The sequence below is a fragment of the Elaeis guineensis genome, chromosome 1, assembly GCF_000442705.2.
Source record: "Elaeis guineensis isolate ETL-2024a chromosome 1, EG11, whole genome shotgun sequence".
Classification (NCBI taxonomy): Eukaryota; Viridiplantae; Streptophyta; class Magnoliopsida; order Arecales; family Arecaceae; genus Elaeis; species Elaeis guineensis.
This window is the reverse complement of record NC_025993.2, coordinates 110,329,345-110,393,778: the sequence shown is the minus strand read 5'-3', so window position 1 is coordinate 110,393,778 and position 64,434 is coordinate 110,329,345. Positions and strand designations below refer to the sequence as shown.

Genomic DNA, 64,434 nt, shown 5'->3' with positions numbered 1-64,434 from the left:
CCTTTTTATAGGCATGAAGCACCCCTATTAACTACTAACCGTCGGCTTCGATGGTGCAGCTGTTCTCTAGACTATAAATGGTGCACTTTTCTAGTCTTAGAAGTCAACCCGGATGACACTTCACAGACCAGTACACCACCACGTGGTGCACCCCCATAAGCTTGATGCATCCTCCTAGAGTTCATTCCATTGGAAGGAACAGCAACCATCATTTTCCACGAACATCGTCCAATCAAATCACATTTGCCTGGAATACATCAAGAATTATGAAACATCAAAATACCGCCCATGATTAATGCTCGGAGCGTCCAATGAGAAAAATATCAAGGACTCCTAGTCAAGAATATGAAGCCTCCCAAACAGGGAGATCCGATGATGATACTAGTTAGCATAGCAGAGAATAAGAGAGGAAAATGCAATCTAAGATGAGTGATCATTATTGCATCGTAATTACAGGAACATCATCACCCTAAGCTGACAACAACAAAAATTGTTACACTAAACCACAACCAATCCAAGCCTCCGAAGCTTCATTGGGAACCATCTCGCAGATCTCCATACAGTCAAGATCGGGCTCGTGGATCTCCATCCCCCAAGACCTACATTGGGGGGCAGAAGACTAAGTGTTGCCTTTAAGCGAGAAGCTAAAAAAATCTAGCCTTGGAAATGCTACTTTGATCTAATTCCTGCACATCCAAAAATGACCATGTAACCCGCATCAAACATACATCGAACCGTATCATCCAAAGATGCGGGGTCGACTAGTCCCTGTTCGACCACCCATAGGGCCTCGTGACCACTGACCAACTTTTCTTGATCTGTATTCGATAATCGCATCCCTCGAATGTTCAAGTTTGAAGATCTTCTCTCAAACAACATAAAAGTTCTTCTAGAGCTGTGTCACATGATTGGCGAAACAACACCTAGCCTCTTTGGCAGCAGCCTCCGACAACTCTAATTTTGAAATCCTTCCCTAAGCCTAGCGGAGCTGACTGTGAAGGTGAAGCTGTTTTGGCAGCAGCACCTTAGGTAGCTTTCTCGATGAGTCTCGATAGCTTTATGGATTCAGTGGCCAGCCGAGCCTTCTTCATGGAATGCATCTTGTTATTTTCATAAATGGTCAACCTCAATCGATCGATTTCCATCGAAGCCTCATCAAGTACTTTCTTGGTCTTCAACAGCTCCTTTCGGACAGCAGCATTCTTGTTTAATTTTTTGACCCTCATCTCTAAGTCACTTATGCAGGACTTAATCATTACACCAGAAGCCATTGGTAAGGGCTCGGTGACAGAAATAAAAGGGACGTAATCGTCGAGGATACGTTGACATGACTGAACAAATAAAAGAAGGATCGTGTAAATTTAAAAAGGTACAAAACTTCATTTCACTAACAACAACTTTTCTACAGGAAGAAAAAGAAAAAAAAAGTACAAGGCATCTCATCCTCCGATCTCATCTTGAAAATTGAAGGAGCTTGGTACAACTCTTGACGGGCCTGAGGGTGCTTCAGTTGGAGGAATTATCCTTAGAGTTGACATATTGGTGGTGGGTGTCCCTCCAGCTTCCTCTTCACCCTCATCCTCATTCAAGAAGGAGAGGTCAGTCTCAGGGATCCGAGCGGCAACTCGATGGCGGCAGTCCTCGAATCCGATCTCGTGCCCCATATTGAAGGACTCCTAACTGAATGCGACCATGATGTCATGAAATTTCTCTGATGCCTTGAAGCTATCCACCACCTGAGTCTTCTCCCGCTAAAAGTCTGCTAAAATCCTAAAAGCCTTCACGGTCGATCGATAAACCTTAACAATCCTTCCCTTAGCCTCCTGCTTGGCCTTGGTGATCTGATCCTCGACATTTTTGTTGACCTCTGTGATATTGGATCCCCCCTTTAAGGCAAAATCAGTAGTAGCTTTATTCAGAGACTCCTTCAAACTATTAACCTCCCTCCAGATTGCCTTAGTTTGCGTGTGCATCTCCACGATGTTAGATTCATCCTTTAAGCATAGATTTCTCATCATCGCTGCTTTGCGCATGTAGCTCAAAAGAACGATCAAGAAATGAAGCATCTATGCAAAAGCCATGTTAGAAAAAAAGATGAAGAATAGAAAAGGAGCAAAGGAATAAGAAAAAGATTAAGAAAAGTACTTGATGGCATGATAATCACAATGTGTCATTGTAGGTCATCAAAGTCTATGCCACTAATTCCCCTTAGCTCCACTAGGGGCATTGTCTTCTCAATCAACTCCTTGACAACCTTCTAGTCATCAAAAGTTGCATCCTCGGGGATAGAAAAAGGGTGAGCATCTAAATCGACTTAGTCATCTGGGGGAGGCAATCTGCTTAGGCCTGCGGCCACAGATGGCTGAACCCTAACTCTACAGGGGGATGCAGGAGAAGTCAACATAGGAACCACAAGTGTTGGAGACACTTGTGCCTGAATGGTGAAGATGGAGGCCGCAGCCGACGAAGATGGATCCAGAGGGGCAGTAGTTGCCAGCATGATAGTGGCCTCAACCATTGAGGCCCACTCGTCCGCAACCTCTTGTCAATGGACCACTGGTTTCTCAAGAGTGCCCTTTAACACCGGAGCCTTCCTTTTTCTCAAAAGGTTCCACTTCATTTTGGCAAGATTCTCAGGCCTCATCTCTAAGATCGACAAAACTTGATCAAAAATGAAAAAAAAAAAGAAATAGAAAAGATGGATGACTATGCTACTCACCCTTAGGGTCGGTCCAACTGAGTCTCGCATTATAAAAGGCTTCATCGGATAATAATTCATCGATGAAGGGAGCTTTAAAATTTCTAAGGATCTTAAAACAATCCTCTTCCTTGATCTCTAATTTTGGGATCTAAAATGTTGAAGCCTTTGGTCAACCCAAGCTCAGCAAATTTCAATTATTTACAGAAGAACTAGAAACAAACAAAATCGCTCCTTCCACCTATGAATGAAGGAGCACCCTTTATCAGAGGAGAAATCTCCCTCTGGGAAGAGACGTACAATTAGTCTTGGGTATAGGAATGTCTCTTGATGGTAAAGAAAGAATGGAAGAGAGAGATAGATGGCTGAACATTGGCCATAACACAAATAACCAAAAAATCTACAACAAATCTAAAGGAGTTCGGGACAACCACACAAAGAGCAAGACCATAGAAACGAAAGATGTCAAGGATAAGTGGAGGAATAGGAAAACCTTAAGCCTACTCAGAGCACTTCCTCATACACATTGAGCCGACCGAAAGATGGATTATTTACTCGATCACCAGCACTGGGGAGTTATAGTTTGAAATTTGGAGGAACTCTATACCAAATCCGTATCTGGCTCAAGTCATTCGGATCTAGTACAGAACCATGGGCACTGGGCCTGACCTCACTTTGTTCAGCCATCTCCAAATGAAAAGGCTAAAAGATAGTCTAGAAAAGGAAAGAAAGAAAGGAAAGACAGATGGGCAAGGAAGAGATACCAAGGAAAACCCACCTAAAAATAAAAGAAAAGGGATAGAGAAATAAAGTAGCAAGAAAACACCTCCAAAAATAGCTTCAAAGGACTACAACACAGACAAAAAGAAGAGTTTCTTATTCCGAGAAGACCATAGCGAAGATAAAATCGAAGGAGAATGAGTCTGATGCAGTAGCAACCCTGACAAAGAGAACAAAGAAAAGAGAAGGAGAAAGGAGGGGCCAGAATAAGCCTTTCCCCTATTTATAGCCGAGGAAAGATAATCATCAGATATCAAATCATCTCCTACCAACAACCTGCGGCATGTGGCACACGTGGCGCCTTCCTATCCAATTGGTCGCTGCCATCAGTTGGACAAATCAACGCTATGCTTCAAAAAGGAGATTTTGAAAAGACACTCATTTAATTTTATAATGATGGTTTTGTCGTGCTGCCTCATTTCTGTCTCAAAAGTCATGCACATCTCAACAACTAAAGGGTCGTTTTATATTCTTGGCTTAAGAAAGTAGGTGTACTCTCTTCGTTCGATCAAAATTCGAACTCGAGAGTAGAAGGTATGTGTTGGAAAAAACTTCACATAGACTGATGATATAAAGAAGCCCAGGGCCTAGGATATCCAAACCTGATAAGCCCGCTTGCTAAGGCCCATACCAACCCCCAGTGGGTCGTAATCACTGTCGCTCTATCACCGACTAGTCCTCGACATTCATTCAATTAGCATCCTGAGCAGATGAAGATATGCCGAGCATCGCTTGATAACTCTCACACATGACCATCGATGTCTCTTCAGTGGCTGACTCCTATAGACTAGGCTAATGAGTCAACAGCACGTCCGAATGGCTGGGTTAGTCTGATTAGAAGACGGTCGTCAGCCGATCACATCCGACCGACCAACCTCCTGAAGGAAAAAAAATCTATTTCTTTAGGAGAATGAGACGGATAGCCAGAGTGCATCCAAAAATTTTGTATAATAATTTAATAAAGATTAGATCTTTACTTAATACATAGCAAAATAGAGATCAAATCTCCAAAGATTCTGAACCAAAGTCACGCTAGGTCTGAATTTATAAACCCTCTATTTCGTGTGCACATCAAACTTCACAGGAAAGCAGGATGTAGCCTCTGATTGAAGCACCTTCGCAAGGCAACAAGAGAGGGAAGAGAGCCTCTGGTGTGATGCCTCACACCAGCAAGAGGAGACGCCCAAAGGTTCTTCATGCTAAGGAAAAGATGGGACGCCAAAAGGGGAACACACTAAGGGAAGGGTGACGCCTACTCCAGCCTCCTCTCTCTCTCTTTCTTATCTTAGCACACAATCTAATTGTTATCTCATAATAGTTAGAGATCCTTCCTATTTATAGATGATTTTTTATAACCCATAAGATTATAATTTTTAATTCAAATAGATTTTGAATTAATCTATAACTTATCAAAGAAGGAGTCCTAAGGGAGAAAGGATTGGCACCTAACTAGGCACCCTAATGCACCCACGCCTACACTTAAGTGTGGGGTGGCAACAACCAGCACCCCAACACCTCTTAATCGGCCATGAGCAGAGAGAGTCTAAGTAAAAGTGGACTTTAAGAATCTAATCTAAATATGAATCAATTCGAATCTAATTCAAATTTGATTTGAATCAATTTTGAAAAGACTATCAATTTCAAATTGTTTAGGATTTAGAATCAAGTCTAACTTGAAATTATGAATTCAATTAAGTCTAATTAAATTAGATCCAATCTAAAATTAATTAACACTTAAATTCAATCTTTCATAGACTCCTCGGATCAAAGATCAAATTTTGTTCATCTTCAAAATTAAACCTGAACTTCATGTCTAGTACTAGCTAAACAGTCAACTATTTAATCTCATATGATCCATAACTTAATACTCAATCAAATTAATTTATTTATTCAATCAAGTCATATACTTTCAAATTAAATATATAGACTTAAATCAATTCTTTCCTATGTCGCTTGACTTTGTGCGTGACTCTATAGGTTCGAACACTAAGTCGGTAGCACAAGAACCGTTTTCTATACTAATCAAAGTTATCATCTAGCAATGATTTTCGATGTCTAGATAGATAGAATAATTACAAGATAATTGTTGGGTATAAAATACCCACAGCCGAAATCCTCAGCAGAACGGCTCCGCCCGGACTCCTACGGGAGCCGGGCTCCGCCCTCGACAGCAGAACGGCTCCGCCCGGACTCCTACGGGAGCCGGGCTCCGCCCTCGACAGCGGAATGGCTCCGCCCGGACTCCTACGGGAGCTGGGCTCCTCCCTCGACAGCTGAACGGCTCCGCCCGGACTCCTACGGGAGCCAGACTCCTCCCTCGACAGCGGAACGGCTCCGCCCGGACTCCTACGGGAGCCGGGCTCCTCCCTCGACAGCGGAACGGCTCCGCCCGGACTCCTACGGGAGCTGGGCTCCACCCTCGACAGCAGAACGGCTCCGCCCGGACTCCTACGGGAGCCGGGCTCCACCCTCGACAGCGGAACGGCTCCGCCCGGACTCCTACGGGAGTCGGGCTCCGCCCTCGACAGCAGAACGGCTCCGCCCGGACTCCTACGGGAGCCGGGCTCCGCCCTCGACAGCAGAATGGCTCCGCCCGGACTCCTACGGGAGCCGGGCTCCGCCCTCGACAGCAGAACGGCTCCGCCCAGACTCCTACGGGAGCCGGGCTCCTCCCTCGACAGCGGAACGGCTCCGCGCGGACTCCTACGGGAGCCGGGCTCAGCCCTCGACAGCAGAACGGCTCCGCCCGGACTCCTACGGGAGCCGGGCTCCACCCTCGACAGCGGAACGGCTCCGCCCGGACTCCTACGGGAGCCGGGCTCCGCCCTCGACAGCAGAACGGCTCCGCCCGGACTCCTACGGGAGCCGGGCTCCACCCTCGACAGCAGAACGGCTCCGCCCGGACTCCTACGGGAGCCGGGCTCCACCCTCGACAGCAGAACGGCTCCGCCCGGACTCCTACGGGAGCCGGGCTCCTCCCTCGACAGCAGAACGGCTCCGCCCGGACTCCTGCGAGAGCCGGGCTCCGCCCTCAGTCTCCGACCTCAGTATCAGCTGCCGGAGCTGGACTCCACCCACGACCTCAACCGAAAGGAGAACTCCTCCCGGACTCCTTCAAAGGCCAATCTCCGACCACTGTCGAGCCTCAATCAACAGATCCACGTCCCCTGGCAATCACAATAACTATGATCCTGTTCCACTTCCTGTAGCGGATTTCGCGGCTCCATCACCCCCTGCGGCGGACCCATTACTCTCTGACAGGCTGTATCAACAGCCACGATTCTGCTCCGCTCCCTGCGGTAGGTGCTGCACGATCCCACTACTCGCTGACAGCTAGCGGCAACGGACGCCGCTCCACCACCTACAACGAGCCCTACGTGGCAGGCTATGACAATAGCCACGGGTCTACCCCACTACCTTTCGCAATCAATTCCTCTGACCCTGGGCGGCCCACTACCGGACGGTTACAAACGTCGCCATCAATCCGTTGCCTCCTCCGCCTATAAAAAGGGGAGATCCAGATACGTTATTTTTAAGCTCATTCTTCCTTATCTCAAAACTCTGCTAAATTCTCCGTTCGAGCACTCCATTCTTGTTGAGGCAGAAAACTGACTTGAGCGTCGGAGGGTCTTGCCGGAGCAACCCCACCTCCGGTTTAGACTTCCTTGCAGGTCCCGGCGGCGACCGCGGCTTCCCCGACTCCAGCTTCTCCGGCGCAAGCGGATTTTTGCACCAACAGGATTGGCGCTAGAAGGAGGGCCTGTGCCTTCGCAGCACCCTTGTTCTTGAAGGAGCGCTCAACGGACCCGCTTCCGGCCATCTTTTCCAGCATCCAATCCTCTTTTCCCCATCCGATGCCCTCTCGCGAGGTTTCTGCACAACTACCTCCGGCTATGGTTGCCGGTAAAGGGTGGCCGGATGACCAGTCTTCGCCGGATTCCGTCAACGTCATCTCGGGGGAATCCCGGCAGGAGGCAATCAGCACATCAGCTACACCCCTCAAGCGGCAAAAAGTTGAAGAACCCATAGCCTTCACTGAAGAAGACGCCCAGGGAGTCCAATTCCCTCATAACGACGCGGTCGTAGTTTCCTTGAACATAGCAAATTATGACGTCCGTCGCATTCTCGTCGACAACGGAAGTTCGGCCGACATCTTATTCTACAGTGCCTTTTCGAGAATGGCCATTCTTGGCGGTCATCTAAGGCCGATTTGCTCCCCCTTGATAGGGTTTACTGGTGACGCCGTTCCGACGGAAGGAATGATAACTCTAACTGTGACCGCGGGCCAACATCCAAAGCAGTCCCGAGCCCTGGTGAACTTCCTGGTGGTAAAAGCGCCATCTGCCTACAATGCAATTCTTGGCCGACCCGGCCTCAATGCCCTCAGAGCCGTTGTTTCAACCTACCATTTGAAATTGAAGTTCCCCACTGGCAAGGGGATTGGAGAAGTTCGGGGAGACCAAGCGCTGGCCAGGCACTGCTACAATATTGCCCTGCAAAGAAGCGATCAAGCGGATCTCTGTCCGGTCGACGGGTTGGATGCGCGCGATGACCTCACTGAAGAGAGGGGCGGTCCGATCGAGGACCTAATACCAATTCCTTTGAATGATGGGAATGCGGAGCATGTGGTGTTAATTGGCTCCAATCTGGAGGAGGAGGTGCGGACGCATCTCGTGGATTTCCTCCGAAGGAATGCGGACGTTTTCGCATGGGTCCCGACGGATATGCCGGGGATTGACACGAAAGTCATGGAACATCATCTGGCGGTCGACCCTAAGCATCGGCCAACAAAAGAAAAAATCCGGAGTCATGCCCCGGAGAGGCAGAAGGCAATAGCCGAGGAAGTGGATAAACTTCTCAAGGCCGGATTCATCAAGGAGGTCAATTATCCAGAGTGGATCTCCAATGTTGTCTTGGTCAAGAAAGCAAACGGCAAGTGGAGGATGTGTATCGATTTCAAAAAGCTGAATAAGGCTTGCCCAAAGGACAGCTACCCCTTCCCAGGATCGACCAACTGGTGGACGCTACCTCAGGCCATGAGCTTCTCACTTTTATGGACGCATTCTCCGGCTATAACCAGATTAGAATGGCATCGGAAGATGAAGAGAAAACTGCTTTTATCACTAATCGCGGCCTTTACTGCTACAGGGTTATGCCGTTCGGCCTCAAGAACGCGGGCGCAACCTATCAACGACTGGTGAACAAAATCTTCAAGGAGCAGATCGGCCGAAATATGGAGGTTTATGTGGACGATATGCTCGTGAAAAGCAGGTCTTTCGAAAATCATGTCGCCGACCTCGAGGAAACCTTTGGCGCTCTTCGAAAGTATAGAATGAAGCTGAACCCGACCAAATGCGCCTTTGGGGTAACCTCAGGAAAGTTCCTGGGCTTCATGGTGTCGGGGCGCGGGATCGAGGCCAATCCGGAGAAAATTCACGCCATCCAAAATATGACTGCCCCAAGGTCGATCAAGGAGGTTCAATGCCTCACGGGAAGAGTCGCGGTTCTTAATCGCTTTGTCGCAAAGTCGGCCGAACGATGTCTGCCCTTCTTTCAAACACTCAAGCAGCCGAAGAACTTCTACTGGACCTCTGAATGCCAACGGCATTCGAAGAATTAAAAAGCTACCTTAGCTCGCCCCCGCTGCTGGCGAAGCCCGAGCCCAAGGAGAAATTATTTTTGTACCTGGCAGTCTCTCCCACAGCCCTTGCAGCTGTCCTTGTTAAAGAGGAAATGAAAGTCCAGCGACCGGTCTACTACATTAGCCGCGTATTGAGGGACGCCGAGACCAGGTATACTAAATTAGAAAAACTGACCTACGCCTTGTTGATTGCAGCTCGGAGACTCCGGCCTTACTTTCAAGGGCACACGGTGACGTTACTCACCGACCAACCGATCAAGGCGGTTTTGCACCGAGCTGATATCTCCGAGAGAATGGCGAAATGGGTAATCGAGCTCACAGAATTTGACATCAACTACAAACCTAGACCGGCAATAAAAGCCCAAGTGTTGGCGGATTTCATAGTAGAATGCACCATCTCCGAGGAGGCCGAACCTGAGCAAAACGAAATTGACGACCTGAGGACTCAACCGAACTCCCCCGACGAAAAAGCCAGTTCCTCCGATAGCTTTTGGACCCTCCATGTGGACGGATCTTCCAACATGGCAGGCGCGGGTGCAGGCCTGATCTTGACCAGCCCAGAGGGAGTCGTTGCGGAGTATGCTCTGCGTTTCGAATTCTCCGCAACAAACAATGGAGCGGAGTATGAAGCTCTGATCGCAGGATTGAGGATCGCCAGGGAGCTCGGAATAGGTCAACTCCGGGTGCACAGCGATTCCCAACTTGTGGTGGGGCAAGTCAGCGGGAGCTTTGAAACGCGGAAGGACAGTATGGCCAAATATCTTGAGAAGGTGAAGGAGTTCATCCCTGCCTTTGGCAATTTCGACATCAGGCAAATTCCAAGGTCGGAGAACACCAGAGCCGATCTTCTCTCCAAACTGGCGACATCGGCTCTGGCCGAATTGCCAAAAGGCGTCCTCTTTGAAGTTTTAAAACATCCGAGTACGGAAGAACCACGACTCATAATGGAGATCGACCACGAGCCCAGCTGGGTCGACCCGCTAATAACCTATCTTAGAGATGGGATTCTCCCCCAGGACGCGAAAGAAGCCCGAAAACTCCGAAATCAAGCCTCTCGGTACATCCTTTATGAAGGCAAATTGTATAAATGATCGTACTCCTTGCCTCTCTTGAGATGCCTCCGACCCTCAGAAGCTGACTACGCTTTATGGGAAGTACATGAGGGAGCTTGCGGAAGCCACTTGGGTGCCAGGTCTCTATCCCACAAGCTACTCCGTCAAGGGTACTACTGGCCAACAATGCATCATGATTCAATCGAATATGTCAAAAAGTGTGATCGATGCCAGAGATACGCCAACGTCCAGAGACAACCTGCTACCGAGCTTACACCCTTGAGTGCCCCATGGCCTTTTGCGCAGTGGGGGATGGATATTCTTGGCCCCTTTCCCATGGCGTCTGGTCAAAGGAAATTCCTCCTTGTAGCAATCGACTACTTCACCAAATGGGTCGAGGCCGAGCCACTAGCAAAAATCACAGAGGCGAAAGTGCAGGATTTCGTCTGGAAATCAATCGTATGCAGGTTCGGTTTGCCTAGAACCCTAATCACCGATAATGGACGGCAATTCGCGGGAGCCAGATTTGCTGAATTCTGTGAAGACCTAAACATCTCCCACAAATTCACATCAGTGGCCCATCCCCAGGCGAACGACGAAGCCGAGGTAACAAACAGAACCCTTTTGCAGGGGATTAAGACCAGGCTCGAAAAAGCAAAAGGAACTGGGACGGACGAACTTTATCATGTGCTATGGGCTTATCGGACCACCCAGAGGTTGCCTACAGGAGAGACTCCCTTTGCTTTAGCCTTTGGTACGGAAGCCGTCATCCCGATCGAGCTTAAACTCCCATCGGCACGAGTCGTGGCATTCGACGAACCCCAAAACGCGCAAAGTCTCAGAGCCAACCTCGACCTACTGGAAGAAAGGCGGAAGATTGCTCAGGTTCGAATGGCAGCCTACAGACAGAAAGTTGCTCGATATTACAACACCCGAGTCAAGAACAAGGCATTCAAAGCAGGGGATCTAGTGCTCCGGCGAGCTGCTGTCTCACAACCACAGGGCCAGGGGAAGCTTGCCCCAAACTGGGAGGGACCTTATAAGGTCAAAGAAGTAGTCCGACCTGGAACTTATTATCTTAAGAAACTCGGAGGAGCCGACCTCCCGCGATCGTGGAGCTCAAAAAACTTACGGATGTATTACCAGTGATTTCGTCCTAATCAAAAAATGCGTGCCCATTTGTCTTGGGACAATTCAAGCAGACGGTATCAAAAACGAGAGGGCAACCTTATAAAAGTTGAAAGCCCGGTTCTTTTAGACCGGATGGGGGGAGAGGCCTTGCAACGCCTATATGTGCCCCCACAGCCCTGTTAGGGACAGGAGGAGAACCTCGCCCTAACTTGAGCAAAGTCGAAGGCCTGGTTCTTTTAGACCGGATGGGGGGAGAGGCCTTGCAACGCCCATATGTGCCCCCACAGCCCTGTTAGGGACAGGAGGAGAACCTCGCCCTAACTTGAGCAAAGTCGAAGGCCCGGTTCTTTTAGACCGGATGGGGGGAGAGGCCTTGCAACGCCCATATGTGCCCCCACAGCCCTGTTAGGGACAGGAGGAGAACCTCGCCCTAACTTGAGCAAAGTCGAAGGCCCGATTCTTTTAGACCGGATGGGGGGAGAGGCCTTGCAACGCCCATATGTGCCCCCACAGCCCTGTTAGGGACAGGAGGAGAACCTCGCCCTAACTTGAGCAAAGTCGAAGGCCCGGTTCTTTTAGACCGGATGGGGGGAGAGGCCTTGCAACGCCCATATGTGCCCCCACAGCCCTGTTAGGGACAGGAGGAGAACCTCGCCCTAACTTGAGCAAAGTCGAAGGCCCGGTTCTTTTAGACCGGATGGGGGGAGAGGCCTCGCAACGCCCTAATGTGCCCCCGCAGCCCTGTCAAGAACAGGAGGAGAACCTCGTCCTGACATGAGCAAAGTGGAAGGCCCGGACTCCCACGGGAGCCGGGTTCCACCGCAAAAAAGACTTCGCCCGGACTCCTACGGGAGCCGAGTTCCGCCGCCAAGAAAACTCTGCCCGGACTTCCACGGGAGCCGGGTTTCGCCGCAAAAAAGACTTCGTCCGGACTCCTACGGGAGCCGGGTTCCACCGCCAAAAAGACTTCGCCCGGACTCCTACGGGAGCCGGGTCCCGCCGCCAGAAAGACTTCACCCGGACTCCTACGGGAGCCGGGTCCCTACGCCAAAGAAGACTTCATCCGGACTCCTACGGGAGCCGGGTTTCAAAAAAAAAAAAAAAAAAGAGAGAGGAAAAAGAGACTTCACCTAGACTCCGCCCGGACTCCCACGGGAGCCGGGCTCCACCGCCAACATCAGCTACAGGATAACTCCGCCCGGACTTCTACGGAAGCCGGACTTTACTTATGACTTTGATTACAGAAAGACTTTGCCCTGACTTTTACGAAGACCAAACTACTCCAACTTCCAAGGGCTTCTCCGTTCGGATTATCAAGGGAGCCGAACTTAGCCCCGACCTCAGCGGAGAAAAATCCCAGCAAACCTGACAAGTGGGTATCTCCTAACGGCATAAAAGCCGAAAAGAAGTTCGACGAATGACGACCCCACATGAACTGAAAAGGTCGCCGACGACCTTGGAACGATGTAACACAGACAAAGAGAAGAAAAGGAAAATGAAGAAGTTCGGCAGACAACTATTTAACACAAGATGCAAATAAGGTACTGAAATCACTTTTTCATTTAACAGAAGTACGCGTTACAGGACCCGGTGGGTCAGGAAAAAAGAAGATACACGTCATCGCAAGTACTGCGAGCACGGTTCGAGCAGGACGAACCGGAGGCTGCTCCGAGCTACGAACTCCGTCTCTATCCTTCTCAGTCACATTCTCCAGTGCGTGTAACAGCTCTCGCCTCATTCTGTTCCCGAAGTCCCAACCTTAGCGGGAAAGGGGTGGGATAGATCTCCGGAGGCGGTGGAGGTAACGGCGGCAATAGCGAAGACCTGTTTCAAGAAGAACCGTAGCCACTTCAGGAGCGGTTGGGACACCAGAGATATGCCTCATCTCCGAATGCACCACGACGGCCGCCACCCGAGACGCTCCGGCAAGGTCGGCATGCATTACTTCCACCGTCCCCGCAACAAGTTCTACTGCCCCACCGTCGACGCCGACCGCCTCTGGTCTCTCGACCCCGACGGCGTCAAGGATCCCGTCATGGCTTATGACGTCTATTCTGCCCTCTTGACCGGTATCACCCCGCCTTGCTACTCCGAGATTCGCGGGCAGAATAACTTCACCGACAACCCCCGTCATTAAACCCCTGTTGTTGAAGGAATTCTTCCTTGGGCTCCCTTTAGAACGACGGAGATTTTCACCAGCCGCCATTCTCCTCCTCACCTTCCTCCAAACCCTAAAAATTCCCTCAAGAACAACCTCTCGAGTAGAAGACATGGTGTGAGGGAAGGAGATAGAGACAGGGACTGGAAAAGCAGGACCCTCAGATGAAAGAACAGCGCCAGGATGAAACCACGAAGGGACTGAGGGGTTTAAATAGCCGATGGATCCTGGCGCAGTTATGGCGGCGGGTATTCCTGGGCCAACTGGTGTGTGCCACGTGGCGCGCTTATCCCCTTCACCGCCATCGAGGGTTGACCGCTCACAGATTCCCACAGAGCGACGCTTGGGATCGTATTTCAGCGGGGGTTCCGAAAAGACTTTTCAAGTCGCCTTCACCGAAAAACGGATTCTGGCGTGCGCGCATTAAGTGGGGGCGGCAGTGCGCAGGGATCGAGGGGGCAATTTCGGCTGTGCACATCTCTCTCTGTGTACTTCCTTCGCTTGAAATTCAAACTCGGAAGTAGGGGGACTGGTGTTGGGTATAAAATACCCGCAGCCGAAATCCTCAGCAGAACGGCTCCGCCCGGACTCCTACGGGAGCCGGGCTCCACCCTCGACAGCAGAACGGCTCCGCCCGGACTCCTACGGGAGCCGGGCTCCTCCCTCGACGGCAGAACGGCTCCGCCCGGACTCCTACGGGAGCCGGGCTCCGCCCTCGATAGCGGAACGGCTCCGCCCGGACTCCTACGGGAGCCGGGCTCCACCCTCGACAGCAGAACGGCTCCGCCCGGACTCCTACGGGAGCCGGGCTCCGCCCTCGACAGCGGAACGGCTCCGCCCGGACTCCTACGGGAGCCGGGCTCCTCCCTCGATGGCAGAACGGCTCCGCCCGGACTCCTACGGGAGCCGGGCTCCACCCTCGACAGCGGAACGGCTCCGCCCGGACTCCTACGGGAGCCGGACTCCTCCCTCGACAGCAGAACGGCTCCGCCCGGACTCCTACGGGAGCCGGGCTCCGCCCTCGACAGCAGAACGGCTCCGCCCGGACTCCTACGGGAGTCGGGCTCCACCCTCGACAGCGGAACGGCTCCGCCCGGACTCCTACGGGAGCCGGGCTCCTCCCTCGACAGCAGAACGGCTCCGCCCGGACTCCTACGGGAGCCGGGCTCAGCCCTCGACAGCGGAACGGCTCCGTCCGGACTCCTACGGGAGCCGGGCTCCACCCTCGACAGCAGAACGGCTCCGCCCGGACTCCTGCGAGAGCCGGGCTCCGCCCTCAGTCTCCGACCTCAGTATCAGCTGTCGGAGCCGGACTCCACCCACGACCTCAACCGAAAGGAGAACTCCTCTCGGACTCCTTCAAAGGCCAATCTCCGACCACTGTCGAGCCTCAATCAACAGATCCGCATCCCCTGGCAGATCACAATAACTATGATCCTGTTCCACTTCCTGTAGCGGATTCCGCGCGGCTCCATCACCCCTTGCGGCGGACCCATTACTCTATGACAGGCTGTATCAACAGCCACGATTCTGCTCCGCTCCCTGCGGCAGGTGCTGCACGATCCCACTACTCGCTGACAGCTAGCGGCAACGGACGCCGCTCCACCACCTACAACGAGCCCTACGTGGCAGGCTATGACAATAGCCACGGGTCTACCCCACTACCTTTCGCAATCAATTCCTCTGACCCTGGGCGGCCCACTACCGGACGGTTACAAACGTCGCCATCAATCCGTTGCCTCCTCCACCTATAAAAAGGGGAGATCCAGATACGTTATTTTTAAGCTCATTCTTCCTTATCTCAAAACTCTGCTAAATTCTCCGTTCGAGCACTCCATTCTTGTTGAGGCAGAAAACTGACTTGAGCGTCGGAGGGTCTTGCCGGAGCAACCCCACCTTCGGTTTAGACTTCCCTTGCAGGTCCCGGCGGCGACCGCGGCTTCCCCGACTCCAGCTTCTCCGGCGCAAGCGGATTTTTGCACCAACATGTTAGAATATGTTTTGGTATTTGCAACTGGTTATAAGTTAGATGTATCTTTTAATGTTTAGTTAATTATTGTTTTGTTGGATGGATATCTGGCTAGGATATCACTTTTCAAGACTTTTTCAGTACCACGCGATGCAGCAGAAAGAAAGAAGAAACAAAATAAAAAATAATCAAAATACGTGGATCAGCCACAAAAGGGCTCGCCTCCACGGGACATACAAACTTCACTATGAAAAAAAAAATTACAAGAGAAGATCTCACCCTCAATCCTCGTACACCCAATTTTTCTCTCACTAGAAGTTTCCCTCACAAAATCTCTCCCTCTTGGAAGACCCCCTAAACCCTTGAAGTGCCTGGCATTCACTGTCCAGGAGCTCTGCTCCTTCTCTCTCAGCGGCCTCACGCCTCTCTCTTTTTCTTCGGGTTCCGTGCGGCGCTCTCTGCAAGAAATCAGACTACAAAGCCACTTTCTGTGCCTCACAGGCCCTTTTAAAGAGTTAAACATGACTTAGATTAGGTTTAGGACTCCATAATCAACCCAAATCAAGTCCCAAGCCGTTGGATCAAGATCAGGAATCACCCACGCCCTCCGATCATGCTTCGATCCATGGAATAGTACCGTGAACAATGAGAAATGTATAGAAAACGCCCATGCGGTCCACAGGCCCACCCGTGGACCTCTCGGTCCATGGTGGACCGAGGTACAGGGCCCAGGCAAGGCGCTTAGGCCTGGGTCGGCCCGTATGCACGGGCTTGGGCCACGCCCGTGCGCGGGCCCGCTCACGGGCTGGGCCGCGCACCCGCCTGGGTCGCACGTCCCACGCATTGGCCCCGCCTAGGCCACGCGCCACCGCCTGCGGCCGCGCCGCCATCACTCTGCCGGCCCGCCACCACCTCGGGTCTCGTGCCGACTTCAAAGGCTCGTATCTTCTCCGTTCGAGCTCCGTTTGGGTTGATCTTGGTCTCGTTTCGTTTGGGGTGATCTTGGTCTCATTGGACTTCATTGTTCACCGCGAACCTCGCTATGGGCTCAATATGGGCTGAATCTCGAGGCGTCAAATCCTAACAATCTCCATCTCGACTCGATATTCGACCTCCTCCAAACTCTGAGAGATTCTGGATCTCCTCGCCCCCATGCCCTGGGGCAATCGCCTGCTGATCATAGATGGACAAACATGGGAGTCGAGCCAAGCTACTCGATCCCATCTCCATCGTATGCTATGCTCCTCCTGACCTGAGACTTGCTCGGGGCATCGTCATGCGGTAATAGGAATCTCACCTTGCGACGTTGCCTCTTGTCCTCCCGAGTCTCCTGTCTCGTACCCGATCCATCTCCTGGAGCTCCACTTGGCTCTCGAAGCTCCACCTCACACTGGGCTTCTCGCTAGGTAATAATGTCCTCTGCTCCCCTTCTTCCCCTCCAGCACAATCCTATCACTACGTAGCACCCTTAGGATTCCTCCACCAGCTACCATCCTGTAGCCTCTCGAATCCAGTCTGCTAAGTGAGATAAGATTCCGTCTGAAATCGGATATGTATCGGACCTCCTCCAATCTCCTCACTGCACCGTCATGTGTCCTCCAGCTGACCGTTCCAATGCCTCTGATCGCACAGCTCGATTCATCCGACAGATATACAGTGCCCTCACTGTTCTTTAGGGAGTCAAACTGCTACTCTTTGCAACATACATGATAGAGGCATGCATAATTTAATATCTACTGCTGGGAAGAAGTAGATACCTCGTCAGATATCTCCAGGATATCTCCATTTGAATCGCTGCCGGCCGTCGCTACAGCAGCCATCGTCCGATTTTTTAGTTGAGGGCAATCTCTGGCTAGATGCCCCAACTCCTCATACCGGTAACACCTGATTTTGCTCAAGTCCCTCCTGGACTTAGACCGCCCTCGTTGCGATCTCCTGTCGCTCTGTCTACCGCCTCCTGCTCCTCCAGAAGCCACCAAAGCTGAGCTACCGCCACCTGAGCTCGAAGCTGGGTTCTCCCTCTTGAGAACCTCGTTCTAGAGTATCGCCGTGGTGACGTCGTCTATCTTGATAGTGCTCTTCCCCACTAGAAGAGCAGTCATCAGGGACTCGTACGAAGGGAAAAGCGACGCCAGCAAAACCAGCGCCCTAGTCTTCTCCTCAACATTCTCGCCAACGCTGAGGAGGTCGGTGAGGATCTTCTGAAAGTGGCTTAGATTCTCCTACACGCTCTGTCCCTCAGTCATCCGCAGTTGGTAGAACTGTCTCCAGAGAAAAAGAGTATTGGTGAGAGACTTTGCCATGTACAACTCCTCGAGCTTCGACCACAGCACCGTCGGAGAAGTCTCGCTCAGTACATGGATCACTACCTCATCCGTCAAGTATATGCAGATGGTACTCACCGCCTGCATCTATAGCCATTTTCAATCCTGCACCTCCATGGTGGTCGGCTTCTCATCGCACAAGAGAGCATCGATCAACCCCTGTTGGATGAGCACGTCCTTCACCCTTGCCTGCCACAAGGAGAAATTGCTCTTACCATCAAATTTGTTGATATCCATCTTGATTGTTCTTGTCTTCTCCATCTTCAGTCTTGCTCACCATCGCTGCAATCTGCGTCCTTGTACCGTCTTGCTTCGATATCACTTGTTGGGTGGATGTTTGGCTAGGACACCACCTCCCAAGACCTTTTCAGTACCACGCGATGCAGCAGGAAGAAAGAAGAAACAAAACAAAAAACAATCAAAATACGTGAATCAGCCACAAAAGGGCTCGTCTCCATGGGGCATGCAAACTTCACTATGAAAAAGAAATTTTACAAGAGGAGATCTCACCCTCAACCCTCGTACATCCAATTTCTCTCTCACTAGAAGTTTCCCTCACAAAAGCTCTCTCTCTTGGAAGACCCTCTGAATCCCTGAAGTGCCTGGCGTCCGCTGTCCAGGAGTCTTGCTCCTTCTCTCTCAGCGGCCTCACGCTTTTCTCTTTTTCTTTGGATTCCACGCGGCGCTCTCTGCAAAAAACTGGACCACAAAGCCACTTTCTGTGCCTCACAGGCCTTTTTAAAAGGTTAAAAATGACTTAGATTAGGTTTAGGACTCCTTAATCAATCCAAATCAAGTCTCAGGCCGCTGGATCAAGACCGGGAGTCATCCACGCCCTCCGATCGTGCTTCGGTCCACGAAATAATGTCATGGACCGCGAAAAATATGTGGGAAATACCCACGCGGTCCACAGGCCCACCCATGGACCGCCCGATCCACGGTGGATCGGGGTACAGGGCCCAGGGAAGGCGCCTGGGCCTGGGCCGGCCCACGCGAGCGGGCCTGGACTGCCCGCCCGCCTGGGTCGCGCGTCCCGCGCATTGGCCCCACCTGGGCCGCGCCACCATCGCTCCGCCGGCCTGCTGCCAGTCGCTGGCAGTCCTCCACCGCATCGGGTCTCGTGCCAACTTCAAAAGCGCGTATCTTCTCCGTCCGAGCTCCGTTTGGGATGATCTTGGTCTCGTTGGACTCCGTTTTTTGCTACGAATCTCGCTGTGGGCTCAATATGGACTGAATCTCTGGACGTCAAATCCTAACATGTTTATTGTTAATTTTTGAAGCATTCAATTGAATATTTTATCAGTTAACTATTCCGAATATAAATCATTTGTTTGATTAACCGTTGAAGATAAATTATTTGATATCTAAATTTATCCAGAGTGTGTTTATATAAAATTTAGATCCGAAACCCGATAGCTCTTGATCCGATAGTACTAAAATCCGACCCGACCCGTCAGACCGGCACCCCATCTTTCCTCCTCCACCGCGGCGACCGAACCGGGAACTCTCTCTCGTCTCCCTCGTTCTCCTCCCCTGTTTTCTTTAATTCAATTTAGAGATCCCCATCCAGCAACAATAGCTGTTGTCGACTTTTATTTGTTTGTCTACCGGGAAATTTTCTGTTAAGATGATTAAGATTAGATTTTTTTCATCTAGATTGTGATTTCTCTTTGCCGGATGCCATCTGTTTCTTCGTTTCTTTAAAAAAAAAAGGATTTTGGCTGCCAATGATGAGATCTTGGTGTTGAAGGAAGAGAAATCTTAAGGGTTCAATCCAAGTTTGTCTGCAGATTTCCATCTGGCTCTGATTGAAGTTTTCTTTCGTGTCCATCTAGAACGCGCATTAAGACCGAATTAGAGTGTTTTCTGATAATTTTAGTTTGTTTCTCTATAAATTTCTCTCTGGGAACGCTTAGATTTTTCCATTTTTTATCTCTTCAGAAGAGGGTATGTATCAAGATGAGGAATTTGGTATCATATCGATTTATCCTTTGAATCCTTCCCTGGGCTTGTTTTTGATAGAATTATATGTTCTCCAAAAACAAGTCTTCTGAGAGAAAGTTCCCTTCTTTCTGTTTTGGTTCGTTAGAATCTACTTGAGTTTCATTTCTTTCACTAGTTTTAGTGAGAGATCTGGACTGCGAGACTCGAAATTCGGAATCTGTACAAGTTTACGTTCCAAAGTTTGATCTTGATGTGTAAAATAGTTTAATCTCTTACAGGATTTTGAGGGAGTTTGATGCCAGTATCCATTGGGTACTCATGATCTCGCTTCATTGCTGCCATCATGAGTAACCAGTCATACGGGCCAGGAAGTCCCAAGTCCTTTCATGCTTACCCTAGAGGGGACTTTGATTTAGAATCAGGAAACTCCTCTAAGGTCCGAAGGTCCAAAAATTCGCAGTCTGAAGCCCTCAAGATGCTTAAATCAATTGGAAATCGCCTTTATCGTTTCTACAAGCTTCACCCTGTTGCAATTTTTCTCATCTCATTGTCCTTTGGAGTGACCATTCTGATTGTTCTATCTGTATATGAGAGCCGGGTTAGAATGATGGGGTACCGAAGGGTTGATGATCTGAGTGTCAGTTCGGGTTCTTATCCTTTTGCGAATCTCCGCAATCTTGTCATGGTTGCGGGGCATTCGATCTATACAAGCAACAGTTGTGGGAAGATTGACCGTGAGGATTCATGGTTCTTGGAGCCATATCAGAGGCACCCAGGTCAAGCTGCTACATTTTTGTCACATATAAGAGAAGGGGTGGAGATTGCATCTAAGGATGAGGGAGCTCTTCTTTTGTTTAGTGGTGGGGAAACTCGAAGGGATGCTGGCCCTCGAAGCGAAGCACAGAGTTATTGGGCAGTTGCAGAATCAAAAGGCTGGTTTGGTAATTTGCTCACTTTCTTTCTTGGGGATTGTTTATAAATTTTCCCTTGATATCGTCTGCTGAATTCAATTTATTGTTCTGGATGTGATGTTTTATCATGGCTGTGATTGATCTGAAGTTACGGTGTTGATTGTTTATGGAATCATTGTGCACCTGTGGTAGAATTCTATAGAAGAGTATGGACAAGGTAGCATAGATCTTCTTCCCAAAAGTGATTCATGGCGATGCTTGGACATTTAGTCTGTGAGTGGCTGGTTTATTGTCTTATACTGTTGCATATTAGTTTATAATTATGATTGTAGTGCTGGTTTGGATTCTCATGTTCTATTAGACGAGCTTAGAAAATAGACCTTGCATCCATAAGCATATATGTACTACTACTGAAGAATTAAAATGACTCTAATATGTCAAATACACGATCATTGTTGATTTTGTTAGGCTAGCTGATAAAGCTGTTATTTGTTTACATCATAACATCTCATCTTATTTAGTTAAACAAACATTTTTTAGGAATGTCGCCATCATCAGCAACTATTTTCATCAGGTCAGGGTGATTTGAGGTTTTTGTACTCTTGCAACAGTTGTTCATACAAGAACCTGGTTTACTATGTGGATGTCATGATATCTTCATTGCCTCATCAGCAATTTGGCTAACTGGTTTTTGTTATTGAATGTGGGCATAATAAACAACATGTCGATCTTGAAAATGTGTGTTATTGTTATCTCCAACCACTGAATTCAGATTTGATATTTTCAGACTTTATAATTGATTATTCTGATCCAAATCAGGTACTTTTAAAATGCTGGTCATGCTGAACTTCCACTTAGCAATATTTCATATGTTACTAGTTTCTTAAACAACTAATTGCGCTGGCTTCCAAAGAAGTGGCTCTTTTGATCCAAGATTCCTACTTAGGGCATTGCTGCTTCTTTGGCATCTAGGTCTTTCATCTGCTTTTTCACACCTGAAATCCTTTTTCTCTACCACCAATCATCACTTGTGAAACATTATTGATTTACCCATACATCTAGCAATGCTGGTTTCTTTAAACAAAAACATGAAATAATTCTCTTTCTTGTTTAACTGAGCACCGTAATGTGCAAAGTCTTTGCTTCCATTGCCTATTTTTCTAGGGCTGTAATATGCAACTTATTTCATTCAACCAAATATAGGTCTATCAAGTGTTTGTATGCTTAAACTCTTTTTTTAGAGGGAGTAAGGAGGAAGCAAGTTACCTCCCCGAATTATTATATGCCAGAACTCATCAAAATGCATTTGTTGATGCACACTTTTACATATTTAAAATTGCATGTCATTATAGTATCTCTGCACTTCAAGCATCCTCATTTTCTAAGCATATGTGCATATGAATGGTTCCAACAAGTGAAGTTAGATTAGATCAGTTAAGTGGAATCTGTATATGATTTTTCATAATTCCTAAAGGCTTTAATGACTATGAACTGATGCATATAGAAGATGTACATGCATGGAGAAACATATGAGTAATATTCAAGAACATGACACTTGTCCGGTTTTCACCGCTTTCACTAGGAATGGACCACTATTTGTGCTAATGTTAGTAGACCATGATTTTAACTTAGTATTAAGCTTCTTGACTTACTTGAAAGTTCAAGTTGACTTAGTCAGAGCAGTGCCCAAATCAATTTAGAAGGTGGGCCTTGGCACAATGGTAAGGTTGCTTCATTGCAACTTGGATGTCTTTGAAATAAGAAAATAGCCTCTCTGCTCGTGGGGGTAAGGTGCATTCATCTAACACTCCCCAAATCCTATGGTGATGGGAGCCTCGTGCACTGGGATGCCCTTAATTTTCGAATCAATTTACTTTCGAGGCTAATACCCTGGGTTTGTTTAAATTTTTATGCTTTGTGAAAACATATGATCAACTGAGTTTTGCTTTACATGGCATCATGAAAATATTTTGATGTCACCTTGGTGATTCTTTTGATATGGCAGAAGTACAATCTGACAGCACAAAATGAACAATTTTGTTGTCTTTGAAGGAATCCTTTAATTTTTGAAAAATTGGTGATCGTAATTAAAAGGATTAAGCTTCTAGATTAGAGAAGGGGCAAACCAAACATTTATATTAGGTTGGACAGGAACAGGAAAATGGCTACATATCTAGTGAGCTTGCTTTTAGTGAAAGTGTTAAGCTATCACCCATTTTCTCCATTTTAATTAATTTTTCTTTGTAACTAGCCTGACCAACTAGATAGGTTCAATCTAATTAGGTTAGTTTTAAGAATATTTCTTGCCCATTCATTCAATGAAGGACTAAATACTATCTCAGGACACAGTGCAAATTTCATAGCTTTCCAGCCTCTAATTTGCATACCTAATACCTCGTTGATTCTAACTCTAAGAATATTTCCTTTGGAATCGAACCTCATTGTTTCTATGTAACACGCAGTTGCTTTATGACCTCTTCCTAATAAGAAATCAGTAATTATGTAGCTTTCAGATGCTTATCTATTACTGAGATAAGTAATGGATGTCCTAACAAGAAAGTCAGAGTAGGTGGGGAGAGTGGGAGAGAAGGGGATCGGGCTTTTTTTTTTTTTTTTTTTTTTTTGGTGGGGTGGGTGGGGGAAGAGGAGGTGCTGAGAGGAAGGAGAAGGGCTGCCGCCAAGTGCTGATATGAGACAGAGAGGTGGGGCGAGGGGAGCGCAGATATTTAGGCCGGCCACTAAGTAGACCCAAAGCTGTCCTAAAATTTAATCAGGCCTTAGGTTTCAGGTCCAAGATTGACCTAAATTTTCTTCAAGCTGGGCTCAAAGGCTGACCCAAAACTGACTCGACTTGGGCCCATTACCAACCTTAAAGTTCATCTAAGATTGATTTTTCATGTTATGAGGATTTGCTCTCATTCCCTTCTTGTCATGCCTTGAAATTACCTAAAATGGGTTTTGACAAAATTTTTTGGAAACAAAAATTAATGGTTTGTTTATATGAAGTCCTTTTTTCCTTATTCTGCATCAATTACATCAATTATGTCAAACTCTATAGACCAAAGATTGGACCTTCAAAACACTCTACTGAAATAAGTTAGTTGGGAATTTAAAGATATTAATATTTTCAAATTTTAAGGTTTTAAATGTTTGAGTTTTGGTGACATTGGACCTGCAGACTATATGGAAGTGCCTTATAACATGTTCCTAAGAAATTATGAATATTGAATTCTCTCCATATGATACTTGATTTGCTTGATATGTTTCATTGAGATGCCTTTTTCCTGCCCTTTTTGTACAGGGAAACAAGATAGTGTGAGGAACAGAGCACTCACAGAAGAGCATGCAAGAGATAGTTTTGAGAACCTTCTTTTTAGTGTGTGTCGGTTTCGAGAACTTGCTGGCACTTATCCTCAAAATATTACAGTGAGCTTCTGTCCCTTTTCCTGGGATGCTCATTTCTTTTTTTGCCATTTATGCTTCTCCAAACATCTTGAAAAATAATCTGTCTTTATTTGGCTCAGAATTTGGAGCATGCCAACAATTTTTTTTTAATAATTAGGAAATTTTTGTATTAAACAAGTTAGAGATTTTGTAAGATCATATTTTAAATTCTCAACCAGAAAGGTTGCCATTCCTGTGTTGCCCATTTCAGGTTTGACTCGAGCATATAGTTCAAATGTCTGAGAATGGTACTAACAACCTTTAAATCATTGAATTGATCTAAACTTTGATCTGAGCTTTTTCAACAAAGTCAGCGGTTGGCAACTTTAATCCATTCAAAAGTTGCAAAAAGCAAGTCTCCATTACTAGAAGGTGGGTAGTTCTAAGGTCGCTTGCTTCAACCCCAGGACCAAAAGTTGATGTGGGATGCTGATTAGTCTTTAGAATCTTTTGAAATGAACTGGTTGGTGAATTGGACATTGGAATTTGAAAAATAATATGGCTTATGTGCCTATCATCCTAGAAGATGACCTACATTACTAGTGTTCTTTTAAACTGTAAATCTATAATCTGCATCTCCTTTCTAACTCTAATGTTTAGAAGGTCATGACCTGATGGATGGAAAGGAGAACTTGTTTCTTTCAATGATGTGTTGGTCATACATGCCTTCTGACAACAAGCAAGTGGTCAGTAGTCTTGCAAATATGGTAGTTCTGAATTTTGTATGATTTGTTTATTTTTTTATGGAATATCTCTTTGTTCTTTTCAAAGAAACTGGAGCTGGTGGCAATTTGATCAATCAAAAGCCTTCCAAGTATTTGAAACCCCCTCCCCCTTCAGAAAAAACAAAAAAATACTAAACTCCTGAGCATTAGACATGAAATGATTTTGCTGAGATGTGTCTATATGGGAATGCATTTTCGTCGGAATTTTGCATGGAAGAGTAAAGCCATGTCCTCTCTGCATGTTGGTTGTGAAGATGTCCTGAGAACCAATTCGATTTGATACAGCTTGTTTTTTATGCCCAATTATTGAATTGACCTGCATACCCAACATGCTCACATCTACGGTGCATTTAGTAAATGGTTGAGGTCGTGGTTGTGCATTGGTTCTCAACTCTCATTACTGTTTTTGCTATTTATATCATGGTTAATTGTAGGGTCTTGAGCAGACTGTATGATGTATTGAAAGTACATACTTGATTTGATGGCAGGTTGTGAGCTATGATTTCAAGGAGGAGAGGTTCACCCATTTACATCGTTCAGCAATTGGATTTCCAGATGGCAGGTTTTTCTATTTTGGCACCCCTGCTTCTCCCACTGCAAAAGAGGCGGCGAAGAAAGGTGAAGCTTCTGTTAGGGCACAGTTCCAAGAAGATCCATATGGATGTTTAGGTTCTCTTCATCGTAAGAAACTTAAGAGGGACCCATTTCATCGGACTGTCCCTTATCCCAATGGATGCCCTGAGCTGAAAGGCTTATTCAGCTATTGCGGTCCGGTTCCTTATCCAGGCTCTCTTCCTTGGACACAGTAGGATCAAGGTTGGATGGAACTTGTTCCTGGACAATCGCAGATTAAACATCCTAACCTTAAGACAGACGCAGTATGGATCTTGAAACTAACTGTAATCATCTCTGCTTTTTCTTTTGCATATTATCTATGAGAAAAAAAAAAAAAAGTAGTTTTGCAGTGAGGATTTTATAGAGAACAGAACATGATATTTTTGGTGATATTATACTGGACCTTGTGACTGTGCCTCATTTTGACATATAGAGTAGGCATTCCTCTTTATTCTCCAATGAAATCTTAACATGAGTTTAAAGGATGATCTACTTGTTTGTTGATTTGAAGGACCAAGTAGTTACTTGTCTTGTGAGACCATGGAGTGGTTCTAACCCCCAACACCGACACCCCACCCCATACCTACCCACCATCCTTCCCTCCATCATATGCCAAAGTCCTGGCTCCTGGGCAAATCAAGTCTAGCACTTGCAGAACCAAGGTACCAAGTAGCAGGGGCCAAATCAAAGGTCAATACCCTTTGAACTATGGGTTCAGGTTGTATCTTTCCTGCAAAAGAATGGTTCACCTTCTTTCGTGACATGGTTCATTGGATGGTGCAATTACTGCTTTGAAATCTGTCCAGGATGGAATAGAGAGGTTGGAGTGCTTTTCAGATCCATGCAATATGATCTAAAGGTTGATGTTGTGAAAGAAGGTTGATCATCCTTTCGCACAAAAGAGACAATCCAATCCCTTGAACTATAAATCTGAAGACAGACATGCATGCAGCATAGTCATTTTGGTCATTCAACGACTTCACCATCAAATCTTATATATGACAGACATGACACATCCACGAGTCCCCAAATACACTCATTCTGATGCACCCTTGTTCCCTCGTTTCTTTTATTATTCTTTTGCCCTTGGAAAAAAAAAAAAAAAATCATCCTTGATTCATCCTTTTAAATTTTCTTCAGTTCCAGTTTGCTCTTTGTCATCTAACAATAGACACCTCAGTAACATTGCCTTGACCATGTAAAATCCATGCATGCACTGCCTCTTCCAGAAAGCAGATATATAAATCCCATGATTGGGGGTGATCTATCATTGCATGCGACTATCTCCACTATAGAAAGAAGAAAAAAAAGATCAAATCAACTAGCAAACACTAGAAAAAAAATGGATTTTATACTTATGCATTGTTCAAAGCAACGATTTGGATCAACTGCAGTAAGGAAAGAGATTTCACAATAAGGAAAGAGACTTCACAAGAACCAAAAATAGAGAGAAGACAGCCAAATACAACAAGCGGAATCGACTTTAATGAATTTCTTCAAAAATATATGGAGATCATTTTCCTTAGCAAAAAACACTCCAGATTGAAAGAATGACATGAAATACCATCCTGATGTCCCTATACAAAAATCTACAGGTGCCTAAAATCACCTGATGCTCTGACAGCAAAAATATGACAGCTTACTGGATGTTAGCTCCAAAACCTATCTAGTACTACTCACAAAAGGGCCAATTTTTAAGACCTTTTAAGACCATCTGCTCCTACCGAACTTGAATGACCCACAATACAGAAGAAGCAACTGATTTTCCGGTCTGTGAAGCTGCAAATTTTGCCCTCACTTGGTGTCTTTTACTTTCCAATCCGCTATCGCTGATGACAATCATGCAGATCAGAAAGTTCATTTGTACATGAATGCATAGTAATAATATAGCTATCATCCCTGCCTTTTATTCTTCCCTCTTCATACTGCTTCACATTTTCTGATATCTGATGGAATGTTTCATTCATCTTTGCAAGACCTCGCTCCACTGGTTTCACCACATGTGAAACAGTAAATTTCACATCATCAACCATCTGAGCAAACACACAGTACAGAAAACAAGCCACCCTGGTAGAAAGTGAAATAAAAATCTAGTTACCTGCATATAAATAAGCCACACACAATTTCACTGCTTCCAAAAACCACATCACAAACACTGTGTGGAAAACTGAACCGCTTTTCTTTGTCATCAGGATGAGCATTTTGCATCCTTGTTAGCCTTCTACTTTCTCTAACCTCTTCAGGATCTGGAGGAGCTCCTAGAGATGCATAATCAGCCATCACGGAAACATTATTGATACATCTTTCTCCATGTTGATAAGGTTTAGCTGGAAATACATATAAGTGCACCACTGCAGCAACCCCCATCTGTCATGCAAGAATTCCATGATTAAGGATCCTAGCAGATAAATCACCTGGAATGTTACTCATGGATATAACCATACATTGTTTTGGCTTCATGTTTATTTGAGATCAGATACTGGTCAATGGTTCCATTCGGAACAGTATAAAGATAAAAAATTTATTATGCAGAGAAGCTCATTTTGCATGGACAAGAAAGGAGGAGAGAAACTAAAATTAAGTTTCTTCAGGTTTACTAGACAGCCCCTTTCAGAAATATGAGTTAACAAGTATTCCAATATTTTTTGCAGAGGTAAATCTATTGATGGAAAATTGAATACTTGTAGAGTGAATCAACAAAAGAATATATCAATATACTTTATGCAACAGTAACAATTACATCTCATTCAAAGCACCTATGCATCTACGTTCCTCTGAGTTTCAGGAAAAAAAAAAAATCAAATGAATGTAAGTTTGAGCCATTAGCTTGCTGACAGCGAGTATTATTGAAAAAGGATGAAGGCTTAGTCAAAAATCAGAAAAAAAAAAAAAAAAAGGAGAGAAGGACAGTGGCTTTTTAGAAACAATCTAGCTTAAGACATCTTTTGGTTAGCAGATTCCCTATTTTAACAAATTGAGAAGTATCAATAGTTCAGGCTAGAATACAAATCAAAGAAAAATTTAGAATGACATTTATGAAAGAAAAAAGCTGCCACATAACTTCTATATGGCGTATGTGGATGTCTTCATATAAAGTCTGTTTAATATTTCCCATCATTTGCTCTTCTCACCATTTCCTTTTCCCTATCAAGAGTGTTCTAAGGTTCTTATTCCCTTCCTCTTGTAACAAACACAATGGTAGTGATGCTGGCGAGCATCGGACTGACCGACAAAAAGACAGCAATTAGTGTGGACTCTTATTCCCCAAACCCATCACTGGTGTACCCTAGTATTGACATTCCAGTCCACCTCACCCAGATTATCTCAGGAACTACACAATAACCACCTGAAAGCTGACTGAGACCCAATTTTTCTGGGTTTACTGTAGGGTATGGTTATGGGGTATAAATTGCACTTGGGTTTGGCACATAATTTGGGTTGGATATGGAAATTTTCAAAGCCAACTTGAACCCTATCCATTGACACCCTTACACACAATGATTTGTTACTAAAGCAAGTGCCCAAAGAGGAAGCATGTTTCTAAGTGTAAGCCTCATGGCCACCAGTCTCATCGAATTAGAGACATGTACATGTTCAATTGTTCATGTGCACACACAAGCTAAATTTATTTATTTTGATGCGCTTGATGCATTTTAGTTTTCTGATATAATAAAGCATTGTACTTGCCATACCACAAACAATGCTGTTTTGGCCAATTTTGAACATGATTGAAGTCGAACTTTATTATAATTGTTCTGAGGTTGAAAACTAGGCAGGAAAGGCAACATCAAACTTTCAGAGGATCAGTGTATGATTTGGCTGCAGAAAATGCAGATGTGTATACATTACCAGATGACTTATTACGGCAATTCAATATACCAGCTTGCCCTTTTATGGTGTTTAGATGCCTAACAATACAACATATAGTTTTGGCAGCTGACTTTTGGACTCAAAAGGCTATGATTATGATCTCATTGCATATCTGTATTCTTTAGATTTGATCAAATTTAATTTTATGAAAACAAAATAAAAGTAAGATGAAACTTCAAATCATAGGCAGTGTAGAGGACAGATGCTTTACATCTAATTTATAATGCAATGCATCAATCAATACCCTATATAGTGATACTTTTAAAAGGCAAGTGATCTTCTATAATCAACATATTATGCATAACTGCAAATGAATAAAAAATATTAAATGCAAAAAAAAAAAAAAAATCATACCTCAATGCATATTATATCCAAGTAAATGGCCTTTAAAGACACCATTTGAGAAAAGAAAGTTAAGAGCAACACCTTGCCACCAAGTTAAGAATATAATGGATTTAAACACAAGGAACTTAGCCAGGGGTTTAATAGCCTCCAACTTCTCCTTAGTCACAGAGTAGAACTGTATAAGGCAGTACAAGGCCCATGTCTGACTAAAATTTAGAACAACTGCTAGATATGGATACCTGAGATGGCATGCATAAACTCGTTATACAATCACTGTCATGTTTGGATTCATTGAATTGCAAAAATATTCCTTCTGCCAAAGCAATGTTCTATGCAAGTATGAAGAACCAAAAAAAAGGGACTGCAGGTAATCTTACCCACATCTCCATTCAAACTTCCCTCCTCCATATGCCCAAAAAATTCTAAAAGAATTGCTAATAAAGCACAAATTGTCTTCAGTATGATCTGATAAAAGACCAACATAATCACAATGCCTAAGCCAAATCAAGTGCAACCAAATTAGAATACAATGCAAGAAAGGAATACATACATATGGAACAATTCCAGTCTTTACAACATCATAGAAGTCAGAACCAAGATACCAGTGCTTCAAAAAGGAATTCAGTGGAAATGGATGCCTTACAGGTCCATCAAAATATTCCAGTTCCAAAAGAGGTGAGCTAGAACTGATCTGAGATTGAGTCTCCATGTGTTCAATTGTTCTTACTTCACCACCTTGAAGCAAACAAATTTCCGGTCAAATAACATATCAATCAAGCGTTTGCACCAATTCTGTATTGGAGTGAGCAAAGGTCTGGCAAGTAAATGCTCCCTTTTAATATAAGAAATTAAACCTTTTTTTTTTAAAAAAAAAGAAAGAGAGAAGGCATTCCATTTCTGGCATGTCAGAAAAAACGGCTTTGCTGCAAGAGAAACAGCTATTTACAGACCAAAGTGACCAAAGTGAATGCTGAGAATCATCTGCTGGGTGAGCAGAGATGCCCCACTTTCTTTAAATTTAAGTGTTCACTGATTGTTTTCATGCTGGAAGCTAGCGCAAATGAACACCTCCAGCTCTTGAAAGCATAGTAACAATTTAGGCATTCAAGAACAATTCAAGTAGAGTCAAAGATTCAAAAATCAGATGAAATGCAGAAAACTTGACAAAAAAGAGAAGCAAATGTAGGATTATCAAAATGTTTTCTTACTTATTCACATGACAACAAGCATGGAACAAATAAGAGCAATAAACAATAGTAAAAACAAACAGTAGCAGAATTTATATATATATCATCATGAATTAGCAATAGCAAAGGTTTCTGAAATTAGTCACAGATACTTCACTAATAAATCATACAATTCATGAATAAATTGTGGATAATCGAACAATTCTTGATTTACCCATTTACCAGTAATTTTTTGGAGACCATTTGGCTAACAAATGATACATTTGATGGAAATGCTTGGGTGAGGATAAAAGGGACAGGATCATGCCAGGACAAAGATAACTAATATGCTATTTATGTTTATTATAAAACAAACTGTAGAGTCTTAGCACAAGACCATCCTAGTGCAATGCAGAAGGTAAGGGGGGAAGGAGAACCAAAAAAAGGTTTTACTCAATTCTTCTATGATGTTTGTCTACCTACCGTGTTGATCTTTTGATGCATACATGCTGCTCTCCAAATGAAAATTTGTTTCATAGCATCATTTAAAATACCAGAAAGAAATTTGTAAGATTAAACAGACTGCCAACAAATGTCAGTAAAAACATACCTAAACATGCTATCAAATATCTCCCAAAGCAATACATAGCAAATGCCTCATAACATTCCCGCATTATTTCGCAGATGAATGCTACCTCTGAATTCAACAATGATAAGAACTGTAAAAAGAACAGTACACACAGAAAATGTGTTAATATTACAGGTTCAGGTTGCACCAACCCAAAGTACACCGTACACGCTAGAAATTTGGTGCAAAAGAGAAGGATGTTTGAGATTTAAAAAAGGAAAAAATATTCATATTTCTAGCTAAATAAGTTACAAAAACAACAGAAGAGAGGGGTGAAGTAAAATAAAAGAAGAATGTAATACTGTTCAATATTAAAGCATGCAACGACCACTCAAAAATGGTACATCAAAATCCGCAAGAATGATAGAGAGTGCATGCATGGGAAACTTGCCCAATATTGCACCTCCAGCAAACAAATGCAATACACCATAAGGCTAATGAGCCATATTATTTTAATTTATGATGCATAATCCTTTTACTGTTCCATGCGAGACAGATGACATATACCAGATTTTCAAACTTTATCAAGGTGAATCGACTGATGTCAGAACAGAAAAGAGTGTGAGGTATCTGAAAAAAGGGCAGATTTAAAATTGGAAAAGTAAGATCTTTCTATGTAACAATCAGTTTACTTAAATTAGACGAACAATTTATAAACATGAGCAAATAGGACATTTTGGAATGGTTACAGGTAGTGATGTCGAGAATTTTTTAGCTTTCAAAAGTGAAATAGATATTATTGGTTAATTCATGATAAGAACAGGTTCTTATATTTGGACAAATACACTAGCACACAGTTATACAGCAGGGCAATCCATGCTTGGCGGTTGGCGCAATACATGCTGGGATGAACAAACTGGCAGGGCCAGAATTTTAATCCTTGCCTAGAACAACCAATTAAATTTTTCAGCAATAAGAAAATGAAAGCAAGAACAAAAAGAAGTGTTGATAAAGAGTGTTACTCAATTACTCAAGCTCCGCAAAACTCCAATGCAACTACACATGGTGTGATGTGGCACATCTCGAGGTCTTCCTTGTTCTGAAGAGTGACAAACAAACAACAACCAATCTTCCAAACCCAATATAAATCATTTTGCTAGCAACTTCCTTGATCATGTGATATTCACTGAAAAGCCTAAAGGGACTAAGATCCCAATTATCGCAAGTTGTCCCTTCCAAAGAAAGAAAACCATGAGGGATTCACATTCATTAGAAAATGAACAAAAAATTCTCCAAGCATTCATGCTACATGGTACTAGTGTTATGCCACAAGATTTGGTGAACAAAAGAAGAAACCATCCATAGAATGGGATCCCCTCTATCACACTCTTTGGCTTTTGCTCATCTCCAACTCAACTTTCCACTCATAAACGGAATCCAAACTCTTGATCTACTCAGAATCAACATACTCTCATGCCTAACCATCTAGAATAGTTCCTCAATTACCTTATGTATGTCATCATTCTTGCTATATATGTTACCATCAATTATGCTCTCTCTTATGCTAACGGTAAACTTCTGCCACCTACCAAATCATTTTGACAGGCTGCAGATTTTTCAAAATCCTCTAACGCAAGGAACCTTGATAAAAGTCTATTTTTATATACAGACACCTGACAAACAGCAATTAAGTTTCTACGATCTATATTAAGAACACAAATATTTGTCTAACAGCATAGCATATCTGCACAAGGAGATGGAATCAACCATAAAAAAACTTTGTCTTCATGATTGAAGCAAATATCCTTTTGTTAGTCAGGATATTCACTTAATCATATACCAAGTCAACAAATGCAACAATGCAACACATATTACCCAGTATTTCTAGCATACAGGAGATATGAATGTCAAGCACAATCCATAATAGTAAATAAGCAAGTACAGACACAATAAGATCTGAACAGAGATCTACGTACCGACTCAACTGCATATACAAGAACCATCAGAACGAGGCCAATAAAAAATTTCTGCTCCTGAAATGAATATTGGAAAGAATCAACCAAAGAGGGTGGCATGATAGGGCATACAATTACCAAAATGACACCTTCAACATCAAAAACTATACATACACAAAGGCATGCATGCACATAAAAGCACATGCACAGGCATGAACAAGTACAGGCAGAAGCAACTCCTCTTGATGCTTAATGAAAGGATATGAACAGATAGAAAGAGCATACCTCAGGCTGATTATAAGAAGCAAGGTGCTGAAAAATAAGGTATAAGGACAGCACAAGTGCAATGACCACAAATGCCGCTGCATTCAAGATTAGCCAGCTTGGAAACAAGTTTGCCTTTCCCCACAAGTAGAGAGTCGGCATATTCCCTGGCTGGCTTGAAGACCCGGCCCAAGCAAGGGGCAATGAAAAACAGAGAACTCTCTTCCATATCATACTGATAGAACTATCTGGGACACAAATAATGTATGATCCAAGCCAAAATCCTAATGATTATTATAGTGCTGCTAACTTTTAAATATATATTGTGGCAAAAGAAAAGGTGCTATTTAAAGCCACACATTGCCACTTGACAAAGATAGTCTTATGTGAATAAGCCACAGAACAGCTTTTAGTGAGATCCACACTGTAGGAAAAGAAAGTAGTGGTAAAGTTTATGATAGCAGCTTAATAATCCAATGATCCAACCGGCATGCTTCTTGACATCACAAAATAACAGGAATAACAGCCTTCAGTTTGCAAGTGAATTTTAGACAAGAGCGATGAAACCTGGAAACCAAACAAAGTAGCATTCCAGTCAATAACTATTATGCATATACCAAATAAAAATGGCATATCCCCCAGTAATTGTTGCACTGGCTGCAAGATCCATTAAATAAAATGTTAGGATTTGACGTCTCGAGATTCAGTCCACATTGAGCCCACAGCGAGGTTCGCGGCGAAAAATGGAGTCCAACGAGACTAAGATCACCTGAATCGGAGCTCGGATGGAGGAGATACGAGTTTTTGAAGTCGGCACGAGAATCGAGACGGTGGAGGACCGCCGGCGACCGGCGGCGGGCGGCGGCGCGCGGGACGCACGTCCCAGGCCTGCACGGGACGCGCGACCCAGGCCCACGCGGGACGCGAGACCCAGCGGCCTGCTAGCCCCTTGCCCCGGTCCACCGTGGATCGGGTGGTCCACGGAGCGGTCTGTGGACCGCGTGGGCGTTTCCCACGCATTTCTCACGGTCCACGGCACTATTCCGTGGACCGGAGCGCGATCTAAGGGCCGAGGAGGCTCCCGGTCTTGATCCGACGGTCCAAGAGGTTTTTTGGCTTTGTTTAGGACTCCTAATCCCTCTCTAACTAAGTTTTAAACTAGGTTTAAGCCTTTAAAAGGCCCTGATCGTGAAACAGAGAGGGTGTGGGTTCGATTTCTCGCCGCTGTACGAACCAGAGGAGAGAGAGAGGCTAGGGCGCTGAGAGAGAAGGAGCAGGAGGCTCCTGGACAGCGGTCGCCAGGCTCTTCAGGGGTTCAGGGGGGTCTCCAAGAGAGAGAGAGCTTTTGTGAGGGGAACTTTATGTGAGAGAGAATTGGGTGTACAAGGGTTGAGGGTGAGGTCTCCTCTTGTAAAATTTTTTTTTCATAGTGAAGTTTGCATGCCCCATGGAGGCGAGCCCTTTTGTGGCTGATCCACGTATTTTGATTGTTTTTCTTTTGTTTTGTTTCTTCTTTCTTCCTGCTGCATCGCGTGGTACTGAAAGGATCTTGGGAGGTGGTGTCCTGGCCAGACATCCACCCCAATAAGTGGTATCAGAGCAAGGCGGTACAAGAACGCAGATTGCAGTGGTGGTGAGCAAGACTGAAGATGGAGAAAACAGGAACAATCAAGATGGAGATCAACAAGTTCGATGGTAAGAGCAATTTCTCCTTGTAGCAGGCAAGGGTGAAAGACGTGCTCATCCAACAGGGGTTGATCGATGCTCTCTTGTGCGATGAGAAGCCGACCACCATGGAGGTGCGGGATTGGAAACAGCTACAGATGCAGGTGGTGAGTACCATCCGCATGTACCTGGCGGATGAGGTGGTGATCCATGTGCTGAGCGAGACTTCCCCGACGGTGCTGTGGTCGAAGCTCGAGGAGTTGTACATGGCGAAGTCTCTCACCAACACTCTTTTCCTTTGGAGGCAGTTTTACCAACTGCGGATGACTGAGGGACAGAGCGTGCAGGAGCATTTGAGCCACTTCCAGAAGATCCTCACTGACCTTCTCAGCGTTGGCGAGAACGTTGAGGAGAAGACCAGGGAGCTGGTTTTGCTGGCGTCGCTTCTCCCTTCGTACGAGTCCTTGGTGACTGCTCTTCTAGTGGGGAAGAGCACTATCAAGATGGACGAGGTCACCGCAGCGATACTCCAGAACGAGGTTCTCAGGAGGGAGAACCCAGCTTCGAGCTCAGGTGGCAGTAGCTCAGCTTTGGTGGCTTCTGGAGGAGCAGGAGGCGGTAGACGGAGCGACAGGAGATCGCAACGAGGGCGGTCTAAGTCCAGGAGGGACTTGAGCAAAATCAGGTATTACCGGTGTGAGGAGTTGGGGCATCTAGCCAGAGATTGCCCTCAACTGAAAAATCGGACGGTGGCTGCTGTAGCGACGGCCGGCAGCGATTCAGATGGAGATGTCCTGGAGATATCTGACGAGGTATCTGCTTCTTTCCAGCAGTGGATATTAGATTCTGCATGCCTCTATCATGTGTGTTGCAGAGAAGAGCAGTTTGACTCCCTGGAGAATAGTGAGGGCACTGTATATCTGCCGAATGGATCGAGCTGTGCGATCAGAGGCATTGGGACGGTCAGCTGGAGGATACATAACGGTGCAGTGAGGAGATTGGGGGAGGTCCGATACATACCCAATTTCAGGCGGAATCTTATCTCACTTAGCAGATTGGATTCGAGAGGCTACAGGATGGTAGCTGGTGGAGGAATCCTGAGGGTGCTACGCGGTGATAGGATTATGCTGGAGGGGAAGAAGGGGAGCAGAGGATATTATTACCTGGTAGGGAGCCTAGTGCGAGGTGGAGCATCGGGAGTCAGGTGGAGCTCAGAGCGAGGTGGAGCTCCAGGAGGCGGATCGGGCATGAGACAGGAGACTCGGGAGGACGAGAGGCGACGTCGCAAGGTAAGATTCCTATTGCTGCAGGATGATGCCCCGAGCAGGTCTCAGGTCAGGAGGAGCACAGCATACGACGGAGATGGGATCGAGCAGCCTGGCTCGACTCCCATGTTTGCCCATCCATGATCAGCAAGCGATTGCCCCAAGGCATGGGGGCGAGGAGATCCAGAAGCTCTCGGAGTTTGGAGGAGGCCGAATATCGAGTCGAGGTGGAGATTGTTAGGATTTGACGTCTCGAGATTCAGTCCACATTGAGCCCACAGCGAGGTTCGCGGTGAAAAATGGAGTCCAACGAGACCAAGATCACCTGAATCGGAGCTCGGATGGAGGAGATACGAGCTTTTGAAGTCGGCACGAGAATCGAGGCGGCGGAGGATCGCCGACGACCGGCGGCGGGCGGCGGCGCGCGGGACGCGCGACCTAGGCCCAGGCCCGCGCGGGACGCGCGACCCAGCGGCCTGCTGGCCCCTTGCCCCAGTCCACCGTGGACCGGGTGGTCCACGGAGCGGTCTGTGGACCGCGTGGGCGTTTCCCACGCGTTTCTCGCGGTCCACGGCACTATTCCGTGGATCGGAGCACGATCTAAGGGCCGAGGAGGCTCCCGGTCTTGATCCGACGGTTCAAGAGATTTTTTGGCTTTGTTTAGGACTCCTAATCCCTCTCTAACTAAGTTTTAAACTAGGTTTAAGCCTTTAAAAGGCCCTGTGAGGTAACAGAGAGGGTGTGGATTCGGTTTCTCGCCGCCGTACGAACCAGAGGAGAGAGAGAGGCTAGGGCGCTGAGAGAGAAGGAGCAGGAGGCTCCTGGACAGCGGTCGCCAGGCTCTTCAGGGGTTCAGAGGGGTCTCCAAGAGAGAGAGAGCTTTTGTGAGGGGAACTTTATGTGAGAGAGAATTGGGTGTACAAAGGTTGAGGGTGAGGTCTCCTCTTGTAAAATTTTTTTTTCATAGTGAAGTTTGCATGCCCCGTGGAGGCGAGCCCTTTTGTGGCTGATCCACGTATTTTGATTGTTTTTCTTTTGTTTTGTTTCTTCTTTCTTCCTGCTGCATCGCGTGGTACTGAAAGGATCTTGGGAGGTGGTGTCCTGACCAGACATCCATCCCAACAAAAAAATATTACAGGATCTAAAGGACAAGACCAAAGAATATCAGAAGTCTGAATTATAGAAAAACCAGCATTTCACACCATCTTTATGAAAAAAAAGACAAAAGCATGCGAAGTTGTCTCTATGAAACAACAAAAAGGTCCAAATGCATATAATGCAAAACAATATGCTGTTTAGCAAAGCCAAGTCCAGGGGCATAACATTCGAAACAAGGGTGACCTAACCGTTTAACTGTTGACAGTTCAATGCCATATATAGGAATTTAAAAAAAAAAAAAAAAAAAAAAACTAACATTACAGACAACTTGGGAAGTCCCAATACACCATTAGAACCTACAGTCTTGTATATATAAGGCAGTTTTACACTAACTAGTTGTTCTATTGCATGTCCAAAGCAAATTGTCATTCAATTGAGTTGAAATCAGTTGTGGAATGACGAGTCCTATGTCAAGTGAGTATGGACACATCTCAGACAAATATATGTATATTATATACATATATAAAGAAATACCCAGGATTTGATCCCTCCGCCCATTCAAATATTTAAAAAATGTTGTAAAATTTTGGTGTCTTTAAATATGATTTGACAAAGCAGTTAAAAATTATTATAAACTGGATGAAAATCCTTGTTTAACCTTCTTTTTTTCATTCTCCTCTATCAGGAAGATAAAAATCATTTCTCTCATGAAATATTCTATGATTTAACAGAGATGATCCAACACCAAAGAAAGATCTACAACACCTCACTTCAAACTGGGTTGATTTTTCCAAAATATCAAAAAACAGATATTGCAAAGAAAAAACCATAGAGCTAATATTACCAAGGACAAGAGCTTATAAGAGCTAATAAGCTCTATGTTAGTGCAAGCATCAGCTAGTTAGCTTATGTACTCTTATATGAAGGGCCAGTTGAAATCCACTCGAGTAAGTTGAGATTTACCACATGGAACTTTCCAAATCCATTGAGCGAATCATGAGACACTCATGTAATGGAACATCACTTCCATAACATAGATTATGTTTCTCCGAAAGTGACCACAAATTTAAGGTAGTCCATGGATGGACCAAACATCCTATAAATTTAATTATTGAATGTCGGACTTCCTTCTCCTTCAAATCTGCCCTCATTCTTTGGTTTTCTAAGAAGAACCTCGCAGCACTCTTCCTAGAGCTCTGGTTTCCTTCTATGCTTATATCTCTGGTCTCTTCTCTTTAGTTTATCTTTTACAAGGTATGTTCTGCAACCCTTGCAATCTTGCCAAAATTTAGGTTAAAAATCACCATAAACAACAAATACCAGATCTTGATTTAAAAAAGACACAAGAAGGGCTACTGATGGTCAATAATAAAAATTACTGCTCTGGCGATCAAAACAAGTGACTGATAATTACTACAAGGCAAAAAACTGAATAAATTCAAACAGTCTATCAACAATTCAATTCAAGTGGTATAATTGGAAAACCTTAAACAAGGGCCAAACTTGGATGTAGCCCATCTAATAATAAATAAATATCCTACATTGATACTAAGAATTTAAATCCCGACGGGACATCCTGCGAGACATCAGAATGGATACCATCTCATGTGTCAGGATAAAATATCCCGCCATCAACCTAGCATTCCAATCGGCATGTCTTGTGATATCTTCTATTCCAAGTGTCGAGACCAAAAAGGGCAATGCATCCTATTCTATAGAAAAAGTATGACAGGATTTAAAGCTTTGATTGATACAGTTAGAAGATTAGTGAAGTCCACAACTTTACTGAGATACAACCAAATCACCAGTATGCTATGACAACAGTAACTACTACTTAAAGAAACCACACCAAGACTAAACAAATAACTCAAAAAAAAAAAAAGAGGAGAGAATAGATGCCTCACAGCCCCATAATAACCATAGCAATTGCTTGTACCCAAAAGAACTCTAATTTCTCGTTATACACAATTCTTTAACACAGAGAGAAAGAAGGGAAAAAGGCGATTTTTAAGAGAAATCTCCATCACTCGAGGGGAGGGTGGGGGGGAGAGAGAGAGGGCTCACCTCTAGGAATCGACTAGTAGCGCCGGAGAGTTGTTTTATTAAGATTTTTTTTTTTTTTTTTGTCTTACTCTCTTTATTCCTTATTTCTTCGTGTTCCGACACGGCGAAGCAATACCAGACAGAGCCGTAAAAGGAGTCTAAAAACAAAAAACAAAGCCGCAAAGAATAAAGACCACCATCGAGCGACACCATTAACTTTATCTGTTCTTTTCGTCGAAAAAAATTCTAAAAAAAATCTATTGGGTCCATTTTGGTCAAACGTTATGATCCAAACTAATGATTGAAAACAAATTAATTTTAGTTCAACAGTTATAACGATTATTATTTGCCATATTATGGATAGCAGCAGCCAGTGATGGAAAAATAATATCATTTTTGTTCCAAACATGGCTGAAGAAATAAATAGTTAATTTTCAATTACTAATCATTGTTTTCTAGTCACAAAAATACTTGAACATTAAAAATAATAATACTTATTTAATATAATTATTGTTGTATTTGAATGACAAGTGGTTTTCGTGTAGCTAGCTTTTAAGTTACTTATCTAAACGGATGATAAATCTACTCCGTACGATGCTAAACAGCCATCTATGCATGGAATACAATAATAAATATATTGAAAAGATATATTAATGAATACATATTATTAATATATATATTAATTAAAAAATATTTTCTAATTACCGATGGGAGCAACTTGCAGACTAGAGGAATATAATGTTGCCTTCTAGAATAATGATCGAATAACAATTATGATTTCTATGACCAAGTTTGTATACATATGCATCAAACATCATAGAATCTAGTATTATTAAGGAAACTTTTCTTGCAACTTAATTATTACAACTTGCAATGGTGAATGCCATCTACTAAATAATTATGTGCATCACATGTGCTGACCATGGTCATCTTTTCATACCTTAAAGATCAATGTGATATCCATACCTAACTAAATTGAGACTTCGTTAAATTTTGAATGTGAAGGTCTTCAACCATGAGATAAAATCTCAACCAATATATAAGTTGACTAGGACATTAGAATATTGTTTTTTATTTAGCATGTCATTTAAACAACTAGTAATTAAGATTAATGCTAATACAAATATCAAAAAACCTTGATCAATATATTAATAGTAGATTAGTCAATATCTTAAGGTGCATTACTCATATCAAACAAGATGCTAAAGTATATGGTGCTTGGTACGAGTACAATATCAACTACTACCTTGCATGAGAAAAAATTATGGTGTAATATCCTTTATGGCTTGTTTGGATAATCCAGTCGGGTTGGATTAGATTTCTTTCTGGATTGATTGATAGAGCAGTCTATTTGAATGTGGTATATATCAACCCTATGTCCTCCCAACCCGAATTCTGTAGAAGGAATAAGAAGATCTATATGTGGTATATATCAAGAAGCATAGATCCAGGAAAGATATTTCTTAGAAGATTTTTACTCTCTGAAGTGTTAATTTAGTCACTTATAGCCTCCAATTACGCTACCATTACATGCAATACGCACGATTTTTGCATTTGGTTTCCGTATAATGACGGCACGCAGCCTATCCCGCTAGGGCCTCTTCATGCACCAAAACTTATGGGCATCGTAACCTAATGACCTAAAATCTTGTTAGCGACAAAGATCGCCAAGACCTCCCATTCCCGACATTTGTGGCTCCCAATCCTGCCACGAGTGACCGCACACAAGAGGTTATATACAAATCGTATGTGTATCTGACTCACATGGAAAGGTGACGCTAGATTTTTCCTTGTTCCCTATATTTAGCCGTTGGTCCCTGTCGCCCTGGACCCATGGATTTGGTTTCAGGAGGAAGCGTGCTTCAGAGGAGGCTGCTCTCTCCTTTGATCACTCCCTTGGACTTTCCCAAACCCAGTGTTTACCCGCGTCGTGCGCTTCCCTTCCCGAAATGCCCCTATCCCTCACCATATTCTGCAAATATTTCCCTTACTAGCCACGCCAAGAAGAGGGACACCTATGCGCAACCAGTTCCTAAGCAAACTGCGATCGGAGATGAAGAAGAAGAAGAAGAAAGAGTGGAAGAAGAATTTATGGGAGATTTTGAGGATGGTAACTACTGAATTCTCGCATGGTTCTTTCCATAGTCTATCTGTATTTATATTTGAAGAGGGTGCCAGTTTTATTGCCAGTTGGGTGCATGGAAGCTGGTGTTCGATGGAATGTTTTTTTAAAAAAAATTTTATATCTTTCTCTCTGTTGCTGTTGCTAGCATGTCACTGAGAGAACTTTATATTAGTGTTGGTTGTAATCTCATTTAGACCGCAAGTCATTGATTTCACTTTCTTTTTGTTAAAAAGTTCCTATCTTACCATAGGAATTGGGATTCTTCGTTCTTTTTTTTCTTTTTTCTTTTTTTACTTTTAGATTCTACTTTTCTTTCAAAACAACAAAATATTGAGCTTATTTCTTTTGTTGTGCAAATCAGCCGTTACTAGCTTTTTGTAATTTCGATATGATTTATATTTCATAAAGGTTTTCTTTTTGATTTTCAAGCCAGTGCATGATATTACCTTTTTTCTCTACTACTTGTTAATGGAACAAACCAAGTGAGAGATGGATGATGATTGACATTCTCCAAAGCTCAATTTTGGTACTACTTAGTTTTATTTGAAGAGTGATGACAACATCTCTGACTTAGCATGCCAAAAAGAGTCAAGTTGAATTAGGAATTAGATTTCAAGCTTAAGGCTGAAAAAGGGAAAGCCAATATTTTATGCATCAGGACTTGGCGAATTAATCTAGCTATCCCAGAGTTCTCTCATTGACGCACCAGGTTATAGAGAAGACCATTTCCTTGCCTATGTGATGGGAGCAAAGAAGTCAGAAGAACTAGGTTTTTCAGATACACTGCTTCTTTAAAAAAAAAAAAAAAAAAAATTCCCAGCCAATTTCAAGTCAATCAGTGAAACTAGCAAAATCAGCTGCTAGGCAATTGTCCTATTTATCTGTTTATCGCACCACAATTATCATTCCTTTTCTAATCATTCCTATTTAATAAGCTTTCTTTTGCAAACAGTTAATGTAAGGTTTGGAGAGAAGTGGAAGAACCAACATATAGATTTTCTTGACCTGGGAAAATCTTAAGCTATTTTTTTCTCCTTTCAAAAGAAAAAAAAAAAAAGAAGAGGTGGAAAGGTGAGGATTCACCCGGGTTCATTTCATGATATATGAAAGGAAACAACACTGAACTTAGATCATTCAGAAAGCTTAAATGATGGCGAAAAAATGGCTGGGCAAAAGGAGGGGGAGGTTGCAGAGTTATGCATATCCAATGGGTGTATTTATACCATTTATCATCAAGGGAAGAGCAAAGAAACTAGTGTACCAATTACATATGGAGATAGCGTGTAGATATTTTGTGGTAGTAGGCTTTCGCTGGTGGTCATTTTTAAACACTTAACTTTTTCATCTGTTTTAGGTGCGTTATCTAATGATGTCCAAGAGGAGGTACGTTTGTGTATGTTTTCTGCCTGTAACATAGTGTTGGTTGATAACATAGGGTGAAACTAACCTGAAACTGAATGGAAGAAGATCAGTTTCAGAGTACTAGTCTTTTAGGATATGCTGGTGCCTACATCGACCTGAGTCCCTGAGACGCTCTTAGGCATTTATTATATATAAGGCGAACTAAGGGAGAAGGAGGAAGAAGAGGAGGCAAAGACATAAAAGAAGGAAGTCAATGTTCCTTTTAAGTAATACTAACAGCCAAAACATACTAAACTTTCATTCTCCTTGCGGTTTTATGATAGCTGTAATTTTAAATCTGATTTTCTTTCACATTTATCAGTTTTCCTCCATTTTCTAGAATTTTTTTTTTTTTCTGTCCTGTCAAAAGCTATCAGCATATGCAATCACTTGGGCGCCTGCAGTCTACTAGGGATCTTGGTTGGCAGGGCAAGGTCAAACTTATCCAAACTTGTTCAGCAGGCTTGTTCCATTTGTTGGTCTCCTCGTGTACTTTTTACTTGCTTTTATCTCTCATCTGTCTCAATATTCACATATCTGTAACATTTGTTTGGACCTCTTTATGCCCCTCAAATTGTATGATGTCAGTGTTCGCTGTCATGAAAGAAATTTACTTCTGTGTCTCACTGGAATGTGATGACCAAACAAGACATGAGTTCATCATCTTTGCTCTGGATTTGTCATTTTTTTGCTCTACAATATATATGAGATATTTAAAGTAATTAATTTGGGTGCTGCATGGACTTTATATCAGCTGAGGCTTTGCTAAAATTAGGACATGTCACATAGTTTCACAATTTTATCACGCTTGCAACGTCTTCTCCTTTTCTAATTATAAAGTTATTTTCGTATTATATTTTTCTTTTCCTACATCATAACTTCTAATGTTTTGTTAGTAAAGAATTTGTTCGATTCTATAATCCATGAGAGGTGACTTTAGGAAGTCAGCTTTGTCAAATTTATCTTATAAGGTCCCTTGCATTGGCATAAGGTTCTAACTTCCCCTAGTTTTAGTTTCTGTTAATAGAAGCATCTCCATCTAATGTCTTTTCTTGATTTTGATTTTCCCCTTGTATTTTTCTCCTCGTAACTGCTTGATCATATTTTATTTGCTCTTAAAACATGCATCACAGTCCATACAGCCTCTTTTTTTTCCCTTTTCTCTACAGAGATGCAGCTGCAAATCTTACCATGCATAACTATATCTAATGAGACCTCTATATTGACATTCACTGCACATAAATTCTCCTAAGTTGGCCAACACCAACCAGATGGGGGGAAAAAAAATGTTATGTCTACTTTTATCTGAAGTGATAACCTTGTGGAAGGTGCAACGCTTACAAAATGAAGGATCAGCAGTAGCTTGTTTCCAAGTCAACATGATGTGAAATAAAACTTTCTTGGTACTACATGATGTGATCTAAATTGGTTGAACTTATTTATTGCTGTCCTGTTGATTGAAGATCTTTAATATCTTAGTTTACTCAAAATCCTATTTGAGTTCATCTTCTGAAGCAGAAGCATGGTGTTTCTCTGGTACATAACCTCTTTTAAGGACGTTCTACTCAATTTTTGCTGTTTGTTCAACTGTACAGATATCATGATGGACGACACTGAGGACTTTGAAGATGATTTTGAGGTGGAGGATGCAGATCTCAATGTGAGATTCTTGTCATGAAATTGCACATGTACAAACATACATTCTACCAGTTTCAAGGATCAATGTTTTTCTAATCAATTTGGATCTTCTGAAGGTAGGAGATGGAGCTGGAGGAGGTGGTATCTCTCTTGCTGGTACATGGTGGGACAAAAAGGCATTGCTTATTGCAGAAGAGGTCTCAATGTTATTTGATGGTGACTTGAAAATATATGCTTTTAAAACATCTGCAAATTCAACCATCCATTTGCGTATCGAAAAGCTTTCCAGTAAGTAAGTATCGATCAGCATTTTACCCACCAACAAAGTAGTTTCTGCAGTAGTTTTTAAGTTTATGCTAGTTTACTTGTATAAATCAATATATAATGAAGATACCAATTGAACTGGTGGGAATATTGAAGAGATCAAAACTGGCATTGCACCATATCTCTCCTCAGCATCATATTCATGTACCGCTGTCCCTAATTGAACCATAAATTCTGATAGATACACAATAGTTTTAAGCTTATGCACAATACAGGTTTGCTATGAAGCATGTATCTTTATCTTCTTATTTTAGTACTTGAATAACAAGAGTTGAAGCATATGGACTAGTCATCAGATTTGCAACACAACAAAATCTTCTCATACAAGACTTAAAGCTGTATTGGAAAGTTGTTCTTGGGGTCCTGGAGAATTTCATCAGGCAAATGGAAATCTAGCTAGATATGATGGACAAGTGAGTGGACCACAATTTGATGCTTCAATTTCCAAGCTTGTTTTGTCAGGTAGAATATCTGGTCCCAAGCAACACTCTCTACTAGTCATTTAGATCACTCGAGTTATTCCCTCCAAATGATCTAACCTGAAGACGTCAAATATTTACTTGTGTGGTTTTGTTATGTTCTCAGATATATATGTGTATATGGACACAAAAAGGTATGGCCATTATCCACAAGGAGAAACCACTTTATGGCCATTATCCAAAAGGAGAAACCACTTAGTTTTCTGAGGAAAATAGAAGCTAAGGCCACATCAAATCATAGTTCAACAAGGTCTGGAAGTGATAGTGTACCTAGCATGAAAAACTCAAGTGTGTTTGTTTGTGAACACAACTAAGAATGATCTGATGTTACATGCAGCTGGATTCCTCAATTTAGCATACAATGGAAGAAACCCTTAGAAAATCCTGATGGGCTGGCTGATATACATGGTCATTAAGCACATTGTAACCTTATTCACAACTAAATGATGTAGAAAGCTGTGAAGTATGTTTGCAGTTCATTGTTAAAAACTTTGCTGATTTTATTGCGGAGGTTTGAAGAACTCTTAGTGTGCTGTTATTTGTTAACAACGTAGTAGTTCAAATCATCAACACATAAGCAGCCTTTTCATCCCATTTGTAGGCCCTAAATACATAAATTTGAAGTGAAAATTATATATCATGTAAGTATGTGAGTTAATGAAGTAGATCAGGAAAACTACTTCAGAAATATGCGAGTTTAGCATGATGAAAATGGGATATTCTGTGTCCCAGAAATGTGATATGACAAATAATTGTCCTTGTAGAAGTGTAGAACTATGCATCTCTACTCAGCTGTAGTACCCATTAATAGGATTTATTTAGATGATTAGTTGAAATTATTTGCCGCATGCTATATTACAGAGTTTTCTTCTGCCATATTTAAATTATGGAATGCCTTATTACACCACCAAATTAATAATATATTATGTTTGACCCTTCTATGCTAATGAAACATGCTTAGGCATTTGTCACCTATCTTAGTTTCTCTTCTGCTTGATGTGATTTGCCTACTACCAGTTATTTTCCTGAAAAACTCTCCTAATCAACCACCATTTATAGATATGGTTCTCCAAGTATGATTGACATCGAGGCCTTTTCTACTGCTTATCGATCACGCTTGGATGAAGCTGAGCTTGCTGGAAAAATACCAAACAACATATCCCTGGAGGTATTTTATTTAATCATTGTTAAGCTGTTATGATACAAGGCTGCACTTTCCTTCCTCTCAGTTTGTGGTCTTTCTCATTGTCAAATAAAATCATAAAGGATACTGTCGATAACTTGAAGCTAATTCCATTTTTATGCTTTCAAGGTGTCTTCTCCTGGCGTAGAGAGGGCTGTCTGTATCCCAGAAGAGTTTGGACGATTCAAAGACTTGCCGATGTATGTGAAGTATTCCAGCATTAATGCCGAGACAACCTTACCTCAAGAACATGATGGTGTCTTTAAACTCATATCCTTTGACTTGGACTTATGCCAGTGTACTTGGGGTTTAGCTGATGTGAGGATAAATAGACAACAGGCAGGAAAGGGAAGGCCGTTAAGCAGAAAACAAAGAGAATGGCGGCTGCAGATGCCATTTGAGTCCTTGCGCCTGGTTCGATTGTATTCAGATTGTTGAGATATGGTTCAAACTTGTGTTATTTGTTATCATTGTGTTTCGATATGATATCTTGGCTCTTCCTTTATATAGATGCCCGAGAGCGAAAGTTGATTAAAAATATAATAGTTTTGAGTAAGGTTCATTAAAGTAGAATTAAATAAAATTGTAAGACCTCTGCTTTAATGTCAATGAAAACATCTATTAGTTGATGAAGTGGAGATGTGTTTTGGATTGTCTCATGGCCTTTATATGGTTGGTGATTGCTGGTGGGAAACCACCAAAATCGGTCTGACTGTTACACCCTAGAAACTTCATCAGTGCATATGGCAAGTGTCTGGAAATCTCAGAGGGTGGAAGTCGAACTCTAGATGGATTTCTAAAGGAGTTCAAAACCAGTGGAGAATAAATTGATGCAACATCTGCCTGAGATGTTTTCTATGAGGTGAATTGAAGTGTTATTTATAATTATGGAAAGCGGAAAATCATAAGAAAACTAATAATAGTTTTATTTTTTTAAAAAAATACAGATTGCCAAATTTTGAAACAGGTCTTTTATGGGCTCGAAAATTGTGTAGCAAGCTGTAATTAGAAGGGAACTTATTGATTATAGTTGTAGTCAAAAATTGAAACATTGATTTATTCTCTTCCTTTGTTGATCCAATCTCTGTATGACCATACCACCTGAATGTTTTCTTTTCTCTTTAATAGTTGGAGCCAAAACTACAATAAAATGAGTGGATCCGCTTTATGACATATCCACCCTTTTTTGAATAGCCCCTTCTAAAGGGATACTACATAAACGACTCTTTCATTCCCAAGTTTAAAAGAATATAGCCATAACACCCTGTGAAGTTCATTGCATATTTTTGTTTTCAAAATCCTCAACATTAACATTTAAAACAAATCATGTAGTTACTATTGGTATGTATGACATTAAAAAGAAATATACTTTTGTGTTTGACAAGTTTAAATGTTTTTACTTCCAACCTCTTAACCTCCAATTTTTCAGTCCAACATTCTGATTTCAAGATCTGAAAAATCACAAAAGCATAAAGCAATAATACTGTAAATTATTATATCCCAATAATTGAGTTGTATATCTACTTCGCTTTCTATCTTCAACAAGTTGAGTTGTATCTTTAATTTTTATATCTACACTTTCCTACAATTTTGATCCTTTTTTTTTTTTTTTTTTTTTCTTTTTTGGAGAAATATGATGGGATGCCACCACAGGATTTTAACAATTGACATTTCTCAAGTGAACAGAGCGCCAACCTGCCAAGAATCGGCTGACATATTCAGAAATTGTTATAATTAATTTTATTATATTTTTAATTTGTTCAAAATATTGTTGAGCACCTTTTTTTTTTCTTTTCTTTCTTGTTCTTTTCTTTTCTCCATAACTCCGATTCCAACTCATTATTAGCAAGACCATGCAACAATTAGTTCCATTTTATAACAAGATAAAGTCTAGGACTAGGCTGATAAGGACCAGTCCTTGGCTAAGCAAATGGAACATTTTTTTATAGCCTTATTCAGCCCAGGTCCATTAACAGCCTTACGCCATTGATTTCATTTATGACTCAGCCAGTTTCGTAGATATCCATTACATCACAAGCAACTGTGCAAAATAGTTGTCCAGTGAAGTTGGCTCATTTTCAGGTGCACCTTAGGGCTATAAAAAGCTAAAAAAAATGACCCATTCTTTTGTTGAGGGCAAGAAACTTATTCAAAAATCTGAGTTAGTATTTTTTAGATAATATTTAGATAAAAAAATAATTTATTTATAATTTTTATATATTAAAAAATAATTTAAAATTTTATTATCTATATTTTTTTATATTACTGATTTTTTGAATAAATTATTAAATCTATCCATATTTCACATAATATTTTTATTATATAAATATTATTATATACAATAATATAGCATAATAAACCTATTAAAATATATTATATTTTATATATTATAATATATAATATTATATAATATGTATTCATAAATATGGATAATATATGCTATATATAATATATATAATGTAATATAATATAATAAATTATATTATATATAATAAAATAATATTATATTATAATATAGTATATAATATTAATATATATATAAATGATGCATTATCATATTATATTATATTATTATTATAAAATTAAAAATATATTAAAAATAAAATAAAAAAATATTTTTTTGATTGATGAAAAAAATGACTAATCCATTTCATTTTTTCTCTATTCCATTGATAAATACTATTTATAAAAAATAATTTATTTATCTAAAAAAAATATGATAATAAAAATAAATTAATTAATAAAAAATTAATTAATTTTTTTATAATATTTATCCATCAAAATACGGCTCATTTCACTCGAGTGAATACTCCGCAATGCCTTTCCTTTCATAAAAATGAATGAGTTTTAGTCCCATATCGGCTGATGGAATGACAGGTGGCGTAGCAGCAGACTATAAATACAGGGTTCGTTTACCGAACAAAATATGATCCTTCAGGCAGTAAACGGGATATGATGAGCGGTAAATGCTCGCGCGATGCGAGTGGGGCGTCCGCCCCAAACAAGCCTGTTACGACTACAGCGGCGCTCTAATCTTTTACCAATCTGATCCCAAAAAACTAATGCATAATTTCAAATATTCAAATCCCTACGGAATTGACCCCTTAGATTTTTGCCAAAATAACATTTAGCAATGTTTTGATTGCAATTTAATGATTTATTATCGGGATTGGAATTGATGATTTCTTGATGTGGAGTTGTTTGTATGTAAAAAATTTATTGTATATGGTAATTAGAAATTTTATTGAAAAGATCTTTCACTGCCTTTCCAATACTTTTGCTAATTACATTCATCTCTTTCCTAACACTTTATCCAAACCGATTTGATTTGCGTAATTGAAATGATAGATTTTAAATTTTTTTCCTAACCATGCATTTGCAGGAACCTGTATGCTAGTTTATTCTAGAATTATAATTTTTCGGGAATTGTTAATAGTTTGTATGAGGTGTTGATTAGCTACATAAAATGTTAGAGGTACATAAAAGGTTTTGTGTGCCATGTGACATGAGGGGCTTGGTATGATTTTGGAATGTTGGTCCAATGCAACATGGTGGTCAAGAAGGCAACCGATCACCTGCTATTGGAGTACAGATTTTTTTTTTTTTTTTTTTTAATAACTGAACAATAGCTTGTAGCATCATTTATTTTAGTTATTAACAGTTGTTATCCCCTCAATCTGAGAAATTATAATCTTTTTCTTATAATTCTTGAAGGCTAAAATATTTTTTTCTTGAGCATAGAAGGCTACAATATCCAAAATAAAATTTTTTCATCACATTTCTGTTATTATATTTCGATGATAAATAGCTAGAACTACAACAACACATGGTGCACACCATGAAACCAAGGGCAGAGGTGCACTGTTTATTAGCAATTGACGAGTGGGTGCGCTAGAACTAAATCATAAACCACAGGTTCACAAGGTCAATCAGATGCTGCTATTCACATGACATGCATTATAAATTGATGCAGTCTTATCTTGCAACATGAACTCTATCCTTCGATCAAATCTCATTACTTGTAATTTAAATATTAGAGGTCTATTTAGATATTTTTATGAGATCAAGCTAAAAATTTTATAAGATTTATAAATTGAATCGTCTATTTAAACATGATCCTGAATCATCCAGATACCATCCAGCCAAAATTACATAGAAAGAAAAAAGAAGAAGAAGAAGAAGAAGACTTCTATAATTTTTTTTTTTTTCTCTGTAGTCTAAAAGTGATGACATGAGCTAGATTTGGATAGACTCTTAGAAAATGTAAGCCGGATAAATCAACGGACCTGATTTCTACAAGATTTTTCAACTCAATATTATAGAAAAATCCAAACCCCATCGTATCCCATGTAAAAAGGCTAGCACTTGTCCATGACATCTATCCCACGTCAAAGCCTCATCCTGGTGAGCAAGAGAAGTAAAATTTTCTGCTGCATGTGGGTAATTGCCAAGGGGTCCTTGACACATCCTCCCTAGCTCCATTGTCTTCTTCTCCCCTTCTTCTACACAAGTCATTGTCTCGTGTTAAGACTTTCCTCGATTTTTTTTTTTAAAAAAAAAGTCATGTTGATTTTGTATGTAAACACAAGCCGTGGTGCATTGAATATGACCTCTAATAGGCTGCCTTTAAGTTGCAAAAGCCAATAATGACCCTAATAAACATAAACAAAATCCTTTGGTCCCTGTACCAAAAGATAACTCACATCACCACATGTCATGCAGTCATTGGTGTTTCAAACCACACCCTCGATTTGTATGGCATTGATCTCATGAATTGCACCAATCCCTCAGTGCCTTGCAAAAATATTCCAGTGTGGTTTTTTTGAGGACCTTTTAGCCTCTAGCACTACTCTAATGTTATCTTCTACAGATAATACTTGCTATTAGGGGTGCAAGTAGATTGGAGAATATTTAAAATCCAAATCGATCTAAACTAAATTAGAGTATTGGATCGGATTTTTGGCCTTTGATTTTGGATTTGGAGATAATTTTTAAAAATTTTGATCTTTAGACTTAGATTTGAATTTAATATTATAAAATTCAAATCCAATTCAAAATCCAAACTATGGATTCAAACCAAATCCAATCCATTCTTTTAGTTTGAACTTTTGGATTATATATATATATGTGTGTGTTTCAAATTTAGTTTGTTTTAAATGTTATGAAATTTATTATATTTTGATGCTGTAGTTTTTTTTGAAAATCTAAAATTTATGTTTTTGACATGATGCTATTATAGCATGACTTATTGAGAATTCTGATATTGAAATTTATATTTTTTATTTCTTATATATTGTTATTATAATATTAGTTGTTAAATGTAGAACGATATTATAGAATACCTATAAGTAATATATGTTTTGAATTCATATAACTTCTTTTGAATTATAATTCAAATTGCAGTCTAATGTATGTAAAAGTTCAAAAATCCAGTCCAATCCAATTCGAATTTTTGGGACTGGATTGGATTGGACTATTAGAGTATTTGGTTCGGTTTTGTAACCAAGCTTCCAAGATCAAAATATTTTGAATTGAAATTAAATTTAAATATAATTTAATCCAATCCAATCCATTTACACCCCTATTTAGTATTTTATCAGCTAGAAAGAAGCACCATGATTTCTGGCCACATGCACACCGATTAGAGCCTAATGGCAGGCGAAAGAAAGCCATGTGAAATTCTCCACTGTCTTGCAATAAGCCATATAAAAAAAATGCAAATAAAGGCATCAGTATTTTGTATATTTCATAGGTTCTTTTTTCATAGATGAAAAAATTGGCAACTAATACATATTTATCGAGAAATTACATCTTACACCAGGTGCACCACGTCAGTGCCATATCACGTCAATTAGATTTTTTGTTTTTATTTCAAATTGTCACCTCCTCTCGAAATAATCCTGTAGTGCACTGTCGACATGATGCATCTAGCGTAGGGTATAATTTCCCCTGTAGTATGGCGGTTTCTATTGCTTTGTTTGGTCCATTCAAGAATAGTTATAGAAGAGATTATGGTGTCCTTCTATTAACAAGTGGTGGTTATTGAAATGGATTTATGCTAGCAAGTGGGCATTGTAGAAGTGCCATTAGGAACGTCCTTTTTCCTTTCATCAAGGGAAAGAGAGCTCTAAAATATCTCCAAAAGCATCTTTATATGTGGAGACAGCTTCCTATTTAGCTTGAAAAGATGACCCATGGTGGTCCAATATTGCTACATGGTGTTATGAGATAAGATTCGATTATTCTTTTAGCTAAACATGTTGAAGTTGGAAATATGAAATATCGTTGTCAATCACTTAAAGAGTCTTGGAATTGTTAAGCTGGAAATATCTATAGGGTTCAAATTCAAATTCTCTCCCCATATGCTTCAAGGAGATGGGTGCCAATTAGAGGACCCAAGTTCCACTTGCAAATACAAACAATGTTTCTATCAAAAAAGAAAAAAAAAAAAAAAAAAAAGAGAGGATACAACCAATGTTTGCAATATCGATCGAACATACAACTCAATCAACTTTTTGTGAAACGCATCAAGATCTTTGCTACGATCAATGGCATCAAGCCATACAATACTCTAACATACACTTTTAATTGCATCATTAGCTTACCTATTGATGATTTGTCATTTGTTTGGAGAACAACAATGCTGGACGTTGTTCCCCTCCAGCACAAAGGAACTAATTAATGGTGTTTATTCACATCAATGGCGATCTACTTCAATCACTTCATATGTTGGCATTCTTTGCCCTTCAATGACATCTAGCTTTTGGAAAGAATGGCTGTTGAAAAGGATGTTTCTTGGTGCCCCTCCTAAAGTAGATGTGGATGGATTACCAGTTGGTGATTTATTCGTCTTGAAAATGTTGGATAATTCAGTTATGTTGTGTCCCATTGTGGTGAATTAGCAGACCAAGCAATTATTCTTAGCATTTGGGAGGATATCGATGGAAGCAATAATTCCCATGGAGCATGTGCCACTACAAAGTGATGCAAGAAAAGGGAGCTGATGAACAATTTGCAAAAAAAAAGAAAACATTGGCATGATAAACAAAGGAAATTGTCAAGCAAATGGAGGACTCATTAGAAAATGATTTATAGGGGATTTCATATCTTCTCCTTGTATGCTATTTGATATATTTTATTTACCACTTGCATTTGGTCCTTGGGTCTGATTGACTAAAAGAGCACTCGGATTTCTTAATATCTTCCCTTTAGAGATTAGATTATAGCTCGGAATCAAGCTAACATTAATTTTGGTGGATCAGTAAACTCGATGCAAATCATTTTGGCTATTATAGGTAAAGTTGAATAAGATCTACAACCGAGATCCGTTACATCGAAAACAAGAATAAAATACCAAATTTATGGAGATCATAACTTAGTTATGCAACATCGGATGCTTGATTGAAATTTTTTTTTTTTAATCGAATAACTTTTCGAAATCTACACCGTAGCACCACCTCCTAAAGTGAGTAATGTAATCGGTGATCATAAGCAAATTTCATTATTTGGACTTTGAAAATAGTCAATCAAATCAATTTTTTTCAGATAAATTTTTGAATGAATATATCACCAAAAACAAGAAGAATTAGGCAAAGCAAAAATACATAAGTCATAAAGTTGATACAGTAGGTGGGATTTATCTCTAATAGATTTTACCTTTTTTATGTTTATTTTCATTAATCATTTTTATTTTTAAAAAAATTATTCCTATTCGAACTTAGAAAAAGAAACTGATTCAAATTATATAAGAAAGAACTTCGTTATTATAAATAGAAACTATGTATCTCAATTTATAAATCATCAACGAAAGAAAATAAGACCTAAATCCTACTTGCTTCAATTTTTCCATCTTGTCCGAATTTCTTTTGACAGATATGAATTAAGCAAGTTAAAAGAAAAAAAACATTCTTCCTAACTGGATCAAATATAGATAATTTATTTTAACATAGGAGGCTGGCCACTAAAATGATCTTTGCCATATAAAAACAAACAACCAAATACACAAAGGTGCAAACAAGATGCTCTAAGACTGAATCATTTTTGTTAAGTAAAATAGGCCTAAGCCAAACTAGGATGGACTTGCCTCAGATCAACGTTACGGGGAAATTGTCAGGGTACATATTTCTTCGACTGGAGGAGTTGATAAGCTAAAATGCGTCAGAAGTCTGGAATTTTTCACATATACAAGAAGATATCCCTTTTAATGTATATTACATTTGATTTCTAAGGAGTTGAAAAATCTAATATAACTAATAAGTCGGGGTTGGTCCACTTCATAAAAATACATGATAAGACATCAATCAAGGAAAGCATTGATGGCCAAGTTTCTAACAAATTTCAATCCACGAGCTTTACTTTTTACACCACTACATTTTTTTTTTCTCACTGAGTTCCAACACTAGTTTGTCACTTTCATTAAAACATAGGTCCTTATACCTGTCTCCCAACGTTAAAATAGTGCCAAATAAAAAAAGAAAAAGAAACCTAAATTACCTAACACAAAGGTAATTTTAAACAGATTCTAACAGCTGTAGCTAACGGTTTAAATTACTCAAAACATTCTACCATAAGAAATAAGGAATGATGGTCACACATACTTAAGATCAAAATCCAAAGGAATCCAACTAGGATTGAAACCGGAAAGGAATCCGTATTCATATTTGTTTTACTTTATGGCTATAAATATGGATATGGATATTAATCGGATGTAAAAATTTACACTCATATTTATTTTAAATGAATACTGATATAACTCAGATAGTGAAAATATGCATATAAATACGGATACAAATCGAATAATGAAACTTTATAACTATAGAATCAAAGATACTATTAAGTTGATAATAAATCAAACTAATAATATATTAATATGATCATATATTTTTCTTAAAAGTCAATCAATGCTAAAATTAAATAAGATTACAAATAAAATTATATATTCAGATACAAATTGGATAGCTGTCTATCCATATCTATATCCATTTGGACATAGATGTGGACACAAGTCGAATAATAAAACTTTATGACTGCATAATTAAATATATTATTAAGTGGATAGTAAATCAAATTATTAATATATTAATATGGTTATATATTTTTTAAAAGTTAATCAATGCAAAAATTAAAAAGGATTACAAATAGAATCAGATATTCAGATACAAATCAAATAACTGTCTATCCATATCCATATTTATTTTTTTAACAAATATAGATATAGATATTAATATTTGTTTTAAATAGATACAGATATAAATCAGATAAAGAAAGTATAGACATAAATATGGATATAACTCAAATAATAAAACTTTATAACTACAGAATCAAAGATATTATTAAATGGAGAGTAAATCAAATTAATAACATATTAATATGATCATATATTTTTCTTAAAAGTTAATCAATGCTAAAATTAAATAGGATTATAAATAAAATCAAATATTTGGATATAGATTGGATATTGTCTATCTATATCCACATCTTTTTTTTTTAATAAATATGGATATGGATATTTATTTTAAATAGATACAGATATAAATCAGATAGTGGAAGTATGAATATAAATATAGATATAAATCGAATAATGAAGCTTTATAACTACAGAATCAAAGATATTATTAAATAATAGTAAATCAAATTAATAACATATTCATATGGTCATATATTCTTCTTAAAAGTTAATAAATGCTAAAATTAAATAAGAATATAAATAGAATTAGATATTCAAATGCAGATCAGATAATCATCTATCCATATCTATATCCATTTTTTTTAGCAAATATGGATATGGATATAGATATTAGTCAAATGCTCAATTTTTTGTCCTTATCTAGATAAATTCGAATAGAAAAGTAGATCTGAATGAATATTATCCAGTCCATTTTCAACCCTAAATCTATCTATCTTTCTTTTATGATTATTTCTGTTGTGGAGGGACGGTATCTTTAGTCCCACATCGATTATATGTCAAGAGAGAGTATGATTTATATGGATTGAAATTTTCTCTCTAATATAAGGCACATTTTAATGAACAGAACCATGAGACCCCAAGTGATAGTGCTAGAGGCCAAAGCAAATGATACCTCACATATGCAGACATGAAGGTATAAGCCAATCATCCGAGCCATCCGATCTCTTAACTGCAATAAATGGACATGAAGGTATAAGCCAATCATCCGAGCCATCCGATTCCTTAACTGCAATAAATGGTATCACCTGTGAGAGGCTCCATGCGACAACACCAAAGACCAAAATAGACAATACCTCATATATGCAAAAACGAAGGCATAAGCCAACCATCCAAGCCGACTTTTTGACTGCAATAATTTCCATCTCATATTGCAAATCAATAGATTCTACTTAGCTTCCCTACCAACATATTATATTATAATAATTTTTATAAAAATTAATTCTTAAAATATATTAAATTCTTCATTTCTTATATTTATATAAGAATTATTGTAAAATTTCTATTTATATAAATCAGTCCATCCACTAGTTTTTATCGGCAAAACCTTTAGTTATGATTAACCAAGACTGCAGGACAAAAATATCCTTTATTTAATAGTAAATGAGGTTTAAGACTTGGGTCTTTTCTTGCTTATCTTTTTCTCCTTTTGCACAAGATTTGGCCATTAAGAAAACAACAATGAAAGAACATGGATTAAGGTGCACGGGATTTGGCCGTTAAGAAAACAACAAAGAAGGAACATGGATTAAGGAGTTGGTTAAGTAGCAGCTGAAGACAGAAATCTCCCAAAAAAAAAAAAAGAAATTAATATGTTAGAAAAGTATAATAAAAAAATTTATTATCATCTGTAGAGGATCCATAGTGATCATATATTTTGCTTAGCCATGGGCAATTTTAGATAGAAATTCAGATGGATGAATGGTAATTGTATTTTTTTTTTTTCTTTTTACTCTTCAATTTTTTTTTAAAGAAATCCCAATGATGGATGCACAGCATAAAGAAGATTCAAATCTATAATTTTGATGTCTAATTTTGATATCTTCATTACGGTTCACATTGCCACTATGCGAAATGTGTAATTTTGGATTCGAATCCTATAATTGATGAGAAAGAATATTATTATTATTTTTTTTTTTATGATATGCACCGTTGGATTGCACGACAACCACTACAAATGGATAAAGTATGGAGAGAATTTAGAGTGCCTTGAGAGCTATGCAAAATACGACTAAGAGAAGATCAGAGCGAAAGATAGAATCTGAAGCTAATTTTGATCTCCAACAACGAGGTGGAACCAGTCAATGGCCCTGGAATACCGGACTCGGTCTCCGGTTCCAGACCATGGTTTTAGACTTCTCTCGCACCTCCCATCCAAAAGTCCAAATAAAACCTCAGCATATTTTGTAAGCCCGTCGTCCTGCTACCACTCTCCAGCTAATAAAAACAAATCCAGAAGGAGCGGCGTGACAGGAAACCGGTTTTTTTTCTTTTTTGGAAACCGGGTTTATGCCGTCTCCGAGATATGCGTTACTCTCAGCACCCGTGGGGCCTCGAGAAAATTTGGCCCAAAAAAAAAAAAAATCAAGGCTATGATCTCTCTCGCTCTTGGCTATATATGTAGGCGTGCCAACCAGCCGGTTTGCTCCAACTTTGTTTTGAAAAGTAGTCTGAGAGAGTGATCATTGGAGGGGTATCTGAGGAAGAGTGAGGTGGAGGTGATGGCAAGCACTGTTGGTCAGGTCATCAAATGCAGAGGTTTGTGAGCCCTGTAAAAATGAATCTTAACTCATCAATGCTGTCTCCACTTAGTTTTCTTGCTTGTGGTTATTCTGTTGAATGAAATAGGATAGTTTGATCTCTTTTTGTTGTGGTTTATGCTGTTTCTGGTCCTGTTGAACCAAATCTTTACCAACTTTTTGGTTAGTCTTTTTTAAAAATCAGTATCAGTCCTTGTGGATGTTTTCTCAACTCATCAATGCTGTCTCCGCTCAGTCTTCTTCTTTGTGGTCTTTCTGTTGGATAGAATGGGATAGTTTAATCTCTTTTTGTTGTGCTTTATGCTGTGCCGGGTCCTCTTGAACAGAATCTTTACCAACCTTTTTTTTTTCTTTTTAGAAATCAGTATCAGTCCTTGTAGATGAATTTTTTTTTTTTTTTTTTGAAAGGAGAAATTTTGTTCGCACTGTGTTCTTGACTACATGCAGTAAAATTTTCGTTTCTTTTCCCTCATGGTGATGGGGGTTGTGAAAGATTGGTTATTGGTTACCATCTTTGTTCATGTTATTCACCGTTTAAAGACTGATTTTAAGGCAAGGGTGGTGCAATTTCTAGTTTCTAGTATATTGTAATTCTTCCATAATTAGGGATGAACTTTTGTTTGTGGGGAAAAATAGTTGTTTTTTTTTTTTTTTTTTTTGTTCTGTGTTGTGATTATGTTGTTTTTATGAATGCAGCGGCGGTGGCATGGGAGGCCGGGAAGCCGCTGGTGATCGAGGAGGTGGAGGTTGCGCCGCCGCAGGCGATGGAGGTCCGGATGAAGATCCTTTATACTTCCCTTTGCCACACTGATGTCTACTTCTGGGAAGCCAAGGTAATCTATTTGTGTTATAGAAAACAAATTTAGTTTTCTTTCTTTCTCTTTATGACTGATCTCCAAATCATGATTCTATGAATGATCAAAAAATATTTCTGTGTCTTTTTTTTTGGATTACCAAATATTACAGGGTCAGACTCCTGTCTTTCCTAGGATCTTTGGCCATGAAGCTGGAGGGTATGACTTTCTTAACCTTCTCAGTGACATCATTCTCGTTCCTTCTGAAATTTGTTCAGTGCAGGTTGATATAAATTTCTTAAGAATTTGATGTTTGAGGTTCAACTATTCATAGTCACAAGCAAACTAAGTGAGATTCCATCTTTTTCCAACAAAATAGTTTCTGTCTATTGACTCTTTAATCCATGACATGTTTGCTTTGATCTTGTCATTTGAAATTATTTGAAATTGGAAAGCACTATTTTTCAGAGAATTCTGTTTTTTGCTGAAAGCTTTGTTATCTATGTTTGTTTTAATCAAGTTGACAGGTAATTAATGTTCATCTTGTAATAACCGCTGCATTATTATTATTTTCTTTTTGAAATTTCATGGCCAAGATATGTACTTGTTTTTTTTGTTAATTATTATTATTATTATTTGGTGGTTTTAGGATTGTGGAGAGTGTTGGGGAGGGTGTGACTGAGCTTGCACCAGGAGACCATGTCCTCCCTATATTCACTGGAGAATGCAAAGAGTGTCCTCATTGTAAATCGGAGGAGAGCAACATGTGTGATCTCCTCAGGATAAACACAGACCGTGGAGTGATGATCCATGATGGGAAATCGAGGTTCAGTATCAAAGGAAAGCCTGTTTACCATTTCTTAGGAACATCAACTTTCTGCGAGTACACTGTTGTCCATGTTGGCTGCGTTGCCAAGATTAACCCCTTGGCTCCCCTTGATAAAGTTTGTGTTATTAGCTGTGGCGTTTCAACAGGTGAAACATCAAGGCTGTCCTGTACATTCTTTTTCAAAATTTAGATATAATGAAGATTTTAATCATCTTTCGAATGGTTGTTCTTAAGGGTACGGTGCGGCAGTTAACGTCGCAAAACCACCAAAGGGATCGTCAGTGGCTGTTTTTGGTTTGGGAGCTGTAGGTCTTGCTGTGAGTATCACTATCGCACCATTTTTCTGTATTTAGCACTTGGAAACTTCATGTAAACTCAAATCAGCGCCCGCTTCCTAAATGCTTCATTGCCGCTCTTCTGAAAGCTTTTGCATTGCTATGTGTAGCCGCTCCTGCACCTGCAACCGCTGCCGAGGTCTAGCTTTCTATTTCTTCTTTCTGGACATGCGTTAGTATTCTGTTTTGGCTTCATTTCTGATTTATTCACTTCTATTTCAGGCTGCAGAAGGGGCTAGAGCTTCAGGAGCATCAAGGATCATTGGTGTTGATGTCAACCCCAGCAGGTTTGAGGCAGGTGAAACAACTGCTCCTCTTAATCATTGAATCCATATTAAGGGCATCTAAGCCAAACTTTTTTTTTTTCCTGTAAATATTGCTGAACATATAATAAAATCTGTAGGTGGCTGCTTTTGCAGCCTCCGTTTTGATCAAAAGATCATTGAATCCATATTACTGCATCAATTAATCTAGTTCAGGCTAATTTAACTTTTACTGATCTGCGAACAAAGTTTTTTTTTTTTTTCTTTTCCTGAGAATTCCTTTTACGTAGTTTTGTTCTTAGTAGCATCAAACTTCAGCTAGGGTAAAATATGTTCGGCGTGTTTTTAAAGTGCAGTACCTACCAGTTAATGCTTACTCATAAATGTTGACTTTAATATTTTTTGTGGCCATTTGATCAATACTAGATTTCTTTAAAATATGGTATTAAAATATCTGATTTTCTTTTTTGCACCAGCAAAGAAGTTCGGTTGCACGGAGTTTGTGAATCCACTGGAGCATGAAAAACCAGTCCAAGAGGTTTGTTTCTGGACATGATACTACTTCCTATGTGGTGATAAAGGACTTCATTCAAGGACACCTGCCAATAGAAGTTAAAACTATATTATGGGAATCAATTGAAGTGAGGTAACTAGAAAGATTGGATATTTTCCAGGTGATTGCTGGAATGACTAATGGTGGTGTTGATCGAAGCGTTGAATGCACTGGCAACGTAAATGCCATGATATCTGCATTCGAATGTGTTCATGATGTATTCTCTGACTCCCTTTTCATACTTGCAATTCAAACCTTGTGTTCCATTAGTTTAGGCTCAGATATGATAGCAATCTGAAAAATGTTTTCTGCCTCAGGGTTGGGGTGTTGCTGTACTTGTTGGGGTGCCTCACAAAGAAGCTGAGTTCAAAACACACCCTCTGAACTTCCTCAATGAGAGGACTCTTAAGGGAACCTTCTATGGCAACTATAAACCGCGCTCTGACATTCCTTCAGTTGTTGAGAAGTATATGAACAAGGTAAACAAATGATTCCAATTTCTCTTGATCAAATTGTACTGCTTTGTTTTGCTTCACAAAAGTGATTAGTTTCTGCCTAATCATTCTATAAAAAAAATCTCTTAATGTATTTGTGCTGATGGCTAAAAGCGGTACTCCTAATGGATTAGAGACTTTGAGGTCATAGTTTTAGCTAACAAAGCACCAAAATTTATTCTTAGATTCCAGCATAGTATATTTGTGTTTTTCGGTCGTTAATCTTAGAAGAAATGTACCTCTAATTGGATTCTTATCATCACTATTCCATGTTGCATTGATGGTGTAGGAGCTAGAATTGGAGAAGTTCATCACCCACAGTTTACCTTTCTCCGAGATCAACAAGGCCTTCGATTACATGCTCAAGGGGGAAAGCCTTCGGTGCATCATTCACATGGATGGTTAGAGCAGGTTTACACCTTGGTAAAGCCACTCTGGAGAGAGACTCGTTACAAAATAAAGCATTTCCTGTGCCATGTGAATCTTAGCCTTTGTGTTTATAATAAAATAGGAAACTGAGCTTGACTGTGAGATGAGCTGTGTCCTCATCTTTTCTGCTAGATGAATAAAATTTGCGTTACATATTCCCTGTCTGTACTTCGCTTGTCTTTTTTTTCTATGTGATGTGCGCTTCTTCTCGAGATTATGAGAAGTCAGATATCTTTCCTCGTTTGCCACCTAAGCTTTTTGGTATGGTTTGTTTTGTATGAAATATGGTGGCACTTGAAGGCCTTGATGAGGCTTATGCTGGATTATTCTGTTGATGGTTGCCCATAAGTTTCTCTAGTGTCACTTTTGATTTGAAGTTCCCCTTTAGGCCTTTACTGCTCCAGGATTCTCTTAGAGGAGAATAAATGTCCAATCCATATTCACAATACAGTGAATGGTGTGTTAGGTTTGCAATCGAAATCAAAATGGATAGGAACGGGAATCAGAATGGTCATATTCCCAGCATTTGGTTCATTATTGGAATTGGAATGGGATTTGAATACTATGTGAGAGTTTGGATTAGATTTTACAAGATTAAGGCATCCTAACTAAATTGTTGAAATGGAAGTCATTTATTTCTATTTTTATTTTAGAGTCCAACTCACCCCAACCAAACATGCCTGTAACGTACTGGGCAAAGATTATCACACATGAAGACAAGTCAGAGCAGATGGATTTATGTAAGGAAGCATCATAAGGTGGCTGAACTCTTTCTGTCAATAGGTCACAGTGCCAAGATCTAGTGTTCATCAATAAAATAAATTAATAAATTTATAGGTATATTTTTTTGCATATTAGGCCCTCTCCTTTCCTGGTCTCTCCAAGTCCCATATGTTCGATTGGGTTTAAGCTTCAACCAGGCTTAGCTCTGGATCGATTCCCCCTTCTTGGTTTTTGTCGACGAACAGGAGTCTCAAGAAATTTTGATTAAATCATTTCTTGGGTTTTGCTAAGGACATTCTTAAATAAGAACTATATAGAATCATGATTTATACAGGTGATGAAAATAAGAAAGCATTCAGAAAATTTTAAATGTTCATCTTTCTGCATCACTAAGTGAAGTTCATTATGTTTATTGTATGACCAAAAAGTGAAGGAAAATATGATTATATATTACTGAATTGTTTGTTTGACATTTGTGGGTTTAACTATTAGGTCTTTTTTTTTTTTTAATAAAGATCTAATGTCAGAAAAGCTCTTTTGTTTCTGAATTGCTCTCATTGGTAGTCCATAAGCCTATTGTCTCTCCATTATAATGATAATTTCCATAAAAAGTCGAAGTGTTATTGATCCCTTTTCCTTTGAGCACTAAGCCAGTAACACTTTTTTCTTATTTTTAAAGGCATTAAGCAGTAACTTTATCAAAATGTTCCAGTCCACCGGTATTGAGGAGTGGAGGACAACAAAATTCTGGTTGGTCAAGACATGGTAATATGAGATTACAAGTTTCCACACAAGTTCTATAAGGCTCCTGCTGGGTAACAGGAGTTAGATAAGACATATGGAAAAAGGATCAATAGATGTAGAAAGGAACAATAAATCCTCTCATATGGATAACATGAAGGACCCTTTCAGCTTGGTACTTTGCTTCGAGATGAGACATATGGATGCGGTTTTTTGGGAGTTTAGTTATTCTTGCCGTTGAATTGTTTTCCTTTTTTTTTTTCTTCTTTTTCGGAGCTTGCTCCTTATTCCAATTATAACCAAAAAAAAAAAAAAATTACAAGATGTGTTCAGCCTACATCAAAAATTCGAAACCAATAAAAAATTAATCCTAGTTTGGAAACCAAACACAATTCAATGTCCCATCGCCCTTAGACCCAAACCCTAGTTCTCAATCGATTCCATTCCTTGTCGGAACCAGTGGACTAGGGTCATCCAACGGATTGAAACCCAAAAGCCTCAAATCTGGTGGCTGGGCAAACCCCGATTAGCTCCACTCTCGATCCAATCTCTCGGAACCTTAATCTCGGAAGTCGGAACCTTATCTACTCCCTCCAAAAACCCATTGGCTTACTCAACGTACCCGGTTAACAAGAAGCTAGACAAGGAACACCGTAACCGATTCCGGCGTCGGCCACCAAGCCATGGAAAGCGAAGGGGCGCTAGATTCTCTGCACTCTTCCGCTTTGTCTTTGGACACCCTTGGGACTCTCTCTCTCTCTCCCTCCC

The 64,434-nt window shown here is 40.9% G+C and overlaps 5 protein-coding genes and 1 non-coding gene across 6 annotated transcripts in view; 5 read left to right on the top strand and 1 right to left on the bottom strand.

Moving 5' to 3' along the window:
* Positions 1 to 19,217: 19,217 nt before the first annotated feature.
* On the top strand, positions 19,218 to 25,877 carry LOC105038507 (uncharacterized protein C57A10.07). The gene is made up of 3 exons (XM_010914331.3): positions 19,218 to 20,638; positions 23,910 to 24,034; positions 25,266 to 25,877. Exons 1-3 carry the CDS (start codon positions 20,041 to 20,043, stop codon positions 25,584 to 25,586), a joined length of 1,044 nt encoding a protein of 347 aa, XP_010912633.1. The 5' UTR covers positions 19,218 to 20,040; the 3' UTR covers positions 25,587 to 25,877.
* Positions 25,878 to 26,871: 994 nt separating this feature from the next.
* LOC105038687 (protein LAZ1 homolog 1) lies at positions 26,872 to 33,909 on the bottom strand. Its single transcript, XM_019848325.2, is given in 11 exon segments — positions 26,872 to 27,141; positions 27,143 to 27,230; positions 27,232 to 27,425; positions 27,514 to 27,806; positions 29,617 to 29,846; positions 29,985 to 30,018; positions 30,021 to 30,072; positions 30,158 to 30,342; positions 31,384 to 31,492; positions 33,318 to 33,374; positions 33,582 to 33,909. Coding segments are annotated over 11 exon segments (1,500 nt in total). The 5' UTR covers positions 33,795 to 33,909; the 3' UTR covers positions 26,872 to 27,096.
* Positions 33,910 to 41,449: 7,540 nt separating this feature from the next.
* Positions 41,450 to 47,414, top strand: LOC105038506 (uncharacterized). Its single transcript, XM_010914329.4, has 5 exons — positions 41,450 to 41,741; positions 44,753 to 44,817; positions 44,912 to 45,087; positions 46,658 to 46,766; positions 46,911 to 47,414. The coding sequence occupies exons 1-5, from the start codon at positions 41,465 to 41,467 to the stop codon at positions 47,217 to 47,219; spliced, it is 936 nt and encodes a 311-aa protein (XP_010912631.3). The 5' UTR covers positions 41,450 to 41,464; the 3' UTR covers positions 47,220 to 47,414.
* A 2,314-nt stretch (positions 47,415 to 49,728) lies between these two features.
* Positions 49,729 to 49,834, top strand: LOC114913948 (small nucleolar RNA Z279/snoR105/snoR108). Its single transcript, XR_003800076.1, has one exon. It is a non-coding gene; the product is annotated as a small nucleolar RNA Z279/snoR105/snoR108 (small nucleolar RNA).
* An 8,368-nt stretch (positions 49,835 to 58,202) lies between these two features.
* Positions 58,203 to 62,357, top strand: LOC105038505 (alcohol dehydrogenase 1). The gene is made up of 10 exons (XM_010914328.4): positions 58,203 to 58,503; positions 59,202 to 59,338; positions 59,472 to 59,518; positions 59,949 to 60,274; positions 60,363 to 60,445; positions 60,686 to 60,761; positions 61,203 to 61,264; positions 61,401 to 61,496; positions 61,597 to 61,758; positions 62,063 to 62,357. The coding sequence occupies exons 1-10, from the start codon at positions 58,467 to 58,469 to the stop codon at positions 62,177 to 62,179; spliced, it is 1,143 nt and encodes a 380-aa protein (XP_010912630.1). The 5' UTR covers positions 58,203 to 58,466; the 3' UTR covers positions 62,180 to 62,357.
* Positions 62,358 to 64,404: 2,047 nt separating this feature from the next.
* Positions 64,405 to 64,434, top strand: part of LOC105038502 (alcohol dehydrogenase 1) — a 9,247-nt gene continuing 9,217 nt past the window's right edge. Inside the window, exon 1 of the mRNA XM_073259579.1 lies at positions 64,405 to 64,434. This exon is cut by the window's right edge and continues 177 nt beyond it. The gene's annotated coding sequence lies outside the window, so the exon portion shown is untranslated.

What these genes read in the sequence shown, in the direction of transcription:
- LOC105038506 (XM_010914329.4), top strand. Translation starts at nt 41,465, where the DNA reads ATGGATTTGGTTTCAGGAGGAAGCGTGCTTCAGAGGAGGCTGCTCTCT. An exon ending in TGGAGGATGCAGATCTCAAT is followed by an intron (nt 44,818 to 44,911) that starts GTGAGATTCTTG and finishes GATCTTCTGAAG; the next exon opens with GTAGGAGATGGAGCTGGAGG. An exon ending in ATCGAAAAGCTTTCCAGTAA is followed by an intron (nt 45,088 to 46,657) that starts GTAAGTATCGAT and finishes CACCATTTATAG; the next exon opens with ATATGGTTCTCCAAGTATGA.
- LOC105038507 (XM_010914331.3), top strand. Translation starts at nt 20,041, where the DNA reads ATGAGTAACCAGTCATACGGGCCAGGAAGTCCCAAGTCCTTTCATGCT. An exon ending in AGAATCAAAAGGCTGGTTTG is followed by an intron (nt 20,639 to 23,909) that starts GTAATTTGCTCA and finishes CTTTTTGTACAG; the next exon opens with GGAAACAAGATAGTGTGAGG. An exon ending in CTTATCCTCAAAATATTACA is followed by an intron (nt 24,035 to 25,265) that starts GTGAGCTTCTGT and finishes ATTTGATGGCAG; the next exon opens with GTTGTGAGCTATGATTTCAA.
- LOC105038505 (XM_010914328.4), top strand. Translation starts at nt 58,467, where the DNA reads ATGGCAAGCACTGTTGGTCAGGTCATCAAATGCAGAG. An exon ending in TAGCTGTGGCGTTTCAACAG is followed by an intron (nt 60,275 to 60,362) that starts GTGAAACATCAA and finishes GTTGTTCTTAAG; the next exon opens with GGTACGGTGCGGCAGTTAAC. An exon ending in CCCCAGCAGGTTTGAGGCAG is followed by an intron (nt 60,762 to 61,202) that starts GTGAAACAACTG and finishes TTTTTGCACCAG; the next exon opens with CAAAGAAGTTCGGTTGCACG.